We start from the raw sequence: 70,907 nt of genomic DNA on the forward strand, positions 1-70,907 counted from the left end.
AGTAAGGCAGGTATTGAACATGGCATGATATGACGTTGCATTGACATAAATTGCATGGGGTGTCTTGGGAATAACTCTGTCTCTAACCTACAGCCTTTCTTTCATGAGTTTGTTGAGTCTTGCGACTCACGTTTGCTTTTCATCATTCCAGGTAAAGAAGATGCCTGCATTGGCAAGTACGCTCGACAGGGTTAGCTCCAGAGGTTGAGTCGTGGTAGCAGGTGCAAAGTTCTCCCGAAACTAGATCCTGGGTGTCTGTGGTTGGTCAGAGTAATGCTTTCATGTTCATGAGTTAAGTGTATGTTATGTAAGCCCGGGTGGGCTCGTATTGTGAATGGTTATGTAAGGATGATTATGAAATGTTATGAGATAAAAGAGTATGGTAATATTAAGAGGTATGTGTATGAGTTTTAGTTGTGTTAATGTTTTATATTATTCATGTAATGACCCTCTCACAGATCCTCTATGCTAGCAGAGGCTCCGGGAGGCGGGCAGTTACAAGCATAGTAAAAAATATAGTTACCTAATTAAATATAAATTTTTAGTATATATAATATTACAATTAAAATTATGTATCTGTTAATGCACACTTCCTACTCCACTATTAATAAAAATATGTACCTACTCTCGAGAATTATTATTTTTCTAGCGAGCGAGTCATTCGTGCATTTTCCAAGGATTGAACCCTGTACCTTCCAACCTCCAAAAACTTACACATGCATGCACAACCAGCTAATCTAAATGTCTCATTTATTCATGTTCAAATTAATTTTTAAATTTAATTTAAATATTTTATGAATTTCACATTAAATTTTGATTAATGTTTTGTTAAAGGTTAATTTTAGCAACATTTCTAAGTTCTTGAATTATATAACGTGACATCATATAGTTAATGATGAAATTTAAAACAAGTGAAGCGTATCATCTGAACATCATGGATATTATTTTTATTCTATCCGCATATTATTGATTTAAAAAGATGGATATCCACTAAAGAATAACATATTACTCAATAATGAAGATCAATATCTTTAAAAAATGTATGCGTATATGGGGCACATATACGACTTTTAGTTATGTACTATTACGTTTTTTTTTTTTTTTTGTACAGTCATTTGAATTTTTTGATTTTTAATTACACTTATTTATTTATATTTTTAAGTTAAATTTATTTTTATATATGTATTTTTAATATAATTTAACCACTTTACTTTAATATGTAAAAAAAAGAGATAAATACGAGTACATAGATGTAATCAAAATAACGAAAAGTTTCAGTTATCACAATTAAAAAAATATATTTAATTAAATTGAGTAAAAAATATAAATTTAATTACTAAAATGTGAAATTAAAGTTTGAATTTCACATTTTATAAAATTTTTACACATTTTTTATAGTGTAAAAATTAAGGTTTGAAATTACAATTTTTTTAATTTATTTTTCCTTTTTGTTGTCACAAATTTATTCCATTGCTAAAGTTTTTAATTTTTGTATTTTTTTACCTACAAATTTATTTCGTCGCTAATTTTTTTTATTTTCTTTTTATTTTCTATTTTTTAACGACGAATTTCATTGTCAAATTCAGTGCATGCCCCAAAATTAAACGCGCGTCAAGTGACAGCGCTAGGATATTAATCCCAGCAATAATTCCAAGTGTTATACCTTGGAATCGAACTGCCAACCTCTAAGCACCAAGAACCTTTATACGGGCGCGCAAATCAACCAATCTGAAAGCCTCTTGTGTTATTAAAATGTATAAATTATATTTATAACAATTTTTTTTAAATTTTCAAAAATTATAATTACAGTTCAAAATTTTCAACACTTATTTAATGAATATTAATTTTAATATTAATGTTAGTAGAGGGAAATAAATATTAATTTTAATTTTAATATTAATTTTATTGCATTACTAATTTAATTAAAAATTTATAAATTATTATATTAGACAGAAGGAAAAATTTTGTTTTTATTTTGAAATTAATTTGTAATGTCAAATTTTATTAATTTTTTTGAATTAATACTATTAATTTTAATTTTATATTAAAATTTTAATTTAATTTTTTTGTCTTTAGTGACGGGTTTTTGTTGTCGCTAAATTTAAATTTAATTTTTTTTTAGCGACGGGTGTAACCCATTGTTAAATTTTATATTTTAAATTTTTTTTTGGGTAACAGGTGCACCCGTCACTAAACTTTTAATTTTAAAATTATTTTTTTTCCATTTTTTAGTGATAGGCACAACCCGTCACTAAATTTTTAATTTTTAAATTTTTTTTACATGTTTTAGCGATGGGTCAACCCCGTCGCTAAAGTTTTTTATTTTTTATTTCTTCTTTTAGCTGCTTTTGTATTTTAAACTTTTTTTTCTTTTGCGACAAATGCACCTATCCCTGAATTTAAATTTAATTTTTTTTAGCAACAAGTGTATCCTGTAGTTAAATTTTGTATTTTAAATTTATTTTTTTCTTCTTTTACGACGGGTGCACCCGTCTCTAAACTTTTAATTTTATTTTTTCCATTTTTTAATGACGGGCAACACTCGTCGCTAAATTTTTAATTTTTAAATTAATTTTTTTCCATGTTTTAGCAGTGAGTTAACCCCTCGCTAAATTTTTTTATTTCTTTTTTTAGAGACTTTTGTATTTTAAATTTATTTTTTTGTACTATTTTAGCTAACCGCGTTGCTAAATTTTTAATTTAAAATTTTTTTCTTTTTTTGGCCACAGATTGGTTCCCATCGCTAAAGTTTTTTTATTTTTATTTTTTTCTTTTTTAAGCGACGGATTTTTTTGTGGCTAAATTTTTAAATTTATAAAAAAATTAAAAAAACTATTTAGTGACAAATTAATCCGTCACTAATTCCGTTGCTAAATTTAGGGACGGGTTTTCGTCCCTAATTCTGTCACTAAATTAAAAAAATATTTAAAAAATTCAGCAATGGAAATTCATCACTAATCTGTCACTAATTTGTGATAGATTTTGTCCCGTCGCTATTTCTGTTGCTAAATAGTGCTTTTTTTGTAGTGAAATATCACGATAAATTGAAACCAAATTGTTTGAAGAAGTGCCCAAAATTGGAGCTTCTTCTTTGTACTCTGCCTTTCTCCGCTGTGTTTTCTCTCTCTTTCTCTCTCTAATCGCTATTTCTCTCTCTTTCTCTCTCTCTCCGCTGTGTTTTCTCCACCTTCGGTTGTTCGGTGCTCATTCCTGCCATCGTTGGACCTCCACCAACAGCAGCATCGAGCGTTGGCATGCATTTACTCCACCTCTGACAGTCGTCACTTACGTCACCAGTGAGCTCGAAGACGAAAGAGTCGGCGATGAGCTCGAAGATGAAGGAATTGGTCACCAATGAGCTTGCCTAAGTCGATGGCCGGTGGTCAGTTCTCGATGCTTAATGCCTTATTTTCTCTCTCTCTCTCTGGGTCTTCTATTCTCGCTCGCCACTTCCTTCATGTCGTTGTTCGTCGTCCGCCGCCGTCGACACCTTCATCTCCATCTCCTTCTCTCTCCACCGATGACTCTGTAGACCAAATTAAACCTATTTTATTACTTTTAAAAAATTTTGCTTGTAATGTGTTGTAACTTTTAAAAATATAGTTTTGGTTGCTATTTTCAAAATATTATTTTGTAGTTTTGTTTATTTTTTAAATTATAAAATGAAAATCAAATTATAAACTATAATATTATAATATTTATTTTTAATAAAAATATATTTTCATATCTCTATCACAATACAATTATATTTCTTCTCTTTATCATTCATACAAAACATAAAATTTTATCTATTATAATAATTATGTATATTTTTATGTTATTATTTATTTGTATTGCTTGAATTGAAAGATTAAAAACTGTATGTAAAGTTATATAAAATCTTAATATTATATTTCACAAAAGTCAAAAATTATATTTAAAGCTAAACAAAACCATAATATCATATTTCATATTTATGCAAGTAATATAAACAAATAAGAAAATGAATAATAACATAAAAATATATTTTAACCCAAAATATATTATTTATTTGTATAGTTGTTTAGTCTATATTTTTATTTAGAGAAATATGTATATTTAACTTAAAGTTATATAAAAATACAATTTCAATAAATATATTATATATTTATATATGTGTTGGTTTAACAGAAGACCCAGAGAGAGAAATAAAGAGAGAGAAAGAGATGAATGCGACTTTAATGATGACGGCGACGGTTGCATCAATGATGAACGACGGTAACTACAACAATGGAGGTCTGGCAGGCCACAATAGAGGTCCGATCATGCACTGCGCAATGGAGGTTTGGCTAGCCATTGGCCAAAATGAGAATGAGAGTACACCGGCGATAAAGAAGGCTTGGGCATCTGAGTAGGTGAGAGAGAGAGAGAGAATGAGAAGTAGATGTGTAATTGAGACTTGGGGTAGATATGTAATTTTAGCATGAGTTGTCAACAAAGTTATCAAAGTGTTTGTTCATCTAATATTATCCTATATATGTAAAAACCCATATTTCTGTGAGGTTGTCACGTAATTTAAACAAGTTTAAAATATCGAAAAATTGGCTTGATAGTAGTTATCAGTACCAAATCGACTATAGGGAATGACTCAGAGTGAAATTGTCTAAGAAAAATGATTTGATCTCGATAAGTGTTTCGAGATAAGATTTATGGTAATAAAAGAAATTAGAATTGAGGCGATTTTCGGTTCAGCTAAAATGCAATCGGATGTCAACGGAAGCCTAAGGGGGCTTCGATGTTTCGTAATAAATAACCCTTCAGTGGTTTCGGGATGAAGCGATAACCCGGTGAGGACATTGGGGCAAAATCGTCCTTATCGAGTAAATCTCGAGTTATTAATTTTGCATTTTTGGTATTTAGATGCAAATTAATTTGATGTTTAAAGCCATAGTTGCAATAAATAAATTGCTCAAGTGAAATTAAGAAGAAAATTGGGGTTTATGTGTAATTTTCTTTAGTTTAAATGTGTACTTTAATAGTGTAATATATAATTATATATATACATAGGTTGCGTGCTGTGTGTGCATGTGCGATGGTCGCCCATGCTCTGCAAACTTCAAACCTATGCCCTGCAATTTCAACCTGCAAGGTTTGGAAGGATTTGCACGCCAAAAGGGATGGGTAATGTTGTTGGAATGGGAGAGAAATGAAGGGAATGACAGCAAGCTTGGCTAAGTAGGGTTGATAGCAGAGAGAGAGAAAGTTGCGTGAGTGAGAGCTTGGCCGAGAGTCGTAAGGGAGATGAGAGAAAGAGAAAGAGCTCGTGAGAGCTTGGGCCGATTTCGGCCATGGCGATGGCAACGGGCAGCTTTAAGCTGCTATGCAATGGCAGCCGTTTGTGGGGATGATGGCAGCAAGAAGCTGGGCGGAGCTGGGCAAAGCTCAAAAAGGCTAGTGATGGCCATGAAGGCGGCCAAGGATTGGCCGCACAGCATCAGCAGCCATGGCAGCTGTAACACCCTGAAATTTGGGACATAAATAATGAATATTAATTTTGGTATTTGAAGTTAGTATGGAATATTTGGGGATTTAAAAGAAAAATGTTTATTTATGTAATTTTGAGGAAATAGGAAATTTAGGTATTTAATTAAATTACTTGGGAGTATCTATGGAAATAATGATTTAATTTGTATTTTGGTGATTATTGAGTGTTTAGTGTTTAAAGAAAATAATTATTTATTTGGGAGTATTTATGAAAATAGGGAAATAAATTAATTTAGTAATTTCTGAAAAATCCAGGATATAACTGTAATAAGAGGAATTGGAGTTTGGGGGTGAATGTGATAATTTTCGGAATTTAGGGGTGTTGGTGCAAAAGTTGGAAAGTGACTAGAAGTCACTTTAAATTTAACTGAAGGCACGTTAAGATTGAAGAAGCAGCCAGCGCAGCTGGCACGCGGGCGCACGGACGAAGGCGGGGACGCGAGTTCGAGCATGGGGCATGCGCGCGCATTGGGGGGGGAATTTCTGCTAAAATTTTCTCAGCCAATGGCGCCCAAAACGGCGTCGTTTTGGCCTTGAGGCGGTGGCCTTCCAGCAGCCGCCACATGGCCGCTTGTTTTGGCCAATTTAAGGTCGTTTCTGCCCGATTTTCTTCCAGCAAATGAAGCAGCAACAAAGGGAATTAAATTCCACGAAGAAGAAGCTCGAACCAGCATTGTAGATGGAGAAAAATGGCAGAAATTGAGGCCTTAATCAAGTTTAATTGAAGTTTTAATTATCCAGGTAAGTAGACAAGTCAGTAATAAATATTCTGTACGGTCGAAATTTCGTTTAGAGTCCAATTTTATTAATTTTGGCAAATTATTACGGTGTTATAGTTTGTATAATTTTTACCACTTTGGGACAAAACAAGGCTAAGGATATTTTCGTTAAGGCAAATTCTTTATTCCTTCTAAAATGTTCATTTCATTGTCAATTTATTTACCCTCCTTTCGTCTATTTCGACCCGTTTATTAATTACGGATTTTTGAGTTGTTTGATTTAAATTTAAATTATTAAGCTGGATTTGAGGAATTTATTAGCCAAATTTAATTTAAAATAAATATGAGATTTATTGGGATTTTATTTGTGGTGCGTTTACGTGGAATTTTAGATGGTTAAATTATTTATATTATACGGTTAGATTTAATTAATGCGAGCCACGATTTTATTAATCGATCTTAAATATTTTACTTCGCAGCGGGAGTGCAAGAAAGGTAAGGAATGACCGTGTAAAGGCAAGCTCCTAACCCTCTCCTCATATCTTTAATTCTCGTGAAAGATCTCGTGATTTCTCGTATTTTATCCCCTCCCTTACGTTAATTCGGCGCCTAACCTTATTTGTTAAATTATTGTTCATTTATTTTAATTTAAATTAAATCCGAGACTTCTAGAATTTTATTCGTTGTGAGCCTACGAGGGTTTGTACCGCCCCCACTCCTTTTGGGAATGATGCTGAACCAGCCTGGGGACTAGGTTCCTAAACGTGCAGGTTTATTTATGATTTTTCTCGGATTTATTTATGGTTCGGTTAGAGCTATTGAGTAGTAGGGCATGGGTCGACTGTCTAGTGACGTTGGGGTAGACTATTGTACGGCCCTGATGTGGACCGTCAGGTGGACGCTCCTAGTCACTGGCCATTGACCGGTGCCGGGCACTGCTGACTAGCTCTACCGGTATGTGATTTATTGCATGATTATATACATTGTATTACTGTTCATGATTTGATATGCACATGGGTACGGGTTGCATGTTAGGATATTCATTCATTGAGTATGCTTGGACACGGACATTCTAGCTTGGTTAGGTTGTATCTAACACGGGCATATGCATCACGTGTGGTTTACTATGTGGGTAGAGCATGGCCTGATGCCTAGATGTATGGGCGCCAGTGTATCACGTTGATACTCACTACGCCATTGCATTTTTATGTGCATTGCATGGCTACTGGTAGTATATAGTTCTCGGACGGGAGTACCATTCCGAGGGAGCCTATGGCTCAGGTGTCGGGAGTACCGATATGGACGGGTGACGGGAGTACCGACCCGAGACAGCGCGCGCAGGTTTGTTGGAGATACATGTTGCCTCTCAGGGCAGCGGCAGGTTGGTATGAGACTTCGGTGCCGTGTGTCTTGTGTGGGCCCCAAGGACCGGTATGTGTTTTATTATACTATACTGTTGTGTTGTAGCGTCTCATGCCTTGTGTGTACCTGGGGGTTTATTTTGGGGAGAGTTTTCTGGTTATGTCCAGCCTTCAACCTTTCTTTTCTTTATGCTTGTTGAGTCTCTCGACTCACTTTGCTTTCCATCATTCCAGGTTGTGGCAGCGTGGCCATAGCAAGGGAGTCATCTTTTAGCGGCAGAGTCGGTATAGTGTACAGGCAGTCCCGTCAATCCCTGTCAATTCTGATGTCTGAGTAGAATTTACTCTATTATTTTGTATTGTGCCAGGTCTTTCCTCAATTCTCGTGTATGTCGGCACAAGAGTCTGTGTTTATTTATTTATCATGTGGTTGCTGTGCTAGCGGGGTACCCGTAGTGCATGCATGTGTTTAGTTTCGCTTCCGCTGTTCTTATTTTTGTGTATGCATGCCAGGGTGGTTTAGTCCTGTGTTTCATTCTTTCTCCTTCCGTAAGTGCTCCCATTCGGGTAGTCCGGGTGGTTGGAATATCTTAGTGGGGGTGCTTACATTGTTAGTATCAAAGCGTAGTTTGAGTCAGTTTTGTGGGACGAGTTCCTGTACACCAAGGTTGTTGGGTAGAGTTAGAAAGGTGTCTTGGTTGCCTTTAGTATTCGAATATGAGTCTAAATAAAAGACCCTGTCCCTAAGTTGTGAAAAGGAAGGGAGTGAAGTGAGGTGTCCCCAACAGTGAGTATGTAGCATGGTATAGATTTGTGTTGGGATACCCTAGTAAGTAGTCATATGCTTTTAGGCCATTTTTAGGTTAAGCAGTGAGGAATTTGGTACTTGGCTTGATACCTAATTTTGTGTGCAGGTCACAGGGTCTTTTTCTATTTGGTATGGATCCAGGGGGACCAAGTTTTAAGGTGTCAGACCCGGATCAGGTGGCACTTGACTTAGTTTGGAATTGTTGGGAGCGCGAGCTACTCCCCACCCTAGGTGGTAAGCAGCGTGATGGGGAGCATGTGATGGCTTTTCTGTGGCATATGGACCAAGTATTCATGCTGACTACCCACGAGCAAAGTGTTGAGAGTAAGGTGTGATTGGATATAAACCATTTATGAAAATGGTTAAGGTGCAGGACCACGTGTGAGGGGATGTGATGTATCATGTTATCGTGACTTGCCAAGTCACTTTTATTGGTAGGTGCGTATGCATATGTACTGATGGGCAACTGTAAGGAAATGAGTGAGGCAGTAGCGAGGCACAGCAAGTAATCGACTGTAGGTAAGGGAGCTGTTGGCCGGTGGCCAACGGACACCAGTTCTCTTCCTATCTGTCGGTCTCTTTGCTGGGAACTCAGTATCTGCTATGTGCAGCAATGGAAAAGAAATCACAAGTTAGACATGTAAGTTGCGTACTTGAGGACTTGGGTAAATGGGATAGGATAGAGTAGAGTGATTAAAGGTTTATGAGTTGCCACGAGGTGGGAAGGAATTGACGATATGAAAAGTCGGTGAAATAAGGAGACGGGCTCATTGGTACGTTTATAGGTTGTGTGCGTATCTGGATGTTAAAGTTTTGTTAGTGGGTATGACTAGCAAATAAATTGAAAGTTTCGTGCCTGGAAGGTTTAATTGCGATTTGATGATGACTGTTCTATGATGCTTGGGCATTTCTTCTGATGTGGAATAGGCACTGTGTAAGCAATGAAATCGAATTGGGTTCATGATAGTTTCCAATCGTTAAAGATTTGGAATTCTGGTGTAACTCTAAGTGGGGAGTTATCGTCTCGGTGACTCGTGTCGATGGGTTTTAAGGAAACGAGTAAATTAAGTGATCAGGACCTACTAGGTGAGGTAGGCAGTTCACTCGAGATAGTTATTAATGGCTATGTTGATAATGGAAAACTCAGAGGTATTAGGCTTAGGTGAGCGTAGAGAGTATGTCGGGACATGTGGGTATATTCAAGTGCATTTTTGGGGAGAGTTACCCTCTGAGCTGGAGGTCCATGATTGGATTTTGCCAGAAGTGGTACGGAAAGGTCCCACCATGTGGGAATATGCTATAGGACTCTGATGGTAAATGGTAGACCCGTAGGTACCAAGATGTATACATGGTGCACTGAGACGGGAAACTGAAGGTTGGGTAATGTGGTAGCTTGTATGTAGTTGACAGTTAAACTGTCTGCAAGTGCACGTATTCGGACGAGAGATGCGTTATGTGATGAGGTGTGAAGGCAAATTGAGGTTTTGAGGGGTTTGCATTTTCTTGGAGGTTTAGGACAGCAACCCTAAGTTTAATTGAATCTGGATGGGGTCAAACTTATTCCAAGAGAGATCTGTGATGGGAATTAACTGAAGGACTACTATGGAATTGTGGACTTGGAGTTTACAGCGATTATGTTGCTTGGAGATTTAACATCACTACCTAGATAAGGTACAGGTGTTTAGTTCTCATAGGTGGAGTGAAGTATAGGAGACGCCATGGTTGGCGTGACGTAGGACTAAAACTGTGAGATTTTGTAATGAATAGGATAAAACGAAGGTGGCAGTAGCCGTTTTGGGCCATCGTGGAGCATCCGTGAATAAAGGAATTGGAAATAAGAAAACCCCTCTAAGATTGTTATTGTGGGAGATACCTGGGTGTATGGTTAGGACTGAAGTTAGTTGTATGTCTAAGTCACTGTTGGGTTATGGTGTAAGGATAGTGGTTACTATGAGTACGCGTGGTACTAATCACGGACCACTCGCTCTAGGGTCAGTTATTGACCTATTGAGGGGATGAGACTGCTTTGGATGATGGTCAAGTGGTACATCGGCAGAAACATGAGATGGCTTGTTATGCCAGTCAGAAGAATGCTTAACCCACTTCAGTTACTTTTTGTTGTTGGGGAGACCTATGAGATGCCGTGGGGATTATAACAGTTGCTGATATGGTGAGGTGCTTTCAGCCGGGTAAGCTGCAGAGTAGATAACATCGGTTCTAAAGATCGAGTCCCAGCTACCGTATGAAGCCTTGACGAGGTCAAGGTTAGTATTTAGCAATCAAGAAGAGGTATGGCAAATTAGCTATTTTGAGTTAAGATCAGCAGCAAGATCAGGCTAAGGATTGGTGGTCACCAAATAAGTCACAATTGGATGTGTCGATTCCTTTAGGATGGGAGATTTGGTGACATTTTAAACCTTGAGATGTATTGAGTGGAGAATGTTTATTCCTTGATAGTCCTGATTAAATGACTACCCATATTTATTGACGGGACCTCGAGCATACGCAGCAAACTGTGGGAGAAAGTACTGCCGAGAAAATGTTGTGTACCTGGTTAAGAATCAATTGAGAAAAGTCAAACTAAAGGATATTGCTATTGAATTCTTGATTGAGTGTGTCGTACCATTTCCATGTTTCCATGCTTTGCGAGTACGTGGAAGGTTCCAGTCACGTTACCGAGTACTAGCTGCCTTTGCGTTGAATTTGTGTTATGGATCAAATTATCATTAGGGTTGAATACCTGTGAATTTTGAGTTTGCATTTAAGTTGATATGTAGTCACGATAGTATCAAACGGAAGTGAGATGGGAACATGAGATAACTTTAAGGAACAGTTGGATTATGACATTGAAATAAGCGAACCTTGTTGTCGTAGGTAATATGATTGATGACGTTCCTTAAGTCGGTTGAGGTATCAGTGGCCATAACGTGATCTAATAGAGGTGATAGATTGGGGAGTTGTGCTGATGTAGTAAGTCAAGTAGGATACATAGTAGACTCGGACTTGTGGCAATACTGGAAAATAATAATATGGAATGTCCTGGAAGATATATTGGGTAATATCATGAGAGTTGTGAGTGTATCTTGAGGACATGGACTGAGCGCGAATTTCGAGGACGAAATTCTATTAAGTAGGGGAGAATTGTAATACCCTGAAATTTGGGACATAAATAATGAATATTAATTTTGGTATTTGAAGTTAGTATGGAATATTTGGAGATTTAAAAGAAAAATGTTTATTTATGTAATTTTGAGGAAATAGGAAATTTAGATATTTAATTAAATTACTTGGGAGTATCTATGGAAATAATGATTTAATTTGTATTTTGGTGATTATTGAGTGTTTAGTGTTTAAAGAAAATAATTATTTATTGGGGAGTATTTATGAAAATAGGGAAATAAATTAATTTAGTGATTTCTGAAAAATCTGGGGTATAACTGTAATAAGAGGAATTGGAGTTTGGGGTGAATGTGATAATTTTTGGAATTTAAGGGTGTTGGTGCAAAAGTTGGAAAGTGACTAGAAGTCACTTTAAATTTAGCTGAAAGCACATTAAGGTTGAAGAAGCAGCCAGCGCAGCTGGCACGTGGGCTCACGGATGAAGGCGGGGACGCGGGTGGCATGCGCGCGCACTGGGGGTCAGAATTTCTGCTGAAATTTTCTCAACCAATGGCGCCCAAAACGGCGTCGTTTTGGCCTTGAGGCGGTGGCTTCCAGCGGCCGCCAGGTGGCCGCGTTCTGGCCGCTTGTTTTGGCCAATTTAAGGCCGTTTTTGCCCGATTTTCTTCCAGCAAATGAAGAAGCAACAAAGGGAATTAAATTCCACGAAGAAGAAGCTCGAACCAGCGCTGTAGATGGAGAAAAATGGCAGAAATTGAGGCCTTAATCAAGTTTAATTGAAGTTTTAATTAACCAGGTAAGTAGACAAATTAGTAATAAATATTCTGTACGGTCGAAATTTCGTTTAGAGTCTAATTTTATTAATTTTGACAAATTATTACGGTATTATAGTTTGTATAATTTTTACCGCTTTGGGACAAAACAAGCCTAAGGATATCTTAGGCAAGTTCTTTATTCCTTCTGCAATGTTCCTTTCGTTGTCAATTTATTTACCCTCCCTTCGTCTGTTTCGGCCTGTTTATTAATTATGGAGTTTGAAGTTATTTGATTTAAATTTAAATTATTAAGCTAGATTCGAGGAATTTATTAGCGAGATTTAATTTAAAATAAATATGAGATTTATTGAGATTTTATTTGTGGTGCGTTTACGCAAAATTTTATATGGTTAAATTATTTATATTACACGATTAGATTTAATTAATGCGAGTTACGGTTTTATTAATCGCTCTTAAACGTTTTACTTCGCAGCGGGAGTGCAAGAAAAGCAAGGAACGGTCGTGTAAAGGCAAACTCCTAACCCCTCTCCTCATGATCTTTAATTCCCGTGAAAGACCCTATGATTTCTCGTACTTTATCCCCTCCCTTACGTTAATTCGGCGCCTAACCTTATTTGTTAAATTATTGTTCATTTGTTTTAATTTAAATTAAATCCGAGACTTCTAGAATTTTATTCGTTGTGAGCCTACGGGGTTTGTACAGCCCCCACTCCTTTTGGGAATGATGCTGAACCAGCCTGGGGACTAGGTTCCTAGACATGCGGGTTTATTTATGATTTTTCTCGAATTTATTTATGGTTCAGTTAGAGCTATCGAGCAATGGGGCAGAGGTCGACTGTTTGGTGACGTTGGGGTAGACTATTGTACGGCCCTGATGTGGACCGTCAGGTGGACGCTCCTAGTCACTGGCCGTTGACCGGTGCCGGGCACTGCTGACTAGCTCTGCCGGTATGTGATTTACTGCATGATTATATACATTGTATTACTGTTCATGATTTGATATGCACATGGGTACGGGTTGCATGTTGAGATATTCATTTATTGAGTATGCTTGGACACGGACATTCTAGTTTGGTTAGGTTGCATCCAGCACGGGCATATGCATCGCGTGTGGTTTACTATGTAGGCGGAGCCTGGCCTGATGCCTGGATGTATGGGCGCCAGTGTATCACGTTGATGCTCACTACGCCATTGTATTTTTATGTGCATTGCATGGCTACTAGTAGTATATTGTTCTCGGACGAGAGTACCGTTCGGAGGGGAGCCTATGGCTCGGGTGTCGGGAGTACCGACATGGACGGGTGACGGGAGTACCAACTCGGGACAGCGCGCGCAGGTTTGTTGGAGATACATGTTGCCTCTCAGGGCAGCGACATATTGGTATGGGATTTGGGTGTCGTGTGTTTTGTGTAGGCCCCAAGGACCGGTATGTGTTTTATTATGCTATATTGTTGTGTTGTAGCATCTCATGCCTTGTGTGTAGGTGGGGGTTTATTTTGGGAGAGTTTTCTGGTTATGTCCAACCTTCAGCCTTTCTTTTCTTTATGCTTGCTGAGTCTCTCAACTCACTTTGCTTTCCATCATTCCAGGTTGTGGCAGCGTGGGCCATGACAAGGGAGTCATCTTTTAGCGGCAGTGTCGGTATGATGTACAAGCAGTCCCGTCAATCCCTGTCAACTCTGATGTCTGAGTAGAATTTACTCTATTTTTTTGTACTATGCCAGGTCTTTCCTCAATTCTCGTGTATGTCAGCACAAGAGTCTGTGTTTATTTATTTATCATGTGGCCGTTGTGCTAGCAGGGTACCCGTAGTGCATGCATGTGTTTAGTTTTGCTTCCACTGTTCTTATTTTTGTGTATGCATGCCAGGGTGATTTTGTCCTGTGTTTCATTCTTTCTCCTTCCATAAGTGCTCCCGTTCAGGTAGTTCGGGTGGTTGGAATATCTGAGCGGGGGTGCTTACAGCAGCCGTAGCTGCGCGCGAGAGGCTGGTTGATGGCCATGAGATGATGGCCAATAGAACGGCCGAGTGCGTGCAGGCGACAGCGGTGCTGGCCTTAGTGGCGACTAGCGGCGACGGAGGCCAAGTGGAGTGGTCGTGCACAGCCCCTGTTCGCGAGTTGCAGAAGAAGAGGAAGAAAGAGGAGGAATGAAGAAAGGAGAGGAAGAAAAGAAAAGGAAATAAAACAAAAATAGAAAAAAAATAAAAAAAATCTTGAAAAAATCTCGTTTTAGCAATTTATTTGAAACTAGAGGAGTATGCCAATTCAAGTAAATTAGCAACAGTAAATAGTAGTAAATAATAAGTTTTGTAATATCCCATGGTTGACATTGGATTCCACATCCAAGATCCAGTAGAATACCTTTTAATTCTAGTAAATTAATTCCTAGGTGTTTCTATTTTGATTTTTTAAAAAAAACGCAAAATGATTCCTTCCTAATTATCTATGAATGCCATTGCTACACTTTGAAATAAAATAAGTTGACAGTGAAATCTCATACAGTATTATTGGGCATTTTTTAAACAAATTCCTAGGTGTTTTTATTTTGATTTTAAAAAAAAAAAGACAAAATGATTCATTCTTAATTATCCATGAATCTCATTGGTACACTTTGAAATAAAATAAGTTGAGAGTGAAATATCATACAGTATTGTTGGGTATTTTTAAAATAAAAATCCAAAGCAACCAAACCCTATGGTTTGGATGCTTTGAACGCATCCAAATATGTGTTCTCCGGCATGAATGGGTAGTCGCATTCGTTGCGACAAGTGGAGATCCGTTCAAGTTGCCGATAGCCACTATGGTCGCGACCATCTCCCTTTCGCTCGTCGTTGTTGTCTTTTTGACGTGGGTCTTGTCATGATCATCAATTTCTTGCCTTCTATTCGTTTAATTTTGTCATTTTTTATTCTATTCATTCGAATTTGCCTTTTGTTCTATCCATAGCCAAAACTACCTTGGGGTTCAAATGTTTCAACATTTTTGTCTGTAAGTCTAAAACATGTATTCGTCGTCTTGTTAGGGTTTGAGGGAAAAAGTGACTGTGGGATGGGTGTGTAAGAGGGTAATATGTTTGAAGGTATTTAAAAAAAATAATAACTATAAAGAGTAATTAAATATTATTACGAAAAACAAATATAGAAAGTGGTTATGAGGAGCAAAATACATTATTAATACAAATATAATTTTTCTAATTAATATAGTGAATTAACGATGCATCTATCATTTTAGTTTTCAAAGCCCGTGCCCTAGCATCTAGGCCTAGCAATGTAGTATGTACAACCAGGGACCACAATGGCCCACTTATTTATATATTTATTTAATAAATGTTTGAAATATATTTTATGTTTATATCTTTTGAATATTAATTTTTCAATTTTAAATAAATAATTAAGGTTTATTTTAATAAATATTTAAATAAATTTTATCTCTATAACTTAAAATATGAATTTTTTATAACTATTTTAATTTTAAATAAATAAATTTTAATACACACATTATAGTACTAGAAAACACTATGGCTCACCTATTGTAGTTGCCGAGTTGGGCTCAAGAGGTCTGGCTAGTGGGTCCATTAAATAAAAAACACTTTTTCAATTTTTTTTATCAATATACGTATTAAGATATAATTAATACACACATATAATTTGGCTAGCCTACTATTTATAACTTTTAACATATATTTTGTAAATTATAATTTTTATGTATTTAATAGTTTTTTGTTTATTCGGTCTAAAAAATTATATTACATAATTTAATCTTATATATGATTTTTTATAAAATAATTAAAAATATTTAAAAATTAAAAATGTACTAATTAAGAAGATTAAATTGTCTGGCATGGCGAGAAGTTGTGTCGAACGGTCTACATTAAACCAGGGCGGATCTAGCAACTTGGGGTGGGCAGGCTGTCTTTTACCTTAAGAATTTTCATTTTATTGTGGGCTACCCTAGGCTGAAGTCCAAACAACTCACACATGGATCCACTCTTGTATTAAACTAACCTGAAATGAGTTTAGAATTTATCCAAAATGAGTCATATTAACATAACATAACTCATTCACATCTCTATTTAATGGTAGAGTACAAGTACATAACTTTCAGAGTAAATTACATTTTTTACTTTTAAAAATTTACTTAATCACAACTTATACTCATTGTATTTTGAAAATTATATTTTATTTTATTTTGTGGACTTTTTGCACTACCAATTGTCTTTTGTCTAATTTACCTCTCAATTTCTCCAGCAATATCAACAATTGGGGTAACAAATGAGGCTTAAGAATGGTCCAAAACAAAATTGTAAATTTTATTGAACCCCAAAAGTTAAAAGACACAAGAGCTTGAATAAAAATTAGGTTACTAAAATTGAAATCAACAACCAAAATAAGCAATGCAAAACAAAACGACTTTATAAACGAAATTGGGGTTTATCTCAATTTGTTTTTGTTTTTCTAATAAAAAAATTTCATAAGTGTTAAGGTTTAATCTCGTGGGTGGCATGTGTAATTAGGTAAAATTTTAAGAGTAATCAATGTAACATGGAATGTTTTAAAAATTAGCATATTTCAAATGTGAAAAATTTACAATCATTGGGCATCCTCATATTTTACATAGTTACGAGTTCTACTTTTTCAAAATTGCAAAAGAGTCCTCGGAGAAAAAAGAAAACCCAAAACACGACAAAATTTACCATGTTTTTAAATTTTTCACAACTTAATTTCTACTTCTTTAAACAAAACAATAGTGAATGACCTCCAAGTTTCTTCCTTTCTCCTTCTCGTCAATTCCTCCCTAGTAACTTCAACTGGCTATATTATGTCTTTAGGTTGTTTGTATAGTAGACGTAGAGAATGCGAGTCTAAAATTTTTGAAATATATGATTAATATTTAATTTACATAATGGGCATTTTATGTGCACAATTCGTTCAAAAAGATTGGTGGTGTTGTCATTTTTCACTGCATTTTACTAGCCATTATCTAATTGTAGGGGTAATTAATTCAACTTTTGAACAGTAAAAATATTTAGTGTAATTTTTAAAAATATAAGGGTACTTCCGGGTTTTATACCAAATCTTAAGAATGCACAATATATTTTATCATAATTTTAGATTCTTAATTGAACCCATAAAAAGTGGTAGAAGTCTTTTGAATTGTTCAATATTTGAAATCAATTCTTCATTTTCTTAGATAGTGTTTTTTAAAATAAGTAAGATAAGATTGTATTAAAATAAAGTTGAAATACTTTTCAAACCAAGATATGAAATGGTCAAAATAAGCTTGCATTCTAATATTTTTATCAAATTGTTTGTTAAATTTTTTGAAATGCACTAAAGGACATATGGTTTATTTTTTTTCATCTGTAAGGTCCAAAATATGTTTATCTAGAGAAGATAGAGAGATAAATATATCTAAAAATGTTAAATAAGAAATCACGTGATTTCTTTTTCAAGGGTCTATAATATTTTTCATATTTTTTTTTATCTATATCTTAATTAATAAACACTGGTATAAATGGAAGATATATGTTTAGTTGTCTGCATTGGGTACCCGATACAGGCTAGCGAGGAAAAATGGTGGAGAGATGAGGTAGGATCCACACTCGCAGGGTAAGGCCTAGGCCAAGGCTGTCTAGACAGTCGCCTAGGGCCCATTTCAAACCCAATTAATTTTAAATTAATTAAAAAATTAAAAGCAAAATTGAAGAGTAAAGTGACATGAGGGGATGTGTAACACCCTGTTTTTCCTGAATGTGTCACTATGCTGAGGCCCAACATATCAATACATATTCTCTTTACATTATACATTTCTTAAACCTCAAATGTCGTACTTCAAAGAGAAACCCCCTAACATATCATTCCAAATGCGGAAGTAATAATCGAAACCTGATATAGTACATAATCAATTCACTGCAATTATAACATAAGAATCAGTACTATAATTTAACATCATATCTTCAAAAGCCTTAATACATGGACAACCTTAATACATAGCCATTTCCCAGCTCATCTAAAACATATCCGGATCTTCATGAATAAACAAAATGCCGAACTAACATGCTGAATCCATCGAAGACGTCACCCATGTCGTCATATCTCGATCACGTCATTGCCTAAGCTACAAGTCTCAACTGAAACATTGAATGTTCCAGGGGCATAACCCATTAGAAGATGAAACTTATAGTGAGGGTCCAAAAACATATACATGAATACATGATGTAATAACATGAACAACAACATTTGTCCTAGTATAACTTCTTTGGCCCACAAGCCCGGCACAGAACCCTAGCCAGAATCCCGACACCTTCAATAAGATAATCCTAACGTTGTTCCATCAATTGCCCTTGGGGAATTATGGTTACACTATCAGGGCGACATTCCAATCCCATGCACGTATATCAATATGCCAATAATATCATGTCATGCAAACATCACGACTTTCCATGCAATATCACAAAATAATCATATCTTCATAAATATCATGCATAACATAAACAATCATATCATATATGAGTTCTTGGGATAAAACCACTCACCTTTAGCACGAAGTTCGGAATAACTCAAAAAATTACATCACCTTGATTTGCGTGCCCGGCCTCGATTTTTATGTCAAACCTCAAAAGTTGCACAAATCACTAATCCTCGAGCACAACAATTCTATAAATCATATTCATTCACAAAATATCTCAATACCTCGATATTTTAATATTTTTCTTTATTTTCTCATATTTTTTCTTTTAAAATTCCAAATAAATACCTTCGAAACTATTTTCTCCAATATTTTTCCACAACAATTCATCATATTCTAAGAACTTCAATAAAAAAATTCCAGAACATACCTCAAAGCTTCGTTTGCATGCAAAACTTGGATGGTCATTGCTGAAATCGAGAAATCGAGAATGCCAAATTCAAAACTTTTTGCACAGGCCTCTAGAGCTGGATTTTAGAGGAATTTAGCAATTTTTTTTTAGAATTTTTGGAGCCTGGATGCGCCCTTAGACGCCCCCACAAGTTGCTCCACATGCCCCCACTCGTAAGGCCCAGCTGGCCCGTGCACTGCACACGCTGATCATCTTCTTCCTCCAGCATGTCGGCAATTGCGTCGTCCTCTGATTTTCTTTGCCATAACTCCTTCATCCGACCTATGTTTTGCCCCCCGTTTGAACCTACGGCTTCATCTTTTCGCCTTTTACCGAATAATGGCTTAAAATCCCACAAACGAAGCCATTTTCTAATTGCTCGAAGCTATTTTTCAGCAAAACTCATTTTTCCGACGAGACTTCGGATCTCTCTCATCTCTCAACTAAAATGGCTCAAATTTTTCAGAATTGCTCATCTGGACATAAGCAACAAAAGCCCCTTATCTGATTCTCCCAATTTATTCTCAAACTCATGGATCTACGATTTTAATTTCTCAAAGGCATTCGACTATTTCTATTTATAAACGACCCCGAGCTTCCAAACACTCAAGGTTGATGAAACTGACTCCTTTGAGGCTTCTATAGCCCCTGGATCGACCCAATTGTATCTAAATCCGACCGCAATGATGACTTTTGAAGCTTTGAAAATCCAACCAAACTTTCGGTCAGATATCTTCAAAATCTGACCATTCTCGCAGTGTGTGTCAGCCCAAACCCGACCCTAAGGCATCCCCGACCCATTTGCTCCAATACCCCATGATCGGTAGGGACTGGTCAGCAACCAAAAAGGCTGCTGGTCGGTTTCCCATTGCCCAACTTTTTCCTTTATTGCACTTTGGCCTCTCTAGTTTTGGTTTTCTAAGTTTGGCCCTTGTCACGAAGCCTCTCAACTTTGCATAATTGCATTTAAGACCCTCAAGTCCTAAAACTTCCATTTCATTCTCGAAGATTCCGAAAAAACATCATTTCGACCTTCCTCTGACAATTTTGAAAAATCGTACTTAGGCCTGAATCTTTGTTTTGCTCGTAAACCCTTTTGTTTCTTCCTGAAACTGCTGAAGGGCTGCTCTTCATACCGAATATGAACCACCTCAAGGTTCCGTTGACTTTCCGAAAGTCTCCTACAATGATTCAATTTTTCATCTTGATTCACAATTGCATTTTAGTTGTACTGAAAATTGTTCCCAATCTAATTTCTTTCAATACCATAAATCATGTCTCGAAATACTCATCACTTTCATGTCATTTTCCTTTGGCATCTGGGCTTCAGGGCACTTCCTACAGTCGATTCGATCATTCATAATAGTAAGAAATTACCCTTATACCCTCAATTTATCTGTAATTTCACTTTTTCCCCAAGAAAATTTACTCTCGAGCCATTTTGAAATTCTTGAGTATTATAGGATGGGTGCAAGCATTGCACATCAATGCAAATTTGCAATTCATCTCAATCTCCAACCTTTCTTTATTAATCCCATTATTGCGTCTGGCGCCCATCCCCTCATAACTATTCCATTTTACATTTTCAATTGGTTTGACTATTTAAACCCAAATCAATCTCCCCTTTGGATCCCTTCCCTCCTAGTATTGTTGGCCAAACTCCATCATCTTCCTCTCTTCCTCAATTTCTTAACCATTGTCATTGGAATCTGGCATCTATCTACGCAGCTCCTCAATCCAACTGATTTAACAACTATCTTCTCTTTAGCGATTCCATTTTCCTTCTCTTCATCCTCTTGTGTGACTTAAGAGGTACATCTTTCGATTTTTTTTATTTGCCCTTAAATTATTAATTGATTTTGTGTATATATTTCAATATTTGTAATCCCTCTATTATTAGTGAATCTATACTAATTGATTTATTATGTTCTTCATTTTCTTCTATTTTTCACAATTGTGTTCTTTTGTTAATTTATTTTGCAAATTCTGATTCAAATATCAAATCTAATCATATTCTATTGTTCCTAAATTACATTTGAATTTGATATTGTATTGATTTTTGTATTTAAATTGATTTATTATATCTACTACAAAATATTTGTCTGAAAATAAAAAGAGAAAAAAGAAAAAAAAAACTCAAGGGTTTATTTTATCTCAAGCAGAAGCGTTGGACAAGTTTGTCACTAGAAACATTAATTAGTAATACAATAAAAAATGAAGAGTGATAATTTGGTAGATAATGATGTTCAAAATGCCATGTAGAAATAACATGAATTAGGAGATGCCAAAAATAAAAATGAGCAAGAACATAAATTTTTTTATACAGAATGTTTAGCTTGCCCTTTGGACGTAACTAATTTAAAAAAAAAATAAAAAAATATTGATAAAAAATTTATAGACTTATTGGTAGAAAAAGGTCTTGTAAGAGGGAATGTGGATGATTTTTCTAAAGATTTAGAAAATAAGCATTTTTCTTTTACATATTACACTTGACATTTATCAAATGGTAAGAAAAATGATAGAAAATGGTTGATCTATTCTGTTTCATTGGATAAAGTATTTTGCTTTTGTTGCAGGTTATTTAAACAAGAATGAAACAATATTCAATTAGCTAATAAAGAGACAAGTGATTGGAAAAATTTTGATTCTAAATTGAAAAACCATGAAACAAGTAGTGGGCATGTGGATAACATGAAAAAATGGACTGAATTAGAAAAGAGATTACAAAAGAATTTAACAATTGATAAAGTTGTGTAAGATCAAATCAACAAAGATATAAAACACTAGAGAGAAGTTTTAGCAAAAATAGTTTCAATTGTTAGCTTTCTCAATAAGAATAAATTGGTATCTTGTGGAAGTAGTGAAAAATTATATAACGAAAATAATGAAAATTTTCTAGGTTTGATTGAAATGATCATTGAGTTATCTAATTATGAAAGAATACATTCAACGTATTCAAAAAAAGAAATCTCACTATCATTATCTGAGTCACAAAATTCAAAATGAATTCATATTCATGTTAGCATGAGAGATTAAAAGTGCAATTATTAAAACAATTAAAGAAACAAAATATTATTACAGTGATACTTGACTCTACACCTGATATAAGTCATGAAGAATAAATGTTTCTAATCATATGATGTGTAAATGTCTCAATAAGTCCATTTAAGGTAAAAGAGTTTTTTTTTTTTTTAATTCCTTAAAGTAGACGATACTTCTAGGCAATAACTGTTTGATGAATTGATAATTGCTTTACAAACACTTGAACTTGATATTAGTGACTTAAGAGGTCAAGGTTATGATAATAGTTTTAATATGGAAAAAAAGAATAAATGTGTGCAGAGAAGAGTATTAAAAGTAAAACCAATGGCTTTTTACACTTTATGTGATTGTCATAGTCTTAATCTTGCACTATGTGATATGACAAATTCTTACATAAAGGTTAATTTTTTTTTAGAATTGTGCAATGCTTATATATATTATTTTCATCTTCTACAAAACGATAAAAAATTTTACAAGATAATGTAAAAGGCCTGACTCTTAAGCCACCATCACAAACGCATTGGAAAAGTCGAGTTGAAAGTATTAAACTAATAAAATTCCAAGCTCCACAAATAAAAGTTGCTTTAACTCACTTGATAGAAACATGTGATGACCTTAAAGCATCTCAAGATTATAAAAGTCTATTACATGACATTATAGATTTTGAGTTCTAGTTTGGCATGATTATTTGGTATAATATATTGTCTGTTATTAATAGAGTAAGTAAAATGTTGCAAAGTAACGATATGATCATTGATATTGCTATAAGTCACTTGAAAGCACTCATTTCTTTTTTTGAAATCTATAGAGAAATTGAATTTGAATCTGACATGATTATTGCTAAAGAAATTGTTGCTCAAATGGAAATTGAATTTACTTTTCAAGAAAAATGTATTATTCATAGAAAAAAAACAATAATTTGATAAAAATACCAATTATGAGATAGCACATTGAGCTAAAGAATTTTTTAGAGTTAATTATTTCTTATATGTAATTGATCAAACTCTTTCTTCGCTTATGTGTAGGTTTGAATAATTTCAAGAATATAAAAATATTTTTAGATTTCTATTTGATTTGAAAAAATTATATTCTACAGATGATGATTGAGTAGTTATTTTCTTAGTTGAAAGTTGTGAGATGTTTGCCAAAAGAGACCAAAAAAACAATTGAAGTGTTAGACTACATGAAAACGATGAATTGTTGTTTTCCGAATGTGTGATTGCGTATAGAATATTTCTGACCATACAAGTTATAGTTGTCTCTGCAAAACAAAATTTCACGAAGTTGAAATTGATAAAATCTTATATTCGTCAACAATATCACAAGAAAAGTTGAATGGATTGATAATGGTCTTTATCAAAAAATATATATTGAAACAAATTGATTGTAATAATTTAATTGTTGATTTTTTATCTAAAAATACTAAAAGAGTGAATTTGAAGTGAAATATTATGAATTTTAAACTATTATTTTAATAACTTTGAATATTTTTATATAGTAAAAAAAATTTATTCTTATTCGTTATATGTAATTTTATTTTTAAATGTAATCATAGAGAATTTCATATAAAGTTTTGCTTAGAACCCTTAAAATTTTAGGATTAATCCTGCATGCTTGTCCTCTAACATTTATCCGAGCTAGGCCAAGATTAGCAACATAATATTTTTTTAAATGAAAAGGAGAAAGAAAAGCAAGAACTTGGGTTTGAGACAAAGAATCTGAAATCATAGAACAAGTACCTTTGTCAGTGTTTCAAGCATTCTTCCTTCCTGCTTGTTGAAAAATATCTCATTGAAGTGAGTGAGAAGAAAGTGAATCCCACAAACAAGGTAGCTAGAGAGTGAACTCTCAAAAGGCCTAAGCCAAAAAGTAAGCCACGAGTATAGAGTGGAGTGGAGAGACAACAACATATGTATGATGCAAAAGCAAAGCAGCCTAAGATTTTGTGCCAATCATAGAATTGTCAATGACTGAGGAATCTATTTAGACCCCACCTTTTTCGGGTGGATTGACGCTCTTCGCTCCTCTTATCTAAGAATATAAAATGATTTGTTTACAGAAAAAAATATAAATTTAAGTACGAATACAAATACAAATACTTCCAATTTTTTCCAAATTTGAGAAACTATACTAAGATCCACTATTCAAGATTTGTCTTTACAAATTGTTTTTGTATAGAAATCAAGAAAGAATTCTATTGGGTCCACCATAGCCATGCTCCTCCCATCCTCACCATCCATTCAATCAGCAATCCTCCCAGTAGTCTTAGCTGTGAGAGTCAACCCTAAAGGGCAAAGGATTTTCTTGCAGTGATAGTGAATCTCTGATCTAGGCCCTTGTTGATTCCCATGTTCTTCTTCAACCTGTGCTTCTTGTTAAACTTGTGTGTTTTTGTCTTTTCTTTGAATTGGGTTCTTTCCTTACTCATTGATTTTTTCAAATACCCCTTCACATTTTCAGTCTCCTGATGGATTTGATTCTGGGTTTGTTTTGTCGATCTTGTTTGTTTTGCTCTTGATCTTCTTTTCCTTCTTCTCCATGTGGGTTTTGGTTGCTTGCTCCCAAAATTTTATGGGAAGCTTCTCACTTCCAGATGGATCCTGATCTGGAAATGTGTTGCAATTCTGGATTTCTTCCTTGATTTTCTCTTTGGCTGGTGGAGATGCTTGGCTCAGGCATGAACTTGATTACTACGGTCATTGGATTTGGGATGAGTGCCACTTTCATTGTGTTCGTCTGCACCAGGCTCATCTGTGGAAGGATCAGGGGTGTCGAATCCAGGCGAATGTTTGAGATTGATTCCATGATTGATCTTGAACAGGTATATAAATTTGATCCTCCACACTTCACTTGATGCCTTTCCCAGAATATATGTTTTTCTATGGTATTGGTCAGGCTTTTGTTTGATCTCTCTGTGTTTGATAAAAGTTCCAAATGAACAGCAATCTGAACAATCATATTGTCTTTTTGCCAGGATCAAACTTTAGATCAATAGAAAATGTAGGTGTAAATTTTTCGCATACATAAAAAGAAAAAGAACAGAAAATGTAGATGTACATGGCAGAGTGCAATTTGCAGAAAAGGAGATTAAGATCATCAGTACAGCATTTGGGGGAAAATGTAAAACCTTTGCCAATTTCTGCTCATTACAAAATAAATTTGATTGCATTATAGTTGTACAAGGACTCCCACAACATTGTTGAAACTCATTTAAGCTTGTGCTTCGGACAAGTCCTTTAACTGATGGCATTTAGTTATCTCCTTATGATAAGAAGTTATCGTACCAGAAGCTAGAATCCGGGAGCTTTGGATATTAACTTCTCATCCTTTCTTGACAGCCGGAGCATCCAAACAGCGGGCTGGAATTGGTGGTCATTGCTGCAATCCCAACGATGAAGTTCAACCATGAGGATTTCAGTTCTCCAGAAGATGCACAGTAAGTTCATTCTCCCATCTTGCTGGCACTAATTGAAGGTAAGACCTATTCCTCTGATCCACAACAGAATCCGGTGTAATTTTTCCCATTCGTAGCAGAAGAGACCTCAATTGGTCTGTATGATCTTGTATACAGTCCTAATCCTATGATGGATGCTTCAAAATTCATTATAGGAAAGAGCATGGCCAGTTGGTTATAGCTCTGGCATCCATTTTCAGGTTTTGGAATCAGATAAACTCGTAATTACACCCAGGATGCACTGGTTATGGAAATTGTGCGTTCAAAATACTAACTTTTAGAAAAACATCAACAAAAACAATATTCCAAGTATTTATTCTCTTATGTGGAGTCAGTTATATGAATTCTATATATGACCTTATTTTCCATAAGACTCATATAATTAACTTACTTTGGAAAAACAAGGAAAAAATTAGTGTCATATTCAAATGGAAATGGCAGTTTTTTCAAAGTCTCTATTATTTCTTATTTCTGAAAATATGAAAACAAGAGAACAAAAACACAAAAAACCATAATCAAGTTAGATTCCTGTCTAGAATTGATCAATTTACTGCTGATCTTCAGGTGCACAATATGTTTAGGGGAGTACCAAGAGAAGGAAGAACTAAGAATCATGCCGAATTGTGGCCACAATTTTCATCTCGCATGTATCGATGAATGGCTAAGGAAACAGGCCACCTGCCCGATTTGCAGGCTGCCATTACAGGAAATGAAGCATGCCAGATCGGCAGCACTTGGTGGTGCCCATTCTCGGCATTGGATGCTGCCGGGTGCCGGGAATTCAGAGGGGCACGGCAGCAGCGAGTTGCAACCTGAAGCTGCAAGTGGTGGCCAAGAACTTGCTGCTCACAGAGAAGCAGAAACGCAGCAATGACAGGATCAATGCAATAGGCCTTGTTCCTGAGGCAACGGGTTCACTGTTTTTTGAATTGTTACCTGTACTTCTTATGTAGGACTTCAGTCATGAATGATTTCAAGTGAAATTTGAGATGATGAGAGTGGAATGAGATTCAGTTTCTCAGAAGTTTGATGGGCTTTGATGAAATTCTTTTTTGAGTATAGTGACCGTGTTTTTTCATTTTCACTGTGTCTGTAGTTTCAAGAGCTCTTAAAATTGCAATTGTTCTTTGATGATGCAAGAAACCAATCAACAAGAATAGATATTTGGATTAACGGTATGACAGTTGAATCCTCTTATCAGCTGTTTTAGAAGTTGTTGACCTGCAACTACAATGGATGATATCAGCCAAAAAAAAAAACAAAAACAAAAACAGAAAACCACAGAGGATGATTATGCCCCACATTTGCTCTTGAAAGAGTTTTTATACTTAAGAAAGAGGGGAGGATAAGGATATTAAGAACTGGGTTGTAGGGCTTAGGCATGCACAATGAAAAAAGAAGGAGATGATTTCTAAGTATATCAAGGTGCTGTATTCATGGTTTTGTTATGCCTTGATACTTAGAGAATTCTGAAATCGAAATTGTCAGGATTGTGATAATGTATTGCCTTAGTTATTGTAACTCGAGTTAGTCCTTTGCCCCTAACTTCAATATTTTCTTTGACATTTATTTGATATCTTCTCCTATGCATCTTAGGGATAGATAATTTATTTGTATTGAGAGTTTTTTTTATTTTTTTTGGATGACACTCTATTGCGAGCGTTCCATTTGGGAGCCACTCTTCTCTTATAAACATGATGTGTATTCTCATGTATATATGTTTGTATGTATTGTTGGTGTATGATTTAAAATTGTCTTATGTTTATATATTTTTTAATAAATAAATAGTTAAATTATTAAAAACATTTATTTTTGCAATTTTTTAAATTGATAGTATTTTAAAATAGAATTTTAAAAAAATAATTTTCAAATTTTATAAAATTTGAGAACTAATATAATGATATATATTATTGGCGAAATTAATTAATGTAACGATCAAACCTTTTAAGATTTAAAAAAATATATATTATATAAAATTAATTTTAATTAAAAAAAAGAATTTATTTTTTTTCACAAAAAAATTATTCTTAAAAATTTATTATTATAAATATAATAGACAATTCTTTCTATATGGAATATTCCAGTAAATTACTTTCTGAAAACTTAAGCAAAAAATAAAATAAAAAAACTTTCTGAATAAATTTTATTTTCCATAAAAATAAAATGACGCACAGGCCCAGTGTTTCTGAATCCTGTTCGGAGAGAGAGAAAATGGTTGGACATCTGGGAATCATTTGCTCCAGCTCTTGCTTTCTTTCTCTGCCTTGTCATCGTCGACCCTTCTTGACCAAACGCAGACCATTAGCTCGTAAGTACGAACACATTACGCTTTCTGCAATCCTACTTACGTATTCTTGTTCGCGCTTCTCAAAATTCTTGATGTTTGTGAGAAAACCAATTAGTTCCAATTTAGATTTTCCATTGTGTCTACTTGTTTCGGACGGTTCGTTTTTGAGTTATACTGGGCTCCAATTGGTGTATTTCTGGAGACAACACATTATTCATCTATTCCCCCCCCCCCCCCCCTTTTCTGTGTTTATCATCTTTATATTTTTTCTGACTGTTAATGTATTGTGTGGTCTTGATGAACCAAGATTGGGGTTTGGTAGATTACCAGAAGTTGATTTTATTTTTTCCAAAAATTTTGTGGTTCATGTATGCTGTAAATTCGCTCTAATTGATTTAAACTGATACTGGAACACTAATGGATATGTAACTCTTCCCCTTTGTTCCTATGATGCTTCTGTAACTATGTTAGTGGTCTAATCCCTTTCAATTTGAATAGCCCTTTTTCACTTGTCATAGGATGGAAGGAAGAAATCTTCTATCTGAACCCATTTAACGAATGACAAACATCTCGAAGTACATGGGAAATGTGTAACTTTTATCCAGAAAATCTTAGAATTATTGTATACACAGGTTGTGTCACTTAACGGTATCGCTGCATATGAGATAATGGAATTTTATTTTGGCATGTTATTTCAAGGGTGGGAGTCATACTTACAATGGTTTCCCAATATCAACTATGTGATGGAATGCAACCATATCAATTATCTTCATTCCTTTCCATCTCATGAGACCTTTCCGTATGAAGATAGTGTTGCAACTTTATCTCATCCTTCCTTTGCTAGGCAGTTGCGCTAGGGAAGCCATCCAGTTTAAAACTTTTGCTATATTGTTCTTTTGTATGGATTTGTATTGTCAAAGGGTGAATAGGGCCATTACTCATTAACATTCAATGGATGTCCACTGAGATATTGCTTGTAGATTTTTTTTTTTTTTTTTTCATTTCTTCATTCGAAAAATAGGTATTAGTTGTCATAGGAGCTTTGTGGAGTAATTTTTTTGTCATGTAGCAACCATACATCTCATGTTGAGTTGGATTGGATGCCCATTTTTCTTAAGATGTCTAGAATTTTGATTGTGAAGCATGCCAAATATCTCCCACAGTTTAATGAATTGAAACATGTTGAAGTGATCTTGTGGAATTTCAGGGGTAATAAGGCCTTGATCTGTTGAGGCGCAGTTTTTCCCCCCACTGGTTTCTTAGGGTGTATTTGTATTTTGATGCAATGATATTTCCCTGGTTTTGGTTATTTGACAGTGGCAGCCATGGGTGATGATCCAATACGTGAGTGGATTCTGTCTGAAGGAAAGGCTACAGAGATTACAAGGATTAGTCCTATTGGTGGTGGTTGCATCAATCTTGCCCATCGCTATGACACTGATGCTGGTTCTTTCTTTGTTAAAACAAACAGGTACAGTGGTTTCTGTTCAAGTCATTGCGTTATATTTGTATACAGAGACAACTGCAGTAATTTAATGTAGAGTAGAGAGACTTACTGCAAAATTTTAATTTAGAATGTTAAAACTTAAGTTTTGACAGATTGTCAGATACGTGGGGAATGTTCATAGAATCTAATATTATAAATTATTAGGTCAAGTAAGATAATATTATTGGCAAAGATTGTACAATTTCATCTTCATGAATCGATCTTGACATGTTTTGGTATACTAACTTGACTGAGATGATCCCTGAAAATTGGAATCAGGACTATTGGACCCTCAATGTTTGAGGGAGAGGCTTTGGGTTTAGGTGCTATGTATGAAACCAAGTCAATCCATGTACCAAGACCATTTAAGGCAAGGAAGTTTCTGAGCTATACAATTTATTGTGTCTTTCCATTCACCAAATCTTTGCCTATAATTATATGTGTGTGTGTGTGTGTGTGTGTGTGTCACATAGCTATACAACCATAGAAAACTCACTCATCTTTTCTTAATGCATTTTAGGTAGGAGCCTTTCCAACAGGTGGTTCATATATTATTATGGAATTTATTGAATTTGGTGTATCTAGAGCCGGTCAGGTGATTGGTTAAAACCTTATGTGGCTTGATGATTTGTTAATGTTTCTCAATTGAAAGTTGACCATCCTGTAGTTCTCAGTCTGTATTGGGGAGGAAACTTGCTGAAATGCATAAAGCAGGGAAGTCAGAGAAAGGCTTTGGCTTTGATGTTGATAACACCATTGGCAGGTATATTATAATTGGGGAGCACTATCACAGTTGTCTTACTTTGCACCCTTTGTGACAACCCATTCCCTTGGGCTGCCACGGTTTGTTTAGTTTTGATGATCTTTTTTGTTTATATATATTTATTTATTTACTGAGTAACCTTAATGGTTTCCAAATGAGGAACAGTCAAAAAGCTATTTTTTTGATTAATTTTCCAAATGGAGAAAATTCAATAAATTCCTTGAAAAGGAAGAAGCTCTTTTTGTGTTTTTCATGCACATCCCTAAAGGTTGGTTACTTCGGGTGATACTAGGTATAAAATACTCTTTTACTAATAAAGTTATTCTTGTTGGGTGTGCACTCAATATAATTAGATGCTATCTACCAGGCTATATGATCCGGTCTAGACAGTATGCCTCATAGTATGTGCTAAGGTGTGTATTTTCTAACAATTTTTTATTTTTTATTTTTGCACGGATCACACTGTGGACTCCATTTCATGGGAATTCATGTGTCAACAATATATGTGTGACATTCGAACACTATCTAAGAAATCTTGTTTCAGCCATGTTATATCTCCTTCCAAAAGTCGATGTCTATCACTCCAATCATTCTGTTGCCCCTCAGTCGATTGCAAGAGTTGACTGTTGGTGTGGTCAGTTGATCTCCTGTATTTCCTAGGATCCTCAACCAACTTCTTCTCTTTGAGACCTCTCCAACTGACTTGATAGTTGGCATTTTTCGATCAACAATTTAACTTCAAGTACATAAAGGGTTGGAGTCATAACCCCCCCCCCCCCCCCCCCCCAACCAAAACGCCCACCCACCTACTTACACACGTGCAGATGGGGCTTGTAATTGGGAGGTATTTTAACACCAAGTAATTAATGCACATGCACGGCTAGCATTAAAAAGATGATGTATGCACTTGTTTAGTTTTATTGAAGTCCCTATTATCTTGTAGTACTCCACAGATAAACACTTGGACATCAGATTGGATTGAATTTTATGCAAAGCATAGATTGGGTTACCAACTGAAGTTGGCACGAGATCAATATGGTGATTCCACCATTTATGAAAGAGGTATTTGTTTTCTTAACTAGTTAATGTGTCTCAAAATGGTTTCTTGTCATATCATACTTGACTAGGATTATTAGGTACGACTTTAATAGACTAATTTATGTAGAAAAATCATTAGATAAAGAATACATACCATCAGAGTTTGAAACTGATGTTCTTGTACCTTTGCTTCATTGCTAAAGCCATTGCATTCTATTGTTTTAATTATATTAGCATCTGAACTGGAGCATTAATATAGCTGCATGGCCAGCCCATGTACTTGTTTTATTTATTTATTATTGAAGCGGTAGATGTGAATAGGAGAAAAATTAATATTATGTGCCTCTAAGAGACAAGATGGGTTGGAGATAATGCTGAAATTTTGACAGGATCTGGATATAAACTTTGGTACTTGGGGAAGGATTGGACAAAGAACGGAGTGGAGATTATTATGGATAAGACTTTAAAAGATGGGGTTGTTGATGTGAGGAGAATAGGAGATAGGCTTATTGCAGTTAAAGTTGTTCTAAGAGAAGAAATTATGTATATTGTTAGTACATATGTACTGCAAGTTGGGTTAGGAGAGGAGATAAGGGCAAAAATTTGGTAAGATTTAGAGGGTTGGTATAAGGGATACCTAGAAGAGAGAAGATCATTATAGGAGGTGACTTAAATGATTGTGGGTAGAGAAAGGAATGGGTATAGAGATGTACATGGATTTGGAGAAAGAAATAATGAGGGTAATGCTGTTTTAGATTTGGCCACAACACATGAACTTATCTTAGTCAACACTAGTTTAAAAAATGGGATGAACACAATCACATTATAAAATGAAGTATCAACCATACAAATAGACTATTTTTTTATGAGACAAGAGAACCGCTAATGTTGCAAGCATTATAAAGTCATTTCAGGACTCAGGAGAATGCCTGACCACTCAACACAAAAATTTGGTAATTGACATCTGTATCAAAAAAATGGAGGAGAAAAAATGACAAAACGAAACCCAAGAATTAGATGGTGGGATTTAAAAGATGAAAACCGAAGCATTTCAAGGGGAAAAAAATCTGTGGTAGAAGAGATTAGATTGTAGAAGGAGAGGCTAACCAAATGTGGAGTGAAATGACTATTGTTATTTGAAATACATCACAAATGGTACTAGGAGCTTCATGAAGGGAGAAGTCCCAAATCAAAAAAAAAGTCTTGGTAATAGAATGATGAGGTACAAGATAAAGTCAAAAACTAAGAGAGCTTGCTGCAAGACTTCACATAAATGTTGTATTAAAGAAAACCTAAAGAGATATAGTTTGGCCAAAAAAGAAGCAAAAAACAGGTAGTAAGTGAAGCAAAGTAAAAAGCATATGAAAATTTATGCCAATGACTTGATATGAAAGATGGAAAAAGATATGTATACGCACGCGCACACACATAAACTAGCTAATGCAAGAGAAAAAACAAGGATTATGACAAAATTCTTAGAGAAGTCTTATGGAGTATTTTATGGAATGAAGGAATCTGAATTGCTTATATACAAGTTACTAAAAACATATATCATGGAGTAGAAATTCATAACATGTAGAGGAGATATTGAGGCTTTTCCAATTATAATGGGATTACATCAAGGATCTGCATTAAGTCCTTAATATTTTCCTTAATAATGGATGAATTCACTAAACATGTCCAAGCAAAAGGTTTTGTGGTGTATGCTATTTGCAAATGATGTTGTGTTGGTAGATGAGACAAAAGAAGCTGTGAATTCTAAGCTTGAGATATGAAGGAACACTTCATAATCTAAAGTTTTTAAATTAAGTAGAGTTAAAACTGAATATATGGGATGTAAGTTTGCTAAAAATACAAGTATGAATGATGTTATGGTAAAATTGGAAGATCAAGTCATGCCAAGAAATGATCAAGGATCAATGATCCAAAAAGATTGAGAGATAAATGAGGATATTATCCATAGAATTAAGACTAGATGGTTAAAATGGAAAAGTTTATCTAGCGTAATATGTGATAGTAAGATTCTATCAAAATTAAAAGGAAAATTTTATAAGAGCAGCTTTGTTGTATGACATAGAATGTTGGGTAATTTGGACATATACTTAGTCAACACCAACTTATTTTGAGATAGCTTGTAAGTTAGCAAAAAATATGTTATAGGGTATTGTGTTACCAAATAAGTCGTTGAAAGAGCTTATAAGCTCTTCATGGTTTGCCAAACAAGTAGAGAAAAATTTTAAGCTCTTGAAGAGCTTATAATCTCCCTTTGACCAAAATTTAAGCTAGGCCAAGCCAAACACCACCTAAATTGGGAAACTTCCTCCTTGTTATTGGAACTGAAAGAAAAAAACTCCACGAAATAAAAACATTAACACACATGGAGTTCACAATTTAAACAGCTCTGAAGACAAAGATTAGGGACTGCAAACACAAGATATATTTTTTTTCTGGATGTCTTTGCATTTAGAATTATTAGAGAAATTTATGGAAAATAAATTTGTTTTTTTCTGCTTGTCATATTTAACAGGTCAGAGACTGGTCAAGAATATGGGACCTCTCTTTGAAAATATTGTTATAGAGCCATGTCTACTCCATGGAGACTTATGGAGTGGTAATATCAGCTCTGACAAAAATGGCGAGCCTGTCATACTTGACCCTGCATGTTATTGTGAGTTTAAGTGGTTCAGTTTGCAATACCATTTCATTTACTGCTAGCTTTGTCTATAAAAGTTCCTTTCTGCTTTGAGTTTTTTTCTCATGTTAATAAGCTTCCCAAAGGCCTACTGGTTCTTTAAGAATTATTAATTGATATAAGTAGGAGTAGCAAATGAGTTAACATAAAGCTTAGTGGTAGAACTATTTTATGGTCAAAGACTTGAATGCAGCACTGGTATATCTTTGGTAAGGCAGAGGAGTTCATATAATAAACACTTGTCTGAGAAAATTCCGGGGTTTCTAATTTTAAAGTATTTCAAGCTAAGATATCAAGAATTTGGTGGAGGGTTAATTTATAAGGAGAGGAATTCAAAAATGATATAAGCAGAAGTTGGTGCTGGTTGGAAAGAGCTCCTTATTGGAACAAACGATACGGATGCTGCTTATTCCATCCAATTATGTTACCAAATTTTTAAGAATCACTTACCAAATTTTCTCAGAGCTGATTATTGTACTTGCCTAATTCCATTTTCCTACTTTAGTGTATCTCTCCTGTTTTTAAAGCACGAGTGCATTGATCCCTTTCATTTTCTCCAGACGGACATAATGAGGCAGAATTTGGCATGTCATGGTGCGCTGGATTTGGAGGATCTTTTTATAATGCATATTTTGAGGTATCCCAGTTTCTAGACTTACAAATAGGTTTGAGCTCAAAGACATATAGATGTATCATGTCTCTGACTTTGTTTCTTTGTTTGCATTTACGCTTTGAAGTCTCAGCAATAAATAAGTTCAAAAGATTGGCTGGCAACAAATATATTTAGAAAATTAAGTTGTGCTGCCTAACTGAAGAGGTTTTCCATTAGATGATGGTCTAATTTGTAGGGGGTCAAACAGACATGTGGCCTCTTTGAAGTACAACTTTTGCTGTTAACATGTAAATTTCCATACCTAAAAGAACTTGTAGAAAACTCCATAAATCAAGTGTGTGAGTCACTCTTAAACTGAACCATTGATCAAGTTAGAGTAATTAGGTAAATTCATATTAGATAGAGATATGCGTGAACTCATTTGGTAAACCCAATCTGATAGAGATGAAGTCTCAAGAGTAATTTGGGGATATTCTCCTCAAGCCAATATGCATAACAATGGATAGTCACAACTGCAGTTGCTTTTCTCTCTCTCTCTCTCTCTCTAATTTCTCAATTATCATCTTAATGATATGGCCGTGGGTGGAGATGGCTGAAGTCTAAAATTCTTGTAACCAACCCCACCTGGTGAGATTAAGGGTTATAATGGTTGTTGTCGTGGTCTATTACCTCCTTAAAATTGATCAGTTCCCACTTTTTGATCTAATAGAACAAGGTAGTTAGGTCTTTTGTCTTTATTTGTTGGCATTTTTCAGGTGATGCCCAAACAACCAGGATTTGAAAAGCGAAGAGACCTTTATATGCTCTACCACTACTTGAACCATTACAATCTTTTTGGTTCTGGTTACCGGCCATCAGTCATGTCCATCATCGATGACTACTTGCGGATGTTAAAGGGCTAGAACATGCCTGAAATTTGCAATTCTTAGTTGTACTAGTGGAAGTTAAAATGCCATGTTCTCTCTGTGTACATGCACTTCTTGCTAAAGAATTGAACAGTTTGTATACAAGTTTGTAATTCTTGGCTTGCGCAGCCTTCCAGTTTACCATGTTATAGCTTAGAATTGTAGCGTCCTAAGCTGCAGAACCTTGTACTTAGTTTATGGTCTGGGTGTATAGTTGTTGAATGTGTTTTAGTTGGTGACTTTGTTTTTTTGGAGGAAAATTTTCACTCAACGCATCAAAAAGAGTGACTTGATTTTCTATTGTTTGTCGAATAAGTATATCTGTTTGGTTTTTTCGTTCTGGTTTGTGTCTAAATGGCCTAGGCGCCTTGGGCATAAATCACCTTCACTTGGGCAATTTCTTCAATAATTATGAAATTGCTTTCTCCATGCAGAAACCGGCTTGGCATTTTATGTTGTTTAGGTGGAGTTGGGAGCTTTTTGCCCACAAACATAAATCGCTCTCTCTTCCAGTATAAAGATTCAATTCTTTGGGTATTCTTTATTTTCAATTTTCAATCATTGCATATGATCTTGAAGATCAATCACAGTATACATATTAAATGATATTATACTTCAATTATATATAAAAATTTTGATTATTCTTGAAGATTAATCCTAATTAGTTCTAGAAGAACTAATGGTTCTTGGAGAATTATATATATACATATACATTATATCTTGATTAATCCTGAAGATAATCCTAATCAGTTATGAAAGAATTATTTTATTGCTTATATTTTAGTACTTTTTTTAATCATTTGGTTGCTAAATATTATTTTATTGTTTATAGATTCTGGTAATGTAGAATCTTACAAAACTCGAGTTTGTTGCTTTTGATATATTTGGAAAAAATATATATAACATTGATATTTGATATCGAAATTCATTTTGATGAGATGAATCTTGAAAATATAATTAAGAAAGACATCAAGAATCTTGAAAATATAATTAAGAAAGACAATCAAGCACCTAGAAAAATCGCACAAAAGCTATGATCTTCCTTCACCATAATTTTACATGAAGAATTAAAATTCAACATTTTACGCTTAAATATCCACTCATTTTATGAAAAAATATGAAGGAATGGTGTGAGTATCAAAAAACTGTTATTCTTTCAAAACCTCAATATGATTGAATGCATATGAAATTGCAAGATTTCATGATTGTGTGTGAGTATTAACTCCGCTCTGTTTGAAATCAATTCAAAAGTACAGTTATGTGGGAAAAAAAAAAAAAGGTTATTAATATAGATATGCTAGAAAAAATATTCTCTACATTTCACGCCCCTAGTATGCTCCTACAACAATAATATCAAGAGCGAGAATTTAAAAATATTCTAAATTGATATCATGTTTGTCTATGCTTTAAGCAAAATAATGAGTTTTTATTGAAAAATTGTCAATCCATACTATTTACATTATTCGTCGAAGCGAATACAAATGTATACAAGAATTATGAATATCATGGTTGTTGTTGAGGTCATGATGGTTGAGGATGTGGTCTCAACAAAATTAATGATGGGAATTGTGAAGGATATGTTCAAAAGAAAAATACAACAAGAAGTGAAAAAATTATGGCAAAAAAAATTGAGAAGAAATAATGACTCCGCAAAAATCTCAAAGGAATCGTGAAAATACTTGAGATAGATGTGATATGAAAGGACATTGGTCGCATACCTATTGTATAATCAAGTATCTTGTGACTCACAAGCTTCACAAAAGGAAAAGAAGAAAAAAGAAACAAATTTTGTAGAATTAGGAAATTTGGATTATATTAATCTAATAGATATTGCTAATTTAGATGTGTCAAATTTATTTAAACACCCATATGAAAAAATAGACCGTTTAATTGATGATACAAATGTCTGCACTAATTAAATTATCATAGGAATTAGTGTTAGTGTAATGACTTGTTAAGGGGTCTAGGAGTTTTCGGATATTTTATTTTGAGCTCAAAAATTTTACTTTAGTTAATTGAAGATTAAATTTTTTTTTTTTTGAAATAAGGTATAAGCGGAAATAAGAATTTGGAAGTCTATTCAAATGGGATTTAAGAATGTGGGAAAAGTCTAAATGAATTGGGCCATTGAGATGTATTATAATTTTAATTGTGAATGAAGGGGATTGGGCTTTGAAATTGAGTTAGGCCTAAGTGTAAAATTGATACAAATAAGTGAAAGTTGAAAGAAGAATCGTTGGGCCTTAATTTAGTTAAGCCTAATTTATTTGAGGTAGATTAATGGATTAAGCTTGAGTTCATTTGCAATTAATGATTGAAATTTAATATGAATTTGAAATTAAATGTAAAATGTCTAAAATGAGTTAATGAAAGGTTATGCATGATAAAAAGGTAAGGGCAAGTGTGTAATTCCAATTGGGTTGAATAAAGAATATGGGAAAAGAAAAAGAGAAAGGGAAGTTCTATTCACAGCGAGGGTTTTACTCTTCCCAGCCTTTCCCCGCCAAAAATTTTCATCATTTTTCAAAAATCCTATTTTACCCTTCTGTCACCCCACCATATCATCTTCCTTCTCTTTTTACTCTGCACAGTCACTCCATCTCTCTTTCTCTCTCATTATACCCATTTCTTTCTCTCTCACACCCATCTCTCCATCTCTCTCTCCCAATGAACACACACACAAATATGTATATATATATATATATATACAAACACACACACACGAAGATAATTTATTATAATAAAATAAAATTAAAAAAATATAAATAAATAAATTATTTTTAAATATCTATATTTTAAATAATTATAAATTAACTAATTATAAATTTTTTAACTAATTTTAAATTTTAAATTATCATGAGTTAAATTTTTGATATTCAAAAAAATTTAAAATTAGTTAATTTATCTTATTAAATTACTTAAAGATACATATACTTAAAATTAGTTATTCAATCAACTAATTTAATAAGATATATATCTTTAAAAATTAGTTAAATTTATTTAAAGATATATGTATCTTTTTAAAAATAATTTATTAAATAAATTCAACTAATTTATTTTTAAAAAGAATTAACTAATTTAATTTATTTAAAGATAGATGTATCTTTTTAAAAGAATTAACTAATTTATTTATTAAATAAATTCAACTAATAAGATATATGTATCTTTTTAAAAAGAATTTATTTATTCATATTTTTTATTTTATTTTATTATAATAAAAAAATTAATTAAAAAAAAAAAACTTCCCCAAGCCAGCTTTCGGGAAACACTGGATTCCCCGAAAGCTGGCTTTCAGGGAACATTTTGATAGTCAAAAAAAATTTAAAATTAGTTATTTTATTTGATTAAATTACTTAAAAATACATATACTTTAAAATTAGTTATTCAATCAACTAATTTAATAAGATATATATCTTTAAAAATTAATTAAATTTATTTAAAGATAGATGTATCTTTTTAAAAGAATTAACTAATTTATTTATTAAATAAATTCAACTAATAAGATATAAGTATCTTTTTAAAAAGAATTTATTTATTTGTATTTTTTTATTTTATTTTATTATAATAAAAAAAGTAATTAAAATAAAAAAAACTTCCCCGAAAATAAATTATTTTCGTTCTGTAGATAATTATTTTCGAATAGGAGTTGTAGATAATTATTTTTTCGTTTCATAGCATTTTAAATAATTTCAATTGGAGCTCGGACGAGAGAGTTATGCCCGAATTTCCAAATGATGTCAAAATTGCCAAAATAGCCTAATCCGAATATACCAGCCTCCTATCCAGATAAATACACCCATATTCGGATACCTCCACCTCCTATTCGAATACAAGACACAAGGCCTCAACATATCTAAATGCCAAGTCTCATACTCGAATATATCAACCAAAGCAAGCCTATTAATCCGAATGCAATACTGTAGCGAATCTAACCATGCTTAATTCTTTTAGGTATATCTCCTTGTGATGATATCCGATTTAAGATCTGTTTGATGCATTGGAAACTAGAATCCATAGGCTTTGATTCAATTTATTATTCGAATAATTTGGTTAGATTTTGAGCCTGTAACAACCTGATTAACTTCTGCCAAGAAATTCGTAGATTATTATTTTCGTGTAGTCTGATCACCTGGTGTTCTTTGGCCTGTAATTTATGTTCCCATCTTCGTATTGAGATTGGTTTGTTGGGATGTAAACTAGACATCCAAGGATTCGTTTTGATATATTACTTGCATTATTTGGCTTTATATTGAGTCCGTAATAGCCCCGTCAATCTTGGCAAAAAATCTGGAATTTACTATTTTGAATCACCTCTATATATATATGCGCATGCCCAATCCAAATTGTCTCTTGAGTGATCCGAATCACACTCTCACATATGCATAAGTCCATTCGAATCACCCCCCTTCTCCCTCACTATTCTATTCGAATCAGCCCCTATATATATATACCATTCCAATAGCTCCCATATAAATACATATGCCCATTTGAATCAACCCCCATATATACATATGTATACCATTCAAATCAGCCCATATATATATATATATTTACACACCATTCGAATCACCTATATATAAATGTATACGTCATTCGAATCATCACCTACATATATAAACATATGCACCATCTGAATCACCCCTTGTACATATAATATAAACCATTTGAATTGCCTCTGTCTTATTCGAACACGAACATGTATATAACTATATTCGAATAAAACCCATCCATATCCAAATATTTATATACATATATATAGCTGAATATATTGTATATGGATGATGCCCTAATTTGAATAATTTAAATTATATGTATAAAAAAAATATATATATATATATATAAATACTTGGTATGCATTCAAAGGAATTGTAAAGAATTCGTGATTGATTAAATCAATTATTGAATAAATTATTGTGTCTCGTGTGCATTCTTGATATGAGGGGAAAACTATATAATGTTGTGAGATGGGCTGAAAATATGCAAGTATGACAATAGCTTGTGAGATGAAATTTCATAATGTTTATATATATGTGGAAGTGAATGCATGACACGTCTTGCACACATTCGTTATGATCATATTATGATGCTTCGTATTATTATTCTTTATGCACCTATTATTTTGTGTGGAGGGAAAGTGTATCCTAAAGCATTTAGCGCAGGACAATGTGGCCATAGCCCAACAGGTTGGCTCCATATTTATTTGTGAGATTCTATTAAAATGATGCACTTTTGCATGTATTGATTGATGGCTTGAGAGCCTGTGAGATTTGATACTGACATTGAAATTTTATACACAATTGCATAGTGGTACATGGTGGCATGATATATTTAAATTTGAATTGATAAACTCATAAACTATGAATCTTGTACATAACTGTTGAGTCCTTGATTACTCTTTTTAGTGTCACCATGTTCTTAGATCCTATTCATTGTTCTTTGTTTCTCAAACTTGTCGAGCCTTGTGGCTCACTTGATCTTCTTTGCCATTTTAGGTAAAGGAAAATTTGTTATTGGGGGCAAGTCCAGTGGGACTAAGGGCCAGAGATAGTGGTGTATGGAGACACGTCTTACCTTGAAGATCCTTGGTAGCATTTTGGAGAGACTTGTAATGAAATGAGTTTTATTTTGTTAATTAACACTAGAGCCTCTTATTTATTTTGAACGGCCTTCGAGCCTAGACTTATGAGATATTGGAAATGTAATTAAATCTTACTTAAGTTTTCGTTGTTAGTAATGAAATGAGTTATTTGTTTTAATATGGTATGTTCTATATCATCATTGTGATGACTTCCTTTCGAATATTCTATACTAGCGAGAATATTTGAGAGTAGGCCCTTACAATTAGTTTAACAATTAACATTAGTTTAAAAGTTAACTTTGGTTTAATGACTTATGTTTATTTCTAGTTTTGTATTTGCATATTTAGTTTACAAATTTTAATTCATGTAATTTACATACGTTTCTAGAATCATGGACTACACAAAAGCCTTGGGTGATCCTAAAATGAATGGTGAATATGTGTGTCTAGCTGGCAGTGCAACAAATCATACAATTCTACAAAAGAAGAAATATTTCATTCAATTAACATTACTAAAAACTAATGTTAATGTAAGATCTGACACTTCAAATTTAGTTGAAGACTACAAAAAAAACACAATGTTATTAGAAGGAAGAAAATTATATATTCTCCAAAATCGAAATGAAATTTACTAAATTTTCAGGATATCTACGAAAATGGATATCATATTAAGATAGAATTATACTATAATGAAGAATGTTTATATGTTACTTCCATTATCTCATACTAGAATGATATATTAGAAAGACTCTCATCATATCATTTAGAGTTATATTGTAAAATTATTAAAGAATGAGTCAAATGTTATGCACTAAAAGTGCTTTGATGTAAATACATTTATATTTTACCATAATCATTTGGGGCATTCAAAATTAGCCAAATAGATTATTGTATTTTGAACTTAGAGTCAATTTTCAATTTTATATAATTTTGATATTTGCTTTAATTTGGTCATCAAAATTTAACTTTTATTTTAATTTTATCCTCAACTAGTTAGGTGTGTGCCTCAGTATACATGGCACTGAGGTGATGTGCTAATGTGTCCATTATTGGACACATCAGCAAAACAAACCCATCATCTTCAACCTTAGGTCACTAAGGTTTTACATCTTAAACAGTTGTTGCCACCTTTCTTCATTGTCGACCTCCTTATTCTTCGTTAATCACCGCCGACCACATCTTTCTTCTCTCATCGATGTCGGTCACCCGAGGTCTCAACCCTTTAGTCATGCTAGCCACGTTGAGTATGACGCTTTTCAGCCATGGCAGTGACCATAGGTCATCGACCATGGCGTCGATGGCCATTGTAATGTTGAGATTCGACCCATGGATGAGAAGACTCGCCTTAATCGGTAAGCCAAAATGATGACCCACGTTGATGAGCCATTGGCCAAAAGGGGACACAAATCGTTGACCATGGCAGTCATTGCGATCCTCGATTTTGGAGAATATTCAATCATCAACAATGGTAGAAGAAAGGCATATTCCAATTGATCAATGACGATAGACCCATGGGCCTTGTCGTTTTCTCGACGTGGGTCTCGCCATGGCCATTTTTTTCCCTCGACCTCTGGCCTTCTCCCATTTCTCTTCTTTTTTCGATAAACTACCTTTATGGTCGTTGTTAATGGAAACAAGTTGGCGGTTAAAGCCGTTGGTGATGAAGAGTAAGGAAGGAGGAGGTGGTCAACGACGATAAAGGCAAAAACAACAGATTTTGGATTATGGTCAATTTGACCCACTACTTGGATTTCAAAATACACAAGACAAAATGGTGTCGTTTTGCCTTGTGCATTACAACAATATCATAACAAAACGATGTTGTTTTGCTAATGTGTCTATTATTGGACACATCAACATACCACATCAGCCGCCATGTAAGTTAGGACACACGCCTAAACGATTAAGGATAAAATTGAAATCAAAATTAAAGTTTGATGACTAAATTAATATAAAAGTCAAAACTAGATAAAATTAAAAATTAACCTTAAGTTCAGAATACAACAGTCTATTCGACCTTCAAAATTTATAATGATGCGTTGAGTAATTAAACATACACATGGGCATCCATTCTAGAACCAAAAGATTCTTTTATCAAACAAATATATATGTGTTGCTTACTCACAAGGTAAATTGGTTCTTAGATCATCCCCCTATACCTTATAAGTTGATCATAAATCGCTAGGTTTTTCACAATGAATTCACAGATATATATGTGGACATGTTTGCATGTAATGTTGCATTTGTTAAACTCCTAGCCTAATTCAATTGAGAGTGCAATTTCCAAATTACCCAAATAAGACTATTCATCTTGATAATGCTGGTAAATTCACTTCTAAAAACTTTAATGACTATTGCATGCCAATAGATATTGATATAGAGCATCATATACACATGTTCACACAAAATGGTTTAGCTAAATCCTTTATTAAGCGTTTCCAATTAATTGCTTTATTGTTACTCATGAAATCCAAACTACTAATATCTACTTGGGGCCATGCCATATTACATGCTGCATCTTTAGTTTATACATTCTATGATAAATATTTTCCATCACAACTTGTTTTCGATTATTAACCAAAATTTTCTCATGTAAGAATTTTTGGTTGCGTTGTATATTCCCTTTTTTCATCCCCACAACGTACAAAGATGGGTCCTCAATGTAAACTTGGAATTTATATTGGATTTGATTCTTCATCTATTATTAGATATCTTGCATCATTAACAAGAGACATTTTCAACACATGTTTTGTTGATTGTCACTTCGATGAGATAATTTTTTCACCATTAAGGGAAGAAAAACAACAACTTAAAAAGGTACATGAGATCACATGGAATACTCCTACTTCATCTAAATTTGATTCATGTACTAATCAATAGTTCAAAATATTATCTACTTGCAAAGTGTCGCAAATTAATTATCAGATGCATTCGTTGATACGAAAAAGAGTAACAAAATCATATATACCTATTGCAAATGTTCTTGAAAATTTTTATGTCCTGATAGGATAATCAAATAATATAGCAGTAGATGATAAATAGAAACATCAAAAACATGGTAGACCTATTGGCTCAAAAGACAAAGTTATCCGAAAAAAGAGTCAAACGAAGTATGACACATAATTTATCTAATTCACATACTCTTGAAAAGAGTTTTATCTCCAAAAGAAATATAATTACTTAAAAATTATGAGATCTCAATTTATAGGAAAATGTGAAAGAAAAATAATATTATCAAATATGATAAATTTACTTATGTAGCAACTATAAACGTTGCTAGAAAATAATGAAGATTTTGAATAAAAAATGTTGAAGAATGTCAACACATAATTAATTGGTCAAAATGGAAAGAAGCAATAGAAATAAAGTGGAGCTCATTATCAAAGTGTGAGGTGTTTGGAGCTGCAGTGCAAACACTAAATGATGTGGAAAACAAATGGGTATTTGTGCGTCAGCATAATAATATCAAAGCATGCCTTGTAGTATAAGGTTTCTCATTGAAAAGTAGAGGAGCGCAAAAGTTTGATTTATTCAAAGTAACTGAATCAAACCAAAAGTTTGATTTCTTATTGTCAATTCGATTTCATTTTTTTCTTGCATCAGTTCAGTTTGATTAGGTTAATTTTTCTTAAAAATTCAATTTTCAATTTTTAGTTTGGTTTTTTGGTTGGAAGAACCGAATTAATTGCACCGACCGAACTTTAAAATGATATTATTTTAATGTTTATAAAATGACGTCGTTTTCTTTGATTTTATGTGTTTTTTATCAGTTACTTCGATTTTTTTCTTTTTTTTTCTTTTGCATTTCTTCAATTTAATTTATTTGGTTTATTCAATTTGAGTTGGATTTTTTTGGTTATCGGTTAGTTCAATTTTTTGGATTAATCAATTGATTCAGTTCGGTTTTACTCCTTGATAATTAGGTTTAATCAGTTAGTTTGACTGTTTGCACACCCCTATTAAAAGTTTTTCTCTAATAATGGATATAGTTTTGTTTCAATTCCTTATAAGACTGATAGTTACAGAAAAATTAGATATGCAATTAATGGATGTCGATACTACTTATTTATATGGATATTTGGGTATTTGGATAACTAAAAAAATTTAAAAACCTTAGAAGGATTCAAGGTGCTTGAAGTACAAAATTGTAGCCTATATTATATTAAACTCCAACAATTCTTATAGGAAACAAAGCAATATAGACACACATGGTATAACAAATGTAGTCAATATTTATTGAAGATTGGATATGTGAATATTATGATTTATCTATGTGTTTTCATTCAGAAAATAGAAAGTAATTTTTCCATTTTTACGGTCTATGTTAATGATTTAAATCTTATTAAAACTCATGCAGGGCCCCAAAAAAATTGTCAATTTTTGAAAAAATTATTTGAAATAAAAGATCTTGATAAAATTAAATTTTGTTACCTTAGAAGTTGAACGTCTATTAAGTGGAATTTTAGTTCACTAGTCCATATGCATGGAAAAAGTGCTAAGACAATTTTATATAGACAAAACCCATTCTTTAAGCTTTCCTATGATAGTTTGATCACTAGATGTGAAGAAAAATCCCAATAGAGAACCACTTATTGGTCCTAAAATACCAGAACTTAGTGCAATTGGTCTTATTGTATCTTGCAAAGAGTTCAAATCCAAATATATCATTTGTTTTTAATTTGCTAGCACAATATAGTTTAATATCAACTTGAAAACACTAAAATGGAGTTAAACATATTATATGTTATCTTTATGGAATAGTTGATATAATTTATTTTTTGCACCTAGATAAAGTTGCAATTGAATCGAGTTGAGTTTCACTGAAATTGGGTTTGGCTTGATGAGTCAGTTTCTGAACTTGAGTTCAACCTTAACTCAAGTCTAAAAACTTGACTTGAGCTCGGTTCATGCTCGACTAGGACTCGTCAAAAGGTTAACGATCCAATCCCGAGGTTACCTATCACAAATTATGACATAGACTTCGCCATTAGAGACAAACTTAGGTAGGCACCTCTCCCAAGTGTAATGGAGATTGTGTCTAGGTATGTGAATTTTAAAGTGGTCATCTATGTTTATTTATAGTCATTCTATAATGTTGCTCATTTGCTTAGTTTCGATGTGGGATACAAAGATTATTTAGACGACAACAGGTACAAGCAATAAGTTAGAAGAGCAAGATATATGCAAGAGTAAACTAAAAGAATATATTGGCATTGCATCGCATGAATTCTTTTTCACTAATATGTGTAAGGTTGATTTGAAATGAATTAATTATAAAATTTAAAATTTATTTATAAATAATTTTTTATATTTGAAATGACATCATTTAAAATATAAAATTTAATTAAATTTTATAAACTTGTATTTTGGATAAATTTAGACTTGAAATTTTATTTACTCTTATATCCTAAAATGCCTTTGATACAATAATGCTATTAAAATAAGAAGAAAAAAGTAACTCTGCTAAACAAAAAGAAAAAAAAACATATATACATATTTTTATAGTCTGTAATACACAAACATATATATATATTTTAAAATTAATTTTGGAATAAGAATTAATTAAATAAATTGTATTTAATAATTCAAATAAAAGTAAAGAATAAGATTATACTAAAAGAGTTTGGCTACAAATAATTGTTATACTCAAGTTATTGAATTCATTTGAATTTGAGTTAGTATGGTTAAATTTTATAAAAGTTTATAATTTTTTTTTATTTCAAAGGAGGTGTAAACTAATGGTGTTGATGGATGATTATACTATAGAAATTGATCTCAAATAATGTACTTAATGGTAAATCAAGTTTGAATTAAAATATTTGGTCTACAAATTTTATCTACCCCAATTTATATGAAAAAATTTGAACTCATCACGGGCTCAAGTTTGAGTTCGAATTTGTCAGAATTATTTTTTAAAAACCTGATTACCTGATTAAATTAATATATATAATAATTTTAAACATATTCAACTTAATTAAATTATTATAATAATTCAAATTTTGATAATTTTATGTTAAATAATATATTTATAAAATTATAAATAAATATATTAATGTATTTATAAATAATACTGTTCACGAGTTATTTGCCAACTTTTAATCGAGTATATTTACGAGCATCTAATCGAATCTATTAGTATTTACGAAATTCTAATCAAATATGTTCGTAAGATTTAATGAACTAAATTTTACTGAACTTAATCTTAACTTGTTTATAAATCGAGATTCAAAGTTATACTCAAACTTGACTCATTTATCATAAAAACTAACTCAAATAAAATTTTATCAAATTAAATATCGAGTCACTCACGAACGATTAGACTTATTTGTAACCTTGCACATGGATCCAAAACACATTTACTTAGACATGCAAAATGCCGGTTATATGTCAGACCCACACAAGGATAGGTCTCAAATAGGTCTTGTGGAGATACTACTATATTATAAAAACGAACTATTATGATACTATTTTTTAATCATTTAGAGATACTTGCGATTCATATAACGGCTAGGCACACTAAATGGTTCTTCAATAGTACTATATAAAGATAATGTTTCATGTATTACACAAATGCAGAGAGATTACATCAAATGTGATAGAAGTAAGTATATTTTTTCAAAACTCTTTTATTCACACGATCTTTAAAGGAAAGGTGACATTAATGTCCAATAAATATGATCAAGTAATAATTTAGTAGATTAATTTTCAAGGGCATTGCCAACTATAGCATTTATGAAGTTGACACACAAGATGACTCAAGAATATTTAATGTATAACAAAAAGACATTATTAAATCTTTTTAAGAGAAAGTTATCAATCACATGAAAATAATGTATTCTTTACCCTTCACTCAATTTTTTTTCTCATAAAATTTTGCTTGGAAAGGTTTTTTAACAAGGCATATTCATCATGGAGCAAATATTGGAGGGTATAGTGAATAATTATCTTAATAGATAACTATTTAAAAATTGTAATCTCACGTAAAATTGTAATTAATTTTAATTGTATATTGAGAAGTGAATTATTATATATAAAATTATCTTATTATTTATAAAATATGATTCAAGAAATCAAAATTGAATACTTTACCTGTCAAAAATTGTGGGATTAAATGGTGGGCCCCGCAAGGGATGCCATTCCAAAGAGATCAAGCTTGAATGGCCTTATCTTGAGTATAAAAGGTGAAATTCCTTATTTTAAGGTCCCCACACATTATCCCACACACGTAAGAGGGTTAATCACGGTACATGATAGTGCACCAGATAAGAGACACAATGCATGATGCTCATAAGGAGCTACTCTCAAAAAAGGGTAAAACTCATACACTGTGACTGTCATGACTTCAACCTGCATCATTGGATGCAATCTGTTACCTAAGAACTAACCGTGCTACGCCCGTAGGGATTGAATGGCTTTATCTTCCGAATATTTTGATAGGATGAAAATTATTTTAAAAATATGTAAATTTACTAAAATAAGAAAAATAACAAGACATGCTGCAAAATTGTGTACAGTTCAAGCAGACAAGGCAATGGAAATTGGGAAACCATCTACTGGGGACTTTGTCCCATTGGAATTGGAATTGGACCAAGAAGAGATCAATCGGAGTCGGAGCCATTGTCGAAAATGGAATCAATGAGATCGTCGAAGACCGATGGACTTCCGAGCCCAGGCGCCGCTGTATCCGGAAAGGGCTGCATTTCAGCGTCATCCCTAAGAATTTGCGGAAGAGGAGGCTGTTGTCGCGGGGGAATGTTGTCGCTGGATGAGCCACCTTGTGCAGCAACCACGTTAGTCGCCTCTTTGCTGCTCTCACCATTGCCAGGAAAACCCAACTGATTGTCCTTCTCTTTGCTGCTCTCCGCATTGTCTGGAAAAACCTTCTCGCAGGACTTGCCGCCTTCGATAGGGAGATGGGCATAATGCTCGATGATGCTCTCAACATTGCCTGAAAATCTTCTCTCGCTGGAATTGATGAACTTCCCGCCTTCTGCAAGGAGCCTTTCCGTATCTACGATGCTCATGTCGTTGCCTGAAAGAAGAACCTTCTGGCCGGCCTCGACCCCCGAGTTCCCGCCTTCTGTGGAGAGATCTGCCATATCTATGATGCCCTCGGTATTGATTGACATAAACTGCTGACCGGCCCTGATCAACATCTCATCCCTGGCGATGCGAAATCCGACATATGTGCCGCCGGAGCCGGAACTTGGAACCTGATCGCCATTGTTGAATGAGCCTCCGGGTTCGGTATTTCCGAGAAGAACGGTGTTTGTAGGGGCATGCCCCAGGCCTGTCGAAGAAGTTTCAGTATCGATAGGAAGAATGGTTTTAGAAGGGGCATGCCATAGATCAAATTGCTCTATGCCTGTAGAAAACATCTCAGTATTGCTAGGGAGGATGGTGTTAAAAGGGGCATGCCCCAGATCCACTTGCCCTAGACCTGTCGGAGGAGTTTCAGTATTGCTAGGAAGAATGGTGTTGGATGGGGCTTGCCCTAGATCAGCTTGCCCTATGGCTGTAGAAAAATTCTCAGTATTGCTAGGGATGTTGTTAAAAGGGGCATGCCCCAGATGCACTCGTCCTGGACCTGTACAAAAAATTTCAGTATTGCTGGGAAGGATGGTGTTAGAAGGGGCATGCCCTAGGTCGACTTGGGCTGGACCTGTAGGAGAAGTCAGCGGTGCAGTTACAAAATTCAAGAGATTTTGGTTGAGAGAAGTACTGCCGTCATAGGGGTACTGAACACTTCCTTGATTGCTGTTGAGAGAAGTACTGCCGCCATGGGGGTATTGAACACTTCCTTGATTGCTGCTCCCTGTAAGCCATTCTTTGTTTCTCAAGTTTGAGAATATGCTGGTGGTGGTTGATGATGGGCGGAGGAATGAATGGGAGAAGTCGATGGAAGACGCAGAGTTGGTAATGCTAAACAATGGTTGGAATGGCCTGAAGCTGAGATTTTCCAGGTAATTTATTTGTGAAGAAAGGCTTGGGGGGAAGGATGGTTCCGTGGGCAGAGTCGGTGGGTTAATTCCATTGCTGGAAGCAGCCCACTGCATCCGTTCTTGAGCTCCATTCCTGCTCCTGCGGCATTTCTGAAAAATGTGCGAGTGTTCCGTCAGCAAGTGATCATGGAAATGTGCTGGTATTATGCTTTCTTGAATTTAATGGCACTAAATGCTGATATTCTGTAGCATATCTGCTTGCTAAATTTGTATTTAAATATTATTGTTCCGGATTTGGTAGTGATTAATGATGCCCGCGCATCAAAAGTTGTCATTGACTTGGACATGAGAACTTGTGTTCTCTGGCTTTCTTATTAGAGATGGAGTTGAATGATAAATTCAAAGGAAATTTGAATGAAATTTATCAGATATGAAAAACAACAAACCTGCAAATGACTTGCAACATTTTCTCTTGTGAGTCCTGGAACATTCATAACTTCAACTATTTTCTTCGGGAAAGCCTCTGGGTTGCCAAAATGTAAATTTACAAATAAATAAATAAAAATTCATAAAATGGAAACAAAGTGTAAGATTGAAATTTTTTCTTACTGTCAGGCCCCAAGATGTCAATGGCTTCCAAGAATTTAATGTGCAGCCAATCAGTCCAAACCAGCCTTCGCTTGCTCTCCCTCGGGGCATCATCTCTGGCACTCCCTTCACTATTATCATGTCTGTTGTCGGCTTCTTTTCTGTTTCGATTTTGATGAGCCCTCGATGCTTCAGAAAATGATTCTGTTTCCTCTGGCCTTGCTTCCACTGCACCCGCTTGGACAAGTGATACACTTGGATCACTAGTTGCTTTGCCTGTCTCCTTTTCATAAGCATGTTGCCAAAGGGCTTTAAAGTTGTTTATGCTCAATGATTTCAAAATATATAGTTGAACTGCACTGGATAGTTCTAAGGACACAAGATTTGTGTTCTCATTGGGAGGCATTGCTGGATTTGCAACAAAAGCAGAAAGAAAGTATTTTGTAAAACTATAAAATGTATGGAAATTCAGAAAGAGAAAATGTTCAATATGCAGTCCAACTCCAACCCATATCAAGTTTCTAAGTTGACAAAAAGATACAGGAAAACTTCTGTTGAAATTTGAAATATACTTACAGATGACAGGAAGATTGAGTCTCTTTTCAATGTACTCGAGGATCTCAAACCCTTTTATGTTTGACTGGTTGATGTTTGTTATGATGAGGTTTATGCTTTCCTTTTTCTTCCCAATAGCAGTCAAAGCTTCAACCAGGCTTCCGAACTTAAAGACTGCAAGAAAGAAATGAAAACAAAAACAAAACAAAAGACGGATTGAGATAGATGAAGAAATTTCAGTATCACATGTCTAGAAACTTCCTATTCCTTGAAACCAAAGTATACGCTTGACATCAAACTATATACAACGGTAATGATAACATATGGAAACAAGAAAATGAGTGTGAACATTTCATCAAATAGACATATATAAGGAAAAAATCTTGTTTTTGTACAATTTCCTTTCAATACCTTCATAATGACTGCAGTGCTGTAGCAGATTCACCATGATTTTAGAATATATTGGTTCTTCATACGCTGCAAATATGCAGATTTCTTCTGTTTGCATAGATTGACTGGTTTGGAATGAATTGACCCTGCTAATCATTTCCATGCTTGAGGATTCGGACTGTGCTAGGAAGATGCCTTAATTTATAGGACGGGAGGAAGAAAAGAAATGTTGTAAAGATTAGAAAGAAGAGAGACCTATAAATACTTGGGATTTCTATACGGACCCTAAACTTCTTGTGTTCCCGTTGTGTGGAAAGAGGTGAATAAGGTGATTTTGCCTCCGCCCTATTGTTACCAAATGTGTATTAGATACTTGGTTGGCCTGCAAATAAAGAAAGAATCCTCCATGAAATGTATCCTAAAGTCTTTTAATGCTTAATTAATTGTATTTTGAAAGGGAATTGTACTGAACAAAGAAAAAATGGAAAAAAAAGGTGCAGCAGATGTATGATTTGCTCTGAAAAATGAATGCAATTATTAGATACAAACTAGTCAAAGAAAAGTATGAATAGGTAATAAATGTTCTTACTATTTATCTTTGACGAAGTCCAACGAGTTTGAGCAACATGATTAGAACTTCCTACATGTATGCATGGTTGATCTAGTTTTATGAAATTAGGCTTAAAAATGATGACTCATTGTATTCCTCCTTTATGTAAAGTAAAAGAGCATATCTAGTGCATGAGGCTCCCCACCTTGCTAGGGCTGTGTAAGGGTAGTATATTTGGACATAGGCTTTTGGCAACCTGCTTCTCCCAAAAAAAAAAAAAGAAAAGAAAAGAAAAAGAAATGGCATGGTCAAACAAAATCATAGATGCTTCTCTATTCCCTTCAATCTTTTTAAGATTCGTCTTCCCTATCCATCCTCTTACCAATCTGTTGGGTCAAATGATGCCCTATTCCATTTCATGTTTTTACATTCATCGCAAGCTTTCTTTAGAGCTGAACTGGGTTTCAGTCATTGATAACTAAATAATTAATAGTAGCATGATTTTATTTGTCTTTGTTTTTTAACAAGTAACATATTGTTTCTATGCAGTTGAGAAGTGCTCATATGTTGCTAAGTGTTCAATGAGTGTCCTGTCCATATATTACCACAGAACTCTGAGCACTTAGCCCAATAGAACCGAGTCTGCATAACCACCCTGTCCCATCACTCCACTGATCATTCTACTGTCGCCCCAGTAGATTGCAACAGTTGACTGTTGGTGTGGGCAGTTGGTTTCCTGTATTTCCTATTATCCTCAACCAACTTCTGCCCCCTGATACCTTTCCAGATATCTTGATTGTCAGCCAGTCATGCTGATGGTTGATCTTCCTGGTTATGTTAGCATAAGCTATGTTTCTACATCTCAAATTTACTATATATACTGAAGATCTTAAACACCTTTCAATAAACAATTTAATTTCAAGTACATACTTAAATGGTCGGAGTCTCACACCCTCCTTATCTCAGACAACACACACATGCCTCTACGTCTATCTGGCCACACGTGCAGGGCATTGTGAGTGGAGAGGTACTTTTAACACCATATAATTTTTGACTTTGCTGGTTGAACCATAATGCCCATGTTTATCTCTCTTTGTTGAATTTATTGTAAGGTATTTTAACTGAATTAATTGTTGAATGCATGCAATTAGGATAAAAAAACATATATATGCACGTGTCTAGTTTTATTGAACTCACCTATTGTCTTGTATTTTTCCACAGATAAACACTTGGACATCAGATTGGATTGAATTTTATGCAATGGGTTACCAACTGAAGTGGGCACAAGATTAGTATGATGATTCCGCCAATTATGAAAGAGGTAATTGTTTTCTTAACTAGTTGATATGTCTTGAAATGGTTTCATGCCATATTATACTTGACTAGGAGTATTAGTTGTGACTTAACAAACTAATTTGTATGGAAATAACATTAGATAAATAACTTATCATCAGATTTTTGAAACTGGTTCTCTTGCTCCTTTGCTTCATTGCTAATGTTATCGCACACTGTTGTTTAAATTATATTAGCATGTGATTTGTTTTACTTATTTTTGGAAGTGATGCGTGTGATGATTAGGTAAAAAATTAATATTATGTGCCTCTAGGAGATGAGATGGGTTGTAGACAAGGGTAAAATTGTGACACAATCTGATTTTGAACTTTGGTACTCAGAGAAGGATTGGACGAAAAAGGAGTGGAAATTATTATGGATAAGACTTTAAAGGATGGAGTAGTGGATGTGAAGAGGAAAGAGAAGACATTATGAACTTTGTTAGTGCATATGCACCCTAAGTTGTGTTAGGGGAGGAGATAAAAGCAAAAGTTTGGGAAGATTTAGAGGGGTTGGTACAAGGGATACCTAGAGGAGAGAAGATCATTATAGGAGGGGACTTATATGGTTATGTGGGTAGAGAAAGGAATGGGTATAGAGATGTGCATAGAGGTTGTGGACTTGGGGAAAGAAATAATGAATGCAGAGCTATTTCAGATTTTGCCACAACACATGAACTTATCTTAGCCTACACTAGGTTTAAAAAATGGGGTGGACACTTAATCACATATAAATAGACTACTTTCTTATGAGACTAGATAACCGCTTATGTTGTAAGGATTTTAAAGTTATACTAGGAGAATGCCTGACCACTTAACATAGACTTTTGGTAATTGGCATCTATATAAAAAAAATGATACAAAACAAAAAGCAAAGATTAGATGGTGGAATTTAAAAGGTGAAGAAAAAACCATTTTCAAGGAAAAAATGTGATATAAGAGATTGGACCATAGAAGGAGAGGCTGACCAAATGTGGACTGAAATGGTGACTGCTATTTGGACTATGATAAAAATAGTTCTAGGAGAGTTGCAAAGGTAAAGTCCCAAATCAAAAAGAGTCTCACTCTCTTTATGGAGGGAGATGATTCTTTTCTCTAGGGTTTCAATGTCGAAGTAGTCAACCCCATGTAATGGGAGGATTAAGGCTTGATATGTTGTTGTCTGAAATGTTGATCCAACATATAAGACAAACAAAGAAATAAGTTAAAAAGAAAGGAAACCATTGCATTATCTCTTGAGTGCACACCTCGTAAATTGTACAGAAATAGAAATTTTATCTAGATACAGTATTTAGGCTTCATTTTAACTTCTGGGCATGAATTTCATTATCATTAAGAATATGGAAGAAAATTGAGTATGTGACAATAACCAGAGACTCCAATATTTTAAAAGTGAAGATGTTATATGCATGCATGTTCATAATGGGGCTTATTGTTCAGAAAAGAGTGTAAATACGTATTCTTTGGATGTAATGCTTGCATTCGTGCATGTGTCTGTTTTAGGGGTTTTTTCTTTATATATTTTGGGGGCCGGGGGGAGGAGAACCAAGTTCACAGGTTAATATAGTCAGCCAATTTCAGATCTTTCCAATAGCTCTTGGGAACATCGCTCCCGAACACCCCATGATGCTTTGCAGAGTCTGCACTGCCCCCTGGGTCAAATTTGTCATAAATTCTTATGTTTGTGAGGTTAGCAAAAGTATCATATTTTTCCATATTATCCAGGCAATATTGAATTGTGAATTCTCTGTCTGCAATAAAGTGTTTGGATAAAGAGCTTATTTTAATGAGGGTAATTTGGACATATATTCAGTACCAGCTTATTTTGAGATAGCTTATAAGTTACCAAAAAGTAAGTTATAGGGTATTAGCTTACCAAGAGGGTGTTTTGGCTTTGCCTAAACTATAGGAGCTTACAAGCTCTAGAGCTTTATGTGTAAAATTTTAGATTTTAAGGACAATTTGGTCTTTTACATGGACAACTATAGCTTTTTTGAGACAGCTTATATTCTATCTAAAAAACAAAAGGATACTAGCTTTTGAAAAAAGCTGTTGAAAGAGCTTATAGGTTGGCTAGCTTATAAGCTCTTCCAAGTTAGCCAAACCAATTAAAAAATATATATATGAACCGTTACGGAGCTTATAAGCTCCCTTTGACCAGAGGGAACTGTAAGCAAAACACCCTCCAAATAAGTTGTTGAAAGAGCTTACAAACTAAGTAGCTTATAAGCTCTTCATGATTTGCCAAGCAAGTAGAGAAAAATTTTAAGCTCCCTTTACCAAAAATTAAGCTAAGCCAAACACCCTTTAAATAGAAAAAGAAAAAAGACAATAATACACAGTGAGTCCACACTTTTAACAACTCTGAAGATACTAATTGATGGTGGGAGCACCCACAGTTTTTTGGATGAAGGAACAACCTGAAGGTTGAGATGTTCTCTAATCAACACTCAACCTCTAATAGTGACAGTGGCCAATGGCAATAAGGTTGTGAGCCGATTAGCATGTGCAGGGTTTTGTTGGGAGATGCAGGGAGAAGAGTTTGAGGTTGATCTCAAGCTACTTAAGCTAAGGGGGGTGTGATGTGGTGCTAGGAGTAGACTGGATGAAACATGTGAGTCCAATCTACTTTGACTTCAATAAAATGGAGGTAACATTCAAGGAGGAGGCAGAAAAAAATGACTCTGACAGGAGTAAGGAGGTGGGGATGTGCAAGTTGATTATAGGGAGGAAACTACAAAAGATAATACAGCACAAGATGAACCAAGTGGCTCAATTTTTTTCCATTCAAGCCACGGATTGGATGGAGGAGGAGCTGGGATCAGAAAGGGAATTCATGTTGACTGTGAGCAGCCTACCCCAACCTAACATAGAGGTACACCAACTTGACCTTCTTAATATACTATTAGTTGAATTTGAGGATCTTTTCGTAGAGCCTAACTCCCTACCCCCCACTCGACACCTTAACCACACAATCAACCTCAAACCTAATATAGACCTTGTCAATGCTCGGGCCTATCGTTACCCTCCTAACCAAAAGATAGAAATAGAAAAGTTGGTCAAAGAGATGCTTGAAAAATCCCTCATCAGGCCAAGTCATAGCCCATTTGCATCACCTGTATTGTTAGTCAAAAAGAAAGATGGCTCGTGGTGTTTTTGCGTTGATTATTGCTAATTAATTGCTGCCACAATCAAGACAAATTCCCTATTCTCCTCATTGAAGATCTATTAGATGAGTTGAAACATGCCACAATTTTTTTTAAACTTGACCTTAGATCTGGCTATCACAAAATCTGGATGAACCCATTAGACATCCCAAAGACCGCATTCAGGTTCCACCACGACCACTATGGGTTCCTTGTTATGCCCTTTGGCTTGACCATTGCACCCGCCACATTTCAATCCCTGATGAATCAACTTTTTGAACCCCACCTAAGGAACTTTATTCTTGTATTTTTTGATAACATCTCGATATATAGCTAGACTTTTGACCTACATCTTGAACACCTAAGGACTACGTTTGAGATCCTCAAAATTAACCGGTTGTCTATCAAAAGGTCAAAATGTGCCTTTGCTCAAGGACAAGTAGAATACTTGGGATATATTATATCTAGCAAAGGGGTGAGTACTGACCCAAGAAAGATAGCAGCGATGACCAATTGGCCAAGACCCACAACTATTTAGGCTTTGAGGGCTTTTTTGGGGTTGACAGGCTATTATAGGCGGTTTGTGAAGGGGTACGGGGAGATTAGCAGGCCACTAATAGATCTGTTGAAAAAATATAGTTTTGTGTGGGAGCACAAGGCTAGGGCAGCCTTTGAGCAGCTAAAGAGATCAATGTGTGAGGCCCCGGTGTTAGGCGTACCAAATTTTAGCAAGACCTTTGTGGGAGAGACAGATGCATGTGGCTCAGGTATTGGAGTTGTCCTTATGTAGGAAGGGAGACCCCTGGCATTTATAAGTCAGGCATTAGCCCCTAAACATGTAAGCCTAAGCATCTACAGAAAAGAGTTGTTGGAAATGATTTTTGCGGTGAACAAATGGAGACACTATCTTAAGGGGGGCAAATTCATAATTAAGACGGACCACGAGAGCTTGAAGTTTCTGTTACAATAGAAACTTCACACTCATTTACAAAAGAAGGGGATGACCAAGTTAATGGGTCTAGACTATGTTATACAGTACAAGAAGGGAAATGAGAACATTGCGGCTGATGCTCTCTCTCAATGTCAAGAGGAAGGAACATCAACAACCATCACGGTGTTAATTCCAGATTGGTGTCATGAGGTGGCAGTGAGCTATGAAATGGATGATCATGCCAAGGCCCTCCTTGAACAGCTGATTGTAAACCCTATGAGCAAGAAGGGGTATGCTTTAGTGAATGGATTGATCCAATATAAGGGAAGGCTGGTTGTTGGGGACTATGTAGCACTGAAGAAGAAGATCTTACAAGCCTTACATAAATCCCCCCTTGGGGGACACTCGGGAATACAAAACACCTATCATAAGGTAAAGCAACTCTTCTATTGGCCTAAGCTCAAGGAGTCGGCTATCAGGTTTGTTATGACATGTGATGTGTGCAAAAGGTGCAAACATGAGATGGTGGCCTCCCTGGGGCTGTTACAACCATTGACCATCCTAGGACAGGCATGGGAGAGTGTTTCAATGGATTTTATAGAGGGGCTGCCAAAATCTTAAGGGAAGTATTGCATTTTTGTAGTAGTGGATCGGTTTACGAAATTCGCTCACTTCCCAAGCCTCACCTATCCATACATTGCTCTGACCAAAATCTTCTCAGACCAAGTGGTTTAAGTTGCATGGCATTCCCAAGAGCATAGTGTCCGACAGAGATAAGTTGTTTACTAGCTTACTATGACAGTCACCGTTGCTTATGTTTTCTACATCCTAAAGGCTGGCATAAATGGTTGTCTCTAGGTTAATGATGGTATAATTCTAAGGTTCTAGCCACCATAGTTTTATTAAAAAGTCCCCCTTTGAAGCATTAATTGGGTACAAACCACCCCTCTTACCAGCCCTCCCAAATACCACAAGTGTGGCAACAATGAATGAATACCTCCAACAAAGACAACAGGTTTTACAACAGCCAAAAAGGGACCTGTCCAACGCTCCGAATCGTATGAAACAACTAGTGGATAAAGGGAGAAGTGAAAAGGAGTTCACGGTTGGGGAGGAAGTTTATCTCAAACTGAGGACACCCCAACTTAGATCACTAACAACATGCCCTATTTCCAAACTGAGTGCCAGGTATTATGGTCCTTTCCCTATCATGGCAAGGGTTCGGAGTGTGGCATACAAACTACAACTATCAGAGGGATCCTAAATCCATCCAGTGTTCTGCGTCTCGTTGTTGAAGAAATCTACAAGAATGCAGCCAGTGAGTCCCATGCTACCCCCGGGAGCCATAGACACCAGCCTCCCCTAGGAGCTCGCTACCATTTTAGACTAACGAGTGATCTACAAACAAGGGGCTCCAGTAATTCAAGGGCTAGTAAAGTGGTCAAACCTTTGTTTGGACAACAATGCTTGGGAGTAGTATCTCCCGGACCAACTTAACCAATTTCCCAGGATGGCCAGCTTGCTCACTATTTATTGAGGATAAGAAGTGTCTCAAGGGGAGGGTAATTGTCATGTAATTGTCAATTATAATGGTGGTATAGATGGATGAAGGTAGTTAGTGCTGTGATATGATGTACCTAGGGGAAGCATTAACATGTTGTACTTAGGTGGTTATGCTTTGGGTGGGAAAGACCCATGTGGTAGGGGGTAGTATAAAAAGACATTGATCCCACTAATGGAGGCATCTGGAAGCATTAATCAAATTTCATTCTGAATTCCTCCCTCCAATTCTCTCTCTCTCTCTCTCTTTCTCTTTCTCTATTTCTCTCCCTCATTCTCTCTCTCTTGATAATTTTCTCAAATCCTGTGATCTCCCCCCTATCGGAGGAGATCAATTGTTGATCAATTGCCAGATCTCTTAGGATCTAACAATTAGTAACTATATATTATAGTAATTTGTTTTATATTCAAAAGGGAATGTTTTATATTCAGAAGGGAGATTCAGATATGGCTAATTTGTTTTATATTGAGTAGGGAGATTCAGATGTGGGTACTTGCTTGAGTCATATTCAATCTGTTGTGACAGATTTTAATTATGATACTTGTTATGGCTGTTCTTATGGAGCAGAAAAAATAAAGAGACAAACTATTTATGCTGCTTACCCTAGCAGGTCTTAGGACTGATATGGAAGGTGTTTGTACCTAGATTTTGAGTAGTCCAGCTATACCTACTATGGGAGAGGTGTTTGCTTGAATCTTATGTAGCACATAGACATTTTATGATGTTTTGATTAGAGACCAATCTATACTTGCCTCTCAAACTCACGGATCTTCTTTTGAGATTGAATCTGGAGGTGATTGTGGTAGAGGTGTTGGGTGTGGCCAGGGTGGTAAGTGACACCTTAATCATTATAAGGATCCTTGCTATGCACTCCATGGTTAGCCTCTTAAGCCCAGTATTACAGTTCCTGAGGGTATAGAAATGTAATTAGTGGTACCTAATCCTTCTTCTCATCCTAAGAAACCAACTCATACACATACATTCTCGATTGAGGAGTTGGCAAAGTATTGTCAGTTGCAAGCAACTCGACAAACATTTTCTTATAGCTTTTGTTACCTAGCTATTTCTTCCTTCTACTCTATCATCTATTGGTAATCCTCACATATGCCTTACTCATGCTCCTCTTAGTCCTTGGATTCTTGATTTTGTCATTTCAAAGCATATTTTTGGTAATAAATCTTTATTTTCTCATTTTGATTCATTTACCTCCCTTCCTCTTATTAGCGTGGTTAATGGTTTTAAAACCATTCCTACAGGTATAGCTAGGGTTAATCCACTTCCAGCTATTTCTCTTTCTATTTATTGTCTCAATCGATCTTTATATTGTCATGTCATTTTTTATTATGATTTCATTCTTGTGTAGAGTTGAGGTACAAGATGAACGTTTGGCACTAGACATGAGTTTGAGGGACTTTGCCATCATCTACGATATATGCTTGTGCTAAAACATGGGCCTTTTCTCTCCAAATCCATTCTTGGCTTGCTTATCCTCACTTTTCCACTCTTTGTAAGATGGTTCCTTCATTGTCCTCATTAACTATTCTAGAATGTGAGTCCTGTCATTTAGGTAAGTATGTTTATTCTTCCTATTCTAGTTGTCCTCATAAACGAGCTAATGCTCCTTTTAATCTTGTACACTCCAACATTTAGGGTCCTAGTAGAGTCAAGTTTCAATATTCTCTTATTTTATTACATTCATTGATGATCATTCTTGTTGTACTTGGCTTTACTTAATAAAAGATTGTACAAAATTGCAATCTTTGTCACTTCTTTTTGTAATAAATGTTTACTTAATTTGGTCATCCAATTGGAATTCTTTGAACTGATAATGCTAGGGAATATTGTTCTACTACATTTCAAGTTTGTCTCATCTAAGTATTGTCCATTTGTTCTCTTGTGCTTATACTTTACAACAAAATGGGGTGATAGAACATAAAAATCGCCATCTCATCGAGATTGCTCGGATGCTTCTTCTTTACATGCACGTTTATGTTTTTTTCTGGGATGTGACTATTCTCACCTCTAGTTACTTGATCAACTGTATGCCATCCTATGTTTTGAATGGAGTCATTCCACGTACTTCACTTTTTCCTCATAATCCCATCTATCTTATCCCCCCCTCCTATACTCAAATCGACTTGTTTTGTCCATTTTCTTTCCCTTGGTCATAATAAATTATCTCCTCATTTGATCAAATGTATGTTTTTGGGCTACTCTCATCTTTAGAAGGGATATAAGTGCTACTCACCTAATCTTGGTAGATCATTTCTCTCTTTTGATGTCACCTTTTTCAAGTCTACTCCCTTTTTTCTTTTCTTCATTTGTTATCTCTTCCTCATCTCTTCTTGCAGTTCTTCTTGTCCCATTTTTTCCTTCTCTAGTCCCAATCCTTGTTCTTGTTCCTACTATTCTTGCTCCTCTTAGACTTATCAGCATCGTTCTAAGTAACCATTAGTGACCCCTATAGTACCTCCTCCTCCTATTGCAGATGATGATGTTCCTCTAGACGGTGCCATTCTTTAGTCTCCCTTTGATAATGCCCATGATCCTGTTCATTGTGATACACATTCCACTTGGAATCCTTGTCCCATTTTTACTTTTGAAAGTTATCATCGTTTGTCACCTTTTATTCTGCTTTTGTATATGTTCTTTCTTCTATTTCTATTCCTAAGATTGATGCAAAGGCTTTTTCTCACCTTGGGTGGCACAATGCTACTAAGGAGATGTCTGCCATGCTAGCTAACGCAACATAGGATCTTGTTCCTCTCCCTCTAGGAAAGTCTATTGTTGGTTGTTAATGGGTGTTTACTATTAAGCTTGGTTCAAATGGCACTATTGATTGTTTGAAAGCTCAGTTGGTTGCAAAGAGTTATACTCAAATTTTTGGACTCTATTATGGTGATATATTTTATTCAGTGGCTAAGATTGCTTCTGTTTGTGTCTTTCTTGCTATGGCAGCTAGTTAGTAGTGGCCTTTTTAGTAGTTGGATATCAATAATGTTTTTCTTCATGGTGACCTTTAGGAGGTGTATATGGAGCAATCACCTAGGTTTGTTGCTCAAGGGGAGTCTAGACTAATACATTGCCTGAAAAAATCCTTATATGGTCTAATGCATTCTCCCTAGTGCGTTTGGTCACTTTAATTATGTCATCCAGTCTTTTGGTATAACTAGAAGTGAAGTTGATCATTTTGTTTTCTATCGCCATTATATTGGTGGAGTAATATTCTTGGTGGTGTATGTAGATGACATCGTTATTATGAGGTTGGTATTGGGTAGTTGAAGACTCATTTGCACTCTTATTTTCAAACCAAGCATTTGGACAAATTGAAGTATTTTCTTGGCATTGAGGTAGCTCATTCTATACATGGTGTGTGTATCTCTCAATGGAAGTATGCCTTGGATATTTTTTAGGAGATTAGTATGCTTGATTCTCAACCTATAGATACCATTGTAGATCCTAATGTTAAGTTTGTACCAGGATAGGGGGAGCCATTGGAGGATCCTTGGCGATATAGGACCTCATTATTACACAATCTGACATCTCTTTTGTTGTTAGTGTGGTGAGTTAATTCTTGGACACCTCTTATGATAGTCACTAGCATGTTTTAGTGCATATCTTGAAGTACATTAAGAGTGCTTCTGGTAGAGGCTTCTTGTTTGAGAACAAAGCATACGAACTGGTTATTGGATATATCAATGCCGATTGGGTTAGTTGTCCTATAGATAAGTGCTTTGCCTTGGGCTCTTGTATCTTGGTTGGAGGTTGTGATAGAACAATGTATCTTTTCCCTTCATAGTTAAATGGTATGTACAACCTTTATATACACAAACTTAGACTACTAAAAAAGGAAATAATATATTCTACATATATTTTATATATCTCAATATATATGGTTACATATTGTAGAGATGCCATATACAAATCATATATTACAAGACATTTAGTTACTATATTATAGAGATACTATATTCAAATCATATCTTCACACTCCCCCTCAAGGTAGAGCATAGATGTTGAATATGCCACGAGGACCTTTGAGAGACTTGGTGAACAAATCAGCTAACTAGTCATGGGAACCCACAAATGTCATGATAAAATCTCCAAAAATTAATTTTTCTTTGATAAAGTTAGTCAATCTCAATGTGCAATATACATTATAGCCAGCTTGTCACACATTAATTGCCTAGACTTGATTTGAATTACTCCCAACTCCCCAACTAGTTGTTTCAACCATGTTAACTCACACGTTGCTAGGGCCATTGATCTATATTCAACCTCTATGCTAGATTTGGCAACAACATTTTGTTTCTTGCTTTTAAAGACTAGGTTGCCACCAACAAATACACAATATCCAAATGTGGACCGCCTATCACTAGGAGAGCCTACCCAATTAGTGCCTATATACCCCCTAATTTGACTATGACTATGATCCTTATACAATATATCACGACCAAGGGCACTTTTAATATACCGAAGGATATGGATCACTGCGTCCTAGTGGTTGTCACAAGGAGAATCTAGAAATTGACTTACTACATTGACAAAAATTGAAATATCAAGACGGGTGATTGTAAGGTAGTTGAGTTTACCAACAAATCGACGATAGCGCCCAGGGTCAGAAATAGGCTCCTTCTGTTTTGGTAACAACTTGATATTTGGATCTGTAGGAGTATCTTATGACTTGCATCCAAGCATTCTTGTTTCTTCAAGCATATCCAATGCATATTTTCTCTAAGAGATATAGATACTAGTTTTTGATTGTGCCACTTCAATACCGAACAAATATTTCAAGTAACCCAAATCCTTGCTTTAAAAGTGTTGTTAGAGATGCATTTTCAACTCAATGATGCCCACATTATCATCCCTAGTAATAACAATGTCATCCACATACACCACTAGAAGAATGTGACTAGCAGATTTAGAGCAATAAAAAACTAAATGATCAACTCCACTCTAACTTAACCCAAACTTCATGACAATTGAACTAAACCTTCCAAACCAAGCTCGAAGAGATTATTTAAGGCCATAAATTGATTTTCGTAGATGACATATTTGCCTAGACTCCCCTTGAGGAATGAAGCCAAACGATTGTTCCATATAAACCTCCTCTTGTAAATCATTGTGAGGAAAGATATTTTTGATATTGAATTGATGGAGAGGCTAGTTGTACATAGCAACCAAAGGCAAGAACAACTAAATAGATTAGATTTTGGCCACAAGAGAAAAGGTGTCCCCATAGTCAAGGCTAAAAATTTGAGTGTAGCATTTAGCAACAAGTCTGGCCTTGAGACGACCAACATGACCATCGGTTCCAACCTTGATAGTATAAATCTAGTGACAACCAACAGTGGACTTACCCAGGGGAAGAGGTATTGAGTCCCATTAGAATATAAAGCAGACATTTCTTCAACCATTGTGTTGCGCCACCTCGGATGAGAAAGATCCTTTGTAACATTGTTAGGAATAGAAACCAAAGACAAAGAAGAAACAAAGACATGATAGCCAAGGGATAATGAGTGATAACTAACAAAGTTGGAGATGGGATGTTGGGTAGTACAATGACGAGTATCTTGGCGAAGGGCAATGGGCAAGTCAAGATTAGGAGAGGAACTAGAGGGTAGACTAATCAGCGTTGGAGGGTGAAGGTAATGGTTAATTAAGATTAGTTGCGACCCCCATGGATGCATCTACTACTGGCTTTGCTGGTGGGTCCATAGGTTGAGGACGACATTGGTATGTTTGAAGATTTGGGCAGTCGAACCAAGAGGAGGAGAAAGATGGAGATGAAAGATCAAAGAGGGGAACAAGTAGTGGTAAACTAATGAACACTGACTCATGCGATGTAGTGGATTGAGGGAAGTAAGGGATGGACCCAAAGAATGTGACATCAGTGGAGATAACATATTGAGACAACTTAGGGGAGTAACATCTATAGTGCAATGTATCTTTTAAACTAGAAACTGAGAAGTTGGGATTCAACAATATCTTGCCTCAAAACCCTATGGCTCTGATACCATATAAAGAGGGGAAAACTTCCTGTATTTTTATTGAAGAGATACATTACACTATTATGTACATTTCAGATCCTAGGATTATGCTTACTTGCTTAGGATATTCCACTTTCTATGTTTACAGAGTTGACTATTCTACACATTCTATACTTACAATATTGAATGTTCTAGCTGTCTAGTTTCTCTATATATAGCTTCTATAGATAACAATCCTTTTTAAAGTTGAGAATAACCAAGGAAAACACACTTGAGAGACCAAGCAAACAATTTATCACCATTAGGAGCAAGTTGATGGATAAAACAAGTACACCCAAATATACGTGGTGGAAGAGAATAGAAGTCAGATCGAGGAAAAAGAATAGAACGAGGGACCTAGTTTGCAAGGATAGAAGATGGCATTCGATTAATGAGATAACATGCTATCAAAATAGTGTCAGCCCAATATTGAAGGGGAACATACATTTGTAGGAGAAGCATGCATGCATTTGTAATGGGATGATAATTCTTTTGTTCAACAACCCCATTTTGCTAGGGGGTGCTAGGGCAAGAAGTTTGGTGAAGAATCCCTTTAGATGCCATGTAAGATTGACAGGGGGTAGACAGATATTCGAGTGCATTACCACTACAAAGAGTATGAATGGTCACATTAAATTGGGTGAAAATTTCAGCATAAAAAGTACTGAAGAGGGAAAATAACTCAAATCGATTTTTCATTAGATATACCTAGGTAGTTTGTGAAAAAATATCAATCAAGGTAACAAAATAACGAAACCCTTGTTTTGAAGAAACACGACTAGGTCCTTAGACATCAGAATTAATAAGTAAAAAAGGAGAGCTAGCAAGCTTATTGACTCGACTAAGAAAGGGACTATGACTGTGTTTCTTGAGCTGGCATAACTCACTCTGTGATGATGAAAGATTGGACAAATATGGTACCATCTTTTTCAAACTAGCGAAAGATAGGGGCCCTAGACGACAATGAACCTGTAGCAGTGAAGCAGTGGTAGTGCAAATCACTGGTGGAGCAGATGGAGACAAGTGGTATAATCCTCGAGACTCACGCCTAGTGCCAATTGTTCGTCTGGCTCTCATTTCCTAGACAAATATAGTATCAGACAAAAAGGTTATGGAGTAGTCTAGGTCGTGAATAAGTTGACTGACAAAAATTAAATTAAAGGGACTTTGTGGTAAATGTAAAACAAATGACAAGGGCAATGTAAGAAGGGGTTTTGCACTCACAATACACCAATATGCTTCACTGAAACTTGGGAACCATCAGCTAATGAAATAGTAGGTAAAGACCCCAATTTATGGATACAAGAGAATAGAGAATTACTACCAGACATGTGGTTGGTAGCACCTAAATCAAAAATCCATGGGCCAAGAGAAGAGGATTGGGTAAAACAAACTGTGGGATTATTAGTGTGAGTAAACGATGCAACAGATTAAGTAGCTTGTTGTGCAACGCAAAACTAAAGGAACTGAGCCTACTATCCTTCTAAGATAGTCATTGAAGGGAGCCACTGGTAGAATCATGGATCTCTGGACTATCACTGACAACTTGAGCTATATTGTTCGTGTGAGGTAGGGGAACATGAAGGTCGTGACATGTTTCCCTAGTGTGGCCAATACAATTACAATAGGTACATTGGGATTGGGATTGACCACACTCACCACCATGATGGCCACCACCACAACGCCCTCCATTACCTCCGCAATTAGAATGGGATCCAATCTGAGTTGTGTTAAGGGAAGAATGTTCTCCAAGGGTTAAACCACCATGATCAACAACAAAGGACAAAGCTTGAAGTAATGTGGCAAAGATCTCCATCAAGGGTGGAGGACATGTACTGCCTAGAATTTGCATTTTGATAGGTTTAAACTCCAGATGAATGCCTTGAAGGTATAGAACAGTAAACATCTGATCCTATTGCTCTTGTGGCTTTTTGATATTTGTATCAAATAGCATGAGCTCATTGAATTTAGTAATCATGGCCTGAAACTTACCTAAATATGTCAGGTTTGACTCATTCTATTGTAGATGAAATAGTCCACAAATAACATCATGGGTATGAGTTATGTCACTCATAAACAATTCATTGGCATGATTCCAAAGTGCATTGCATGCATGAATAGGGCAAAAAAGGGAATTGAGGCGGGTTCAATTGTTTGCCATAACAAGCATAATTACTGGGCATCCACTCTCTTCCATGTTTGTTCATGGTTTGTAGGAATATTGGTAATTGTCTTGGCCAAGTGATCCTCGACTCCTAGACTAAGAAACCAGATATCTATAACAGAAGACCAAGTGGAGTAATTCTGACCATTTAGTTTTTCCATGGTAATAATATATGTTAGAAAAATGTGGGATAGTGATGGTGATTGGGATCTCAGTGGCTAGGTATCGTTAGCCTTGCTACCATGGATGGAGATCAGATCTGAGATGCAAAAGATAGCCAGTGACAAGGCTATTCCGTAAACAAGATTTGGGTCAGAAGATTTGGCTTGGCAAGACAACAAGCATGATTAGACTGGTCACATGATGAAGGTTGGCTGGTGACAGCAACAGCGACTCAGATTTGGCAACGATGACAGACAATCGGCAATCTGGCTGGGCGACGACAACCGGTGAGGTCAACTGGCAACTGTTGAGGATGATTGGCTGCTGATGAGACTGACCATGCTATCTTGATGAGGCACACGAGGATGGCTAATGACGGGGACAAAGTTACCAGTAGACAGCGCTGGTTATAGTTACCAGGGTTGAGAGTTGAGACAAGGCCAGCAACAAATGACGACTATGATGGATGGTGGTTGCTGCTGCTTCTAACCTAACTTAACTAGGGTTAGGGTCAGGATCATATCTCTTATACCATGTAATAAAACAATGTATCTTTTCCCTTCATAGTTGAATGGTATGTACAGCCTTTATATACATGAACTTAGACTACTAAAAATGGAAATAATATATCCGACATATATTCTCTATATCTCACATATTCTCTATATATCTCAAGATATGCAGTTACTATATTGCAGAGATACCATATACAAATTATATCTTGACAAGATATATGGATACGAAATTGTACATATACTATATACAGATCATATCTTAACAAGATATATGGTTACTATATTGTAGAGATACTATATACAAATCGTATCTTAATAGAGGTAATTTAGTGTCTTGGAAGAGTAAGAAGCAAAATGTTGTAATTAGATCTAGTGCAAAGGCAAAGTATCAGGCCATGGCTTTAGCCGCATGTGAGTTGGTTTGGCTGAAGCAACTAGAGTTGAGATTTGGAGATTCAAGGCCTATGCAGTTTATTTGTGACAATCAAACAACCCTTTGTATTGCCACTTTGTGAGACAGAAGTTAATTTCTAGAAGATTAGTACCTCATTTTTTGGCTCTAATCACTAGTTAGTTGATCTTCTTACAAAGACATTACGAGGTCCACGACTTGATGACATGATGTATATGCGCTTGCTTAAGGGGGAGTGGTAGCTTTATAGTGTTGTACATAGTTGTTTGTTTTCTTTAGTTGTACCATGTAGTTATGGATAAAATATTGAACACTTTTCTTTTCCTCAAAACAGTTTTCATCTACACTTTTTAAGTGTCAGCAATAAATTAGGTCAAAAGATTGGGTGATAACAAATATAATTAGAAAAATAAATAATTTATTTTGCTAAATCACTATTTGATGCTAAAAGTTGTGGCTGCCTAACTCAAGGGGGTTTATATTAGATGATGGTCTAATTTGTAAGGGGTTAAACAGACATGTAGCCTCTTTGAAGACACATTTTGTTGTTATCATGTAAATTTCCCTACCTAAAAACAAGGAACTTGTAGAAAGTCCATATTGTCATCTATTTGCTAGGCAGTGGAGTAGACCTCTTAGGAGTTAATTTAAGGCAATAGAATGAAGATGGTAAACCAACAATGGAGTGCAACAAGTGTGCTCCTAAACTGAACCGGTGGTCATGTTAGCTAACTCCTTAAATTCAAATTGGATAGAGATGTGTGAATTCATTTTCTAAACCCAATCTGATAGAGATGAAGTCTCAATAATCTGATGTTGAATAAAGACAGGGATAGAGTTTGGAGACCCAATCTCATCAGAGTTGTCTGCCTATAAATTGGTTCCCTAGTAATTTTGTTGACTGACCACACGTTAATAATATGAGAGGATATAACCAGGTTGTTGGGGTTGTGTGTCCATGAAGTGTGCCACAACTTGATAACCTGTATAATCTGAATGATGGAATTACCAGTTATCTAAAGTTGTGAGGGTTTGTAGTTTTTTGGTTTGAAAACTACATCCTGATTGATTATATTGAGTGGATTTATCCAATGTTATATATCTGATGTTGAATAAAGATGGAGATAGAGATAGAAATAGGTGTGAACTGAAGTGGGACTGTGGACATAAGTCTCTTGAGATTGAACCATGACAAAAATCTGTACTTCTTTCTCTTGTTTTATGTGTGTGATCTGTTCCTAACTGGTCAGGATCCTTAACCATAGAGTATAACTAACCAAGTTATCATGATTAGAAAATTACATTTAACTGAAAACTCAGCTCCTTTCTTTTGAACTTCTTGAACATAGCTCTAACATCTTAAACAAAATTTCAAGGCCTGAGCCATGTCCAAGATTACAATCTAAACCAGGTCAAGTTGGATGTTTTTAAAGAAAATCTGGGGATATTTTCCTCAAGCCAATATGCATAACGATGGGTAGTCACAACTGCAGTTGTTTTAGCTTCCATTTGGTCTAAGCCCAACAAACCTGAATATCATTTTTTTTTTCCTCTAATTTCTCAATTTTTATCTTAACAATATAGCCATGGATATAGGTGGTTGGAGGTCTAGTATTTATGTAATCAATTCCACCTAGTAAGATTAAGGTTTTTAATAGGGATGTGGTCAATTATCTTAGGTTTGGTCGTCTTTGATTGCTTGTATGGACATGGGCAATAGTCCTTTCAGGATAGGTTTATTTTGGATATTTTTGAAAGCTCTCCTCTGAAAGTAAGGATTCAAAATTTTCCTTGGTGAATAGAATGACGGTGAAACTATATTATGTGAAGTTTTTGTTTTTCTTTACTATATTATTTGAAGCTTTTGTTTTTCTTTACTATATTAAGTAATTTAGAGTATCTGAAATATTTGGGTGGCAATGTTTTAAGTCTTAAAAAAGTCATAGGAGACCTTTATTGTTTCATACTTTCTTTTTTAAGATATCTAAATTTTTAGTACTTCTTTCATTTTGATTCCTATTTCAAGGGCAATCGAGGAAGAGAAGACAACAGAGATAGTTAGGCAAATGCCGATAAGAGACTTTTGGGTGGTGGTTGATAATCTTTCGGAAACATGGTATGTGCCTACAAACAAATGAAGACTCTTGATATACTTGTGGGTTTTAAACTTTTTTTAATAAATGTATACAAAATGTGGTCTGAAAATGTAAATTATATACCTTTTGATGATATTCTAAATGTTTTGATGATGTGGTGAACTTGATCAGACTTTCCATCATTTGGAATTGGTGAACTAAATTGACGTTTCATTTTTTTTTAATGAAAATATGGTTTGTTTTATTGTATTTTTATGTTGAAGATTTTGATTTTTGGTGTGGGTTATTTTAGGTTTATTATTGGTGTGTTAATTAGATTAAACAGGTTATAAAATAGCACGAGAGAGAAGGCTAGCTGGAATTCTACAAAAGCAAGCCAATTTTTGGGCTTTTCTTCCACATTTTTGCAGCGTTTTGAAACCATTTTGCAAGCTGGGTAAATTGAGAATTAATGATATTTTGTATGGTCCTTGATGTTTAAAAAATGATTGTGATAATCATTCTCTGGTATTTCTAAAGCCTTTTGTGAT

The 70,907-nt window shown here is 34.9% G+C and overlaps 3 protein-coding genes across 4 annotated transcripts; 2 read left to right on the forward strand and 1 right to left on the reverse strand.

The window, feature by feature from the left end:
• The first annotated feature begins 24,302 nt into the window (after positions 1-24,302).
• LOC127801095 (RING-H2 finger protein ATL80-like) lies at positions 24,303-26,667 on the forward strand. Its single transcript, XM_052335948.1, has 3 exons — positions 24,303-25,010; positions 25,528-25,625; positions 26,208-26,667. Exons 1-3 carry the CDS (start codon positions 24,852-24,854, stop codon positions 26,515-26,517), a joined length of 567 nt encoding a protein of 188 aa, XP_052191908.1. The 5' UTR covers positions 24,303-24,851; the 3' UTR covers positions 26,518-26,667.
• A 1,156-nt stretch (positions 26,668-27,823) lies between these two features.
• Positions 27,824-35,742, forward strand: LOC127802810 (protein-ribulosamine 3-kinase, chloroplastic). Of its 2 annotated transcripts, XM_052338840.1 has the most exons (9): positions 27,824-27,951; positions 29,248-29,401; positions 29,696-29,786; positions 29,937-30,011; positions 30,091-30,179; positions 31,123-31,241; positions 33,745-33,885; positions 34,470-34,546; positions 35,278-35,742. In XM_052338840.1, the coding sequence occupies exons 1-9, from the start codon at positions 27,855-27,857 to the stop codon at positions 35,422-35,424; spliced, it is 990 nt and encodes a 329-aa protein (XP_052194800.1). In that variant the 5' UTR covers positions 27,824-27,854; the 3' UTR covers positions 35,425-35,742. The 2 variants fall into 2 exon arrangements, with proteins under 2 accessions (XP_052194800.1, XP_052194802.1); XM_052338842.1 differs by lacking the exon at positions 29,937-30,011.
• A 14,434-nt stretch (positions 35,743-50,176) lies between these two features.
• On the reverse strand, positions 50,177-51,538 carry LOC127802113 (two-component response regulator ORR26-like). The gene is made up of 4 exons (XM_052337805.1): positions 51,502-51,538; positions 51,112-51,264; positions 50,557-50,943; positions 50,177-50,470 (listed from the first exon to the last, which is right to left on the reverse strand). Exons 1-4 carry the CDS (start codon positions 51,536-51,538, stop codon positions 50,322-50,324), a joined length of 726 nt encoding a protein of 241 aa, XP_052193765.1. The 3' UTR covers positions 50,177-50,321.
• Positions 51,539-70,907: the final 19,369 nt, after the last annotated feature.

Source organism: Diospyros lotus, chromosome 5, assembly GCF_014633365.1.
Source record: "Diospyros lotus cultivar Yz01 chromosome 5, ASM1463336v1, whole genome shotgun sequence".
NCBI classification, from domain to species: Eukaryota; Viridiplantae; Streptophyta; class Magnoliopsida; order Ericales; family Ebenaceae; genus Diospyros; species Diospyros lotus.

Bases quoted from the DNA above. Each gene is read 5' to 3' on its own strand.
- LOC127802810 (XM_052338840.1), top strand. From the start codon at position 27,855: ATGGTTGGACATCTGGGAATCATTTGCTCCAGCTCTTGCTTTCTTTCT. The intron at 30,180-31,122 runs GTATATTATAAT...ATTATCTTGTAG, and splicing joins GTTGATAACACCATTGGCAG to TACTCCACAGATAAACACTT. The intron at 31,242-33,744 runs GTATTTGTTTTC...CATATTTAACAG, and splicing joins TTCCACCATTTATGAAAGAG to GTCAGAGACTGGTCAAGAAT.
- LOC127801095 (XM_052335948.1), top strand. From the start codon at position 24,852: ATGCTTGGCTCAGGCATGAACTTGATTACTACGGTCATTGGATTTGGG. The intron at 25,011-25,527 runs GTATATAAATTT...CTTTCTTGACAG, and splicing joins CCATGATTGATCTTGAACAG to CCGGAGCATCCAAACAGCGG. The intron at 25,626-26,207 runs GTAAGTTCATTC...GCTGATCTTCAG, and splicing joins AGTTCTCCAGAAGATGCACA to GTGCACAATATGTTTAGGGG.
- LOC127802113 (XM_052337805.1), bottom strand. From the start codon at position 51,538: ATGGTGAATCTGCTACAGCACTGCAGTCATTATGAAG. The intron at 50,944-51,111 runs GTAAGTATATTT...TTGCAAATCCAG, and splicing joins ACTCAATCTTCCTGTCATCT to CAATGCCTCCCAATGAGAAC. The intron at 50,471-50,556 runs GTAAGAAAAAAT...TTGGCAACCCAG, and splicing joins TGACATCTTGGGGCCTGACA to AGGCTTTCCCGAAGAAAATA.